Source organism: Prinia subflava, chromosome 2 (assembly GCF_021018805.1).
Source record: "Prinia subflava isolate CZ2003 ecotype Zambia chromosome 2, Cam_Psub_1.2, whole genome shotgun sequence".
Lineage (NCBI taxonomy): Eukaryota > Metazoa > Chordata > Aves > Passeriformes > Cisticolidae > Prinia > Prinia subflava.
The window spans coordinates 8,962,235-9,034,323 of NC_086248.1; the positions used below are offsets into that span (position 1 = coordinate 8,962,235).

Here is a 72,089-nt window from a genome sequence, read left to right on the forward strand (position 1 = left end):
AATTTACTGAACAAAATGTTCTTAAATATTTCCATAGTTAATTTTTTACTGCAGTTAACGTTGATAAATATGAATAGAGAAAGTATTCAAACTACTAGAATTTCTCATTACAGAAACCCTGTCTTTTTTTGCCAATACACATAACCCTAAAAAGGGGGATTTTTTTGCATTTAATCAAGTTTATCTTCTTCATAGGTTTATTTTCTTCATTCAGATAAAATTTATCATCTTGTTTTCATATTTTTGCTGTTATTAGCAAGCAAAAATTGAACCTAAAAATAAGGAAACAAAAGAATTATACACAGCTTACTTTATACATAGGCATGACCTATTTTACCTGAATATTGTAAGTCAAAGTAAAATATTTTTAAAAGGCATATGACAAATTTTGTTCCAAAGAAAAAAATATTCAATCTCCTGCCAGTAGTTGCACAATATTCTCATTTTCTCAAGTAGTCACATTCTTGAGCCTCTCAACATCTATACTAAAACACAATGCAGTGATAATTTATTCCATCTCTAATTTATGCATTGTAATCTCTCTTATGTAGATGTGGTACGTTTATCTGAATACATTGTTAGAGTTTCTAGCCAGGGGATTTTGCTCTTAAAACTCTGCTTAAGGAAGAGACCAGTGAACTGGAAGAGAGAGCTATCTCCAGGTCAGTCTTCTGCCTTCAGCCAAGCCTGGGGGCAGCATGCAGTGTTTGAGGGACCATGTCCTACCACAGCCTTTGATCTGTTCAGAGGCAGGGCATGGGGATCTGCTTTTGTGGCAGCACAGGCACAAGGGCTGTTGATGTGTTACAAACAGCAGATGCACCTGAGAATAATCACATAGGAATTAGAGCTGCTCCCCTCAAAAGGTGGCAGGACCAGAAGTTTGTCTACACCAAAGAACACAGCATGGGTGCCAAACGGGAGGAGCTGCAGCAGGGCTTCTGTGATATAGTGACCATCATGGGAGCATGGTGGGATGACTTGAATTACTGGACCACCATAGTGGAGGGTCCTAAACTCCTCAGAAGGGGCAGGCAAGGGAGAAGAGGCACTTGGATAGCCCTGTATTTTAGGAGTGTTTGGATTCATCCTGAAATGGTAGAATTCACAAGATGATAGTTTTCGATTCTCAGGGGAGGAAGGATGGGGAGCTAGCAGGAATATTCACTGAGCTGTTGTCAATCATTTATGAACAGTCCTGGCTAACTGGAGCATCCACAGTTTACTAGAGGTTAGCTCGATGATCTTAGAGGTTTTTTCCAACCTAAATGTTTCTGTGACTATCAGTAACCAAAGCAGGGCATGGTGTGGAGCGCAGTGAGGATCTGGGACTCTCACCTTTGGACCTTTGGCAATTTGCTCTGAGCTTCTAAACTGTTTGACTCAGCTGCTTGCTACACACTATATAAATGGAGGTCCAAGTCAGAAGGCTCACTCTCCCTCTGAGGCAGTAGGGAAGACTTGAAGAGGGAAGAAAAAGAGGAAAAGAAAGAGCAGCAAGAGGGATCGGGGCTCACCATGGGCCCTGTGCAGCTCTTGCTGCTCTCCCTGCTGCTCAGCAGTGGTGTTCTCACACGTAAGTACTCTCTTTACTGCTTTCTTCATGATCCCATTAAAACTACAACATTGAAAAAAAAAAAAAAAATCAAAAGGACCATGGCTTACAGAATTAGAAAGGTTTCAGTGTGGTACAGATATAAGTTCTTCCCTTCATAGGAATGGGGAGTCATTGGAGGATCCCAGCGTAGAAAAGTCATGAATGTTGCCTGATGGCTTTTGAATAGATTTGATGTATTTTGCAACTAGTAAGACATTCACTGCTTTTCTGTAACATTGTCTTTTAAACCCACATGGAGCTACTGTAGCTTGGAGATACCATCCATACTTGGCCCAGCTGTTGCTAACCTATGTAGCAGCAAATGTGAAGAGAGAGAGCAGTAACACAAAGTGTATTTGGCAGGCAATTTAAATGCAATTTTGTATTGAAGGGACACAGTCACCAGTAAAAGAAGAAGGCCAGTACAGAGGTTTTTTCCCTCAGATCAGAGAAGACAACTAAGATTAATATGATGCTATGGATTGTGAGCTATCCTTGCTTCCCAAGAAGTGGCTTTTTAGAATACAGCTCTGTAGTGTTTCCTAACTAAGGCTTCAGGGAGCTTAAGGAGAAAAGTGAGTCTAGAGGTAATTATGCAGGTCTGGTTTTATATGAAGATTTCATTTATCATATATACATCTTTGTTGAACTACTATTCTGTTCCTGACTGATGTTACACAAACATATTGCTATACAATAAACCTTGTTTCTAATTGTGATTAATAATATTATTAATTTTATTTTAATATCAAAAGCAGTTTTTCTGATGCTCTTAAAATTACTGTGACTAATGTTACAGTCTCTTTCTATAGACTGGTCTTAGAATTTCCAGAATGAAAACTTGGAAAGTGTGCAGAGAACATTGTGAAAAATGCTGGCCTTCATGTGTGATATCCCAAAGAATGTCATAGCATCCAATAAATGCAAAAAAATTTAGTAGATTATGTTTAATTTAATTTTATTTAATTTTATTTAAATAGAGTCATATGGAACATATCTAAGACTGATTGGAGCAAATGATTCTTCTTAACTTGAATACGTTTCCAGCCAGTGTTCTTTTCCTCCAAGGAATGAACTCTCAATATTCAGAAAAGGTTTACTGGCAGAAAATTTTAGTATTAACCTTCATAGTTGTCCTTTTTAAAAAATATAAAAAGAGTAGCCACAGAATAGCCATTCCTCCATTTTGCAGTATTTTTGTGTGGTAAAATAGACTAAAATTTAGAAGTAAAATGTGTTATATGGTACGTTTCATCTCTCTCGTTTTACACACTTTTTTGTAAACAGCTTTTCCAACTTTTAATATTGCTTGTTTGGGTTTTTTTACAGAAGAAGAATTACCTGAAAGTGGAAATCCAGCATGTTCAAGTAAGTGGTTTCTTGCATTTCCTTTTGTTATCTTATGTCACTATTTTAACTGAATGCATCTTTCAAAGCCTGAATTTTCCTAATATTTACTTCTGAAACAACTTAAATGAAAGTGATGGTAATATTCTTAAGTTCTTATTGCCATTTATTTTAAGTATTGAGTTATCCATTAGGCTTGGTTCAAATAATTTTAAAACTTTCCTAAGATTGGACAAGCGGAGGTTAAGTTTTTTGACTTCTTGAAGTTCTTCTTAAGAAACTACTTTCCATTGGGTTTTTGAGTTTGTTGTTTAGTTGAGTGGGATTTTTTATTTCTTAATTTTCAGATGCAAATTCCTTAATCTAGAAATCCCTGGTTACCAAACATGAAGCTTTAACAGTGAGGTTATGTACACTACACTTCAGTGTGGACTGAATCTCACATTTTATTTATCTTTCACAGCTGCTGCTAAGCCCACAGAATTGCACTTAGATATCTGACTAAATACCTGTAGAATAAATCATCAACTCTGTCAGCAAGGACAGCAATTTCTTTAAACAAGGCAAGAGTCAGGAAATGCTGACTTTCTGCACTATCTTTGTAATGAACTCTGACTGGCCCTGACTGCTCGGTTAGATACATAATGTTCCACCACAGGGTCAAAGTACTGAATGAATTGCTTTGTTCTTGCTCTTCAGGATTTTGTTTCCTTTGTTGGGTGCTTTAGCACCATCTCCAGGCAGTTTGGTTTACTTCAGATGCCTGAACCACCTCAAAGACTGCTGGGCTTCATTGCCAATTTTGTGTTTATTTTTTGATACAATTATTTATTTTTTATTTGTATTTCTAAGCTTATCATTTGTGTATTCCTTTTTCATTGATTTCTGTTTAAAAGCAGGATATGAAACAGTAATTTTCACTTTAGCAATGTACATGCTGTACATGTGTTGCAAATTTTTCTGAGTACTGTTATAGACTAGGATAGCCAAAAGTGACAAGGTTAGTGATGAATCTTTTAATAACAGCTAATTTTAGGGTTAAATAGATAATTTAATTAAGTTTTCAAACGTTTTCAAGATTCTGATTAATGTATGGCAGTTAGTAATTATTGCAATAATTCTGTTTAGCAATTACATGAAAATAATCACAGCTAAAACATTATTACAGTATGCAAAGCTTATAAAAGTGATAGTGCAGTCAGGAAATAAGAGATTTTTAGTACTAATTTGTGGTCCTCCCAGTGTAAGAAATGGTGTGACATAAAGGGCAATGTTAACATTGCCATTGGCTTCTGACATGGCAAAGCTTTGATAAAAGAAAAGTAAACTACATTCCTACAGGCATAGGCAGGCAAAGTCATACAGATTTGATGGGGGGCATTTGGGTTTGCACCAGGATTACCTTTCTTTGGTTTTTTTAATAAAAGTAGATCAGGACTGTATATGGTCAGGCAGTCACAAATAAGCACGGAGGAGCAATTTAGGAAATTGCCTTTCATTCAGGATCACGACAGAATCAGTTCCAGTGAGTTGCTCAGTCTAAACCAAAGGAATAGTAATTCCTGGTTCAGATTGATCTAGACTGCTCCAACACAGGCACTTCAAGTGCCTGATCATCATCTTTAGTTTAAAACAATGCCTGGAGTTTTAGTGGGAGTGAATTGTGATTGAGGATATTGTTTGGCTTATGTAACTTATTCCAGACACTAAAGGAATATCTTATATCCCTGTCTTTGACATGGAGACTGTTTTTTCTCTGTATTTCTATTACCACATTCATTCCTGCTTGCAGGGTTTAAAATTACAGATGATTGGGTCTGAGGGCAGCTGGGCGAGGTTAAATACAGGTGAAATTCGTTCTTTTGAGGAAGCCTATTAGGTTTTGGGTCTTGCTTTGATAGAAACACCTCTGGAAATAGACCATCCTGTTATAGTCTTAGTCATAATTTAGTGCTTTTCCCTTGTTCTGGATGTTTTTCGTGTAACTAAAGCTTATGTCCATTAAAATAATCTACCCTAGTAAAATTTTCTGATCTAATAAGTGAATTAGATTAAATCATATTTCAGAGAGTCTGGGGCAGAAAAATTCTCCATAAATTCAGGTGAAATTTTATTGAGGAATGGTAGTTTTGGTGTTCTGTCTATTTCTACGGTGTTTTGCTTTCAGTCTCAATCATGTGAATGGTAATTTGCTCCTTGCATTTGCATGATGGAAATGTATTCTCTGATGGAAAAATCTGAGCTGAAAGAAATCTTTTTATTACCAATTTTGAAAATCACAATTTGATTGGCTCAATTTAGAGGCCATAGGGTAGTTTTTAAAACAGTTTCACACTTTAAGCTTTCTCCATTTTTCTCATTTGTTTTTTGGGTGTGATTTTAAGGACAGGTGGGGTCACACTGTCAGATTCCATCTGAGCAGTGGACCCCAAAACTTAGGCTGCTCCCACAAGTTTTGTCCTATGCTTCAGAACATATCCGACTGACATAAAGGCATCACTTCTCTGTCTGAAAGATATTCTGTAAAAGGAAATAGTGGGAGCATGGGTCTTCAGGCTTCCTTTTTCTGGCATTCATTTTGGTTAAATAACACTAAGCATACATTGTAAGGTTGCATATGTATATCCTACCCAGGCCATAAAACCACTCTCATTTTCCCAATTGCAGAGGATGCAACCAGATTTAAACCCCTCAGAAAATATGTTTACTCATATGAAGCAGAGACATCAAGTGGGATCACAGGAACAGCAGATTCTCGAAGTGGTTCAAAGATCACTTGCAAGGTAGGCAAAGAGGAGTAAATATACCCAGCTGGGGACTGTGTGCTTAATGTGCATGTGTACGTGTACTTAACAACATGGGAGCTGGCAGCTGGGGAGCATCCTTCAATGATTTTCCAAACAAGATCATCCTTTTGAGGGGCACATATTGAGAATCGTGAAGACTAAGCCCTCCCTTAGTTCTAGACAGAGGGCACTGAGGATGCCAGAAGTCCTTCCTACTCCTAAACTCGTGCATTTCAATTCCAGTCTGGCTGTACTTTTACATCAGAAAGGAACAAGGCCTGGTACTTCAGTTTTCCTTACCTCCCAGGCTCAGTCTACCAATGTCCATCAAACATTCTAGAAGTTGAATTAAAATAACTCATTGATGCCATGAAGATCACATGAGAGCCTGTTGATGGTAACTCAAGACCAGGCCTGTAGGAGTAAAAAGTCCCATAGACTATTTGGCCATACCCAGTGTCACCTTGTCTTGACCAAAACTTTCTCATCATGATGAGGGGTTTTCTCATCATTTTGAGGGGTTTTTTTTCCTGAAATGGAATAACTGGGAAAAATATTTTTTTATTTAGCGCATACTGTTCTGATAGAGTCTAAACACATTGATCAGTGTAATGATTCAAGTTTTCATACAGTCCTAATACTCAAAATTCTCAGAAACTACGTTGCTCATTTATTATGATCCATTCTAGTAGCCAAGAAAATACTTGCCCTCTTATCTCCTCCGTGGAGTTAGCTTAAGCTTTTTAGGGCACTTTGGAATCTCTCCCAACAACAGGGTGATCCTGACACTTTACAAAACCCTAGGAATTTTCAGAGCAGTAGCAGGGTGATCCTGGAAATGTGATAATGCTAAAAAGAATAACGTAATATTTGTGTTTTCAGGTTGAACTGGAGGTACCCCAGCTGTGCCGCTTCATCCTGAAGACAATGCATTGCTCCCTGAGAGAGACGTTTGGTGTTGACACTGAGGGAAGGGCTGTTCTGAAAAAGTCCAAGAACTCTGAGGACTTTGCCAGTGCCATGTCCAAGTAAGCAATATCAGTTATCATCAATACTTGGGACCTTAACATGGAACAGGTTGCAATGTAAACAGTCCACCCTGATTATGTTTTTCTAGGCATGGAACAAATTTCATGATAACACGGTAGATTTATAAGCTGGTTTCACAACAAAACTTTCCCTCATACACTTTAGGGTTAACGTAGTTTTCAATTGCCAGTAGGAAAGGGAATTTTACAAACAACATTTTCACCTGGAATGCTTTCTTCATTTCTGTCATCTACATCAGGAACTTGTTGAGTACTGCCCCAAAAAATATTGCAAGTGTGACCATTGTTTCTTCTTGTAAGCCCATTCTCAAATGGCTCCACTCATTTAAGATAATTTTTCTTTGCTAACAGCCTGTGCAATAGAAAGTCATTTGAGACTGAAGTCCAGATTTCCAATCCCAATCTCTAATGGCATGTGTAGCTAATCTTTTCCTTAGTTATCTGCTTTGCTACTAATTTCTTCTACACCCTCCACCCAGCTAGTCTCTAGTGCTTGTCAGTGCCTATTTTAGTCATGCACCTTCATGCTTCTTTCAGTGCCTCAGCAGTCATCGTGTCTCACAAGCTATAGATCTCAAACCAACTTGAGACAGTGTTAAAATATGTTTTACAGAAATCAATTAAGGTTTTATTTACAGTCCAACTAGTAGAAAATCCTTCCCATCATTTTGTAGTCTATTGCAGTAGTTAATAATTACCTCACTCTAAAAATTTATTTATCTCCTCTCCAAATTCATACAATTCCAACTTTCAGCCATTGCTCTTGGTATTTACTTGCCCTTAGATGATGTAATCTGGTGAAATCAAAATGTCCTTGGTCAGAATTTTGCTGCTTTAATAGTAATACTTTCTGTTAGTAATAGCAATGAATTGTAAATAATGACAGATCAAGATAAACATGATGCTTTGTCTCTAGCCCAGCAGGTTATTGATAACATCTTGTTCACTGTGTGGCTCTAATATGATTCCATACTAATGTTGTTTTTCTGGGGTGCAGGAATGAGCTAAAATTCAGCATTCAGGATGGAACAAAAGTCAAGCTGTATCCAGAGAAAGATGAGCCTCTGAATGTACTGAATCTCAAGAGAGGTATCATCTCAGCTCTCCTTGTGCCAACAGAAACAGTGGAAAACACAAAAACAATTCCAATGGTAGGTCTTTTGAAAGCATTCACTTTATTGTTCTAACCAATGGAAAAAATTGTCTCTCACCTAGACAGAGCTATTCCTGAACATCATTTTCAAAAGGCCTGGACACTCAGATCAGGTTGCCTTTCAAGCAGATCAGAAAATGTCTGACCACATGAGCAAAGGCAATGACTTCTTTCTTCTTTCCAGGATACTGTGTATGGAAAGTGTGACAGTGAAGTTGAATTCAAATCCAGAAAAGCCAATGTTGCAGAAGATATTTCAATTACCAGGTACCTGAAAGGCTGTGACAACTTCAGTCCCATCAGAGATCATGTCAGCCCTATTGCCATTGTAAAAGGACTAGTAAGTATGCCATTTAAAATTATATAATGTAGCATAATGTAGCACCAGCACTTAAAATGATGAACAGTCTCTACCATGACTAAGTTTTATATTTATTTTTTGAAAACGTAGTTTTTCTGCACGCTTCCATTAGATCAGACTGCAGTATTGTTGGCTGTCACTAGAGAAAAACAGATGCAGAGCAAGAGTGTAATTACCTTCTTTCATGGTCTTCTCTGTTTTAAAGGAGAACTTTTCATCTATGGAGTTAGTATTATTGATTATTCAATAACCTATCAGAGCATAGCCAGATTTTTAGTTTTGTGGGTCAAAATTTTCAAAATTGCAATTTTATCTAAAACATGTAGTCCTCTAAAGTGTATGTGAGGTCCAGGAGGAGAGGGCTGTAGATGCCCTGAAGTAAATGGTTTGACAAAATGTTCAGTCTACCTGTTAATCCACAATGACCAGATAGCGTTTCTTGCATGAATATTGTCAGATTTCTTTGTGATGTGATGACATCTGTGCTTTTGAGTGCCTTAACCAAAAAAAAAAAAGATTTTATATAATGCTGAAAACACATTTTATAATTTCTGCCACTTTGATAGCTTTTTGTAGAAGCCTTTAAAATTTGTGTCACAAGACTGAAATTAAAGAGAACATCACAGTTGTTACAAGGGTACTGAACTATTCCAAAACTTAGAAATTGGTTTTATGAAGGAGCCTTTGTTGTGGGCAGCAGGGGATTAATCATGAAGTAACTACTAACCCAAACACCTCAGTAAGGCCTGAGGGAACATTTCAGTGGGATTTTTGCCTGACAAGAGACTTAAGTCCAAAGATTGTTACTGGCACAATTTTGTCTTTGTGTAAGAGTGTTTCCAGTTTTGCACCTTCATTTCCAATATGTAGCTGTTAATCTTACCATAAAACTGTGTTAACCTTTAAAACTATGATTTTTTCCTATCCTACACAGTAAACTGACTGCCAAACTATTTGTTTTACAGAGCAGCCCATTATCTACCCTTCTGAAGAGCACTCAGTTCTGTCATTACAATATTGATGCAAAGAAAAGGCACATCAGAGATGCTGTCTGCAGTGAAAAACACCTGTTTCTGCCTTCTTCATACAAGTAGGTTGCTCACTAGTTATCATTACCCTTTATAAATATCCATTTTAAATGGTGATGGATCACATTCTGCTTAATCCCTAAACAGACATTTTGTTTTTAAAAAGGCAGGAGGTCTGTCAAGACCTCGTAAAGGCACTTGGAGTCAACTAAAGCACTGATTTTTTTTCTTTCTTTCCAAGAAATCGCTATGGTGTCATGACAGAGGTCAACCAGACTCTGAAGCTTGAAGATACCCCAAAGATCACTAACAAAAATTTTGATGGAGGTATAGCTGCAGTTCTCAATATTATAAATACAGAGACAAAATATAAATACGGGGGACAACTTTTTTAGTGATTTTTTTATAGTGAATTAATTAAAGATGAGGGGATCAAATGAATTAATCACTTTAAATGAAAGTTTATCAACTTCATAAGGAAACGTTTGAGTATAAAATGAGAAAACCTGAGAAGTTTATAAACACTGCTAATTTTAAATAATCTTTATGTTTTCATTTTCATTTTTAAAATATTCTTTATAATTAAAAATGTGTCATTTCCTTGAAAAGTAATTTTAATCTTATTGGAAATTAGTTTAATGAAACCATTTCGGCTACCCATAATTTCTTACGCATCTTTTAGCTTCAATGCCGACTGTAAACAATCCATTATTATTATGTATTTTGTTCTGAAACATGCCTTTCTGACCTGCAGTTGTTAATTCTAGTCAAAAAATATTTCTTATAACATATATTTATTAATAGTTGAAAAGGCAAACTATGGCCATATTAGAGGTGTTAAGGAATAATTTTCATGAAAATATAAAAGAATGTATGCAAATATACAACTTTTGGAACAATTATATTAAATTCCATGCCATTATTTGTGTAAACTGTTCAGCTGTTAAACTTCAACAGTTATATAAAATAATGTACAGACTTTGAATTTATACTGAATGTATGACAGAAGATAAAAATTAACATAGCTCCCTGATAAAGACATAAAAAATGCAATTATTTTCCCATTTCTAGATGCACTGGAAGAGAAGGGGCTTGCACTGGAAAGTACACATGCCAAACTACCCAGGCAGGGTGATGCTGTTCTGAAAACCCTGCAGGAAATGCAGAAACTCACAGCTTCCCTGGGGAACCAGCAGAGAGCAAGACTCTTTTACAGATTTGTTTCTGGGCTGAGAAGTTTGCATAACAGCACCCTTGGCTCTCTTGTTCCAAAGATGATGGAAACCTCAAGGTGTGTTTCAGCAGTTCACAGTGCAAGGACACCACACATCAGTGCCATGGCAAAGCCATGCTGTCGTTGATGATTTGCTGCAATTGGTTTTAAATTAGAGATGTGTTAGGGGTAAAGAGTGGCTTTCAGAAAGATTAGTGTTATCCTAACTGACCCAGCCCTCCACTCCACACCCTTACTCTTTTTCCGAGCTGGACTTCAGCCAGTTTACATATACTTTATGTCCTCCATTTGTAAAGGAGCTAGAACCTCAGTCTGGGTCAATATATCAGATAATAATACTTAAAGTTGTGGAAAAGTCTGTTGTGAAGGAAAAAAAAAGATATGTTTATGTAATGATCATATCGTTTATACTTACTTCTTCTAATTTAATTGGGTTTTTAGTATAACTTGTAAAACCAAGATGCTTCTTTTTGGTAAGAAATTGCATAATTTGCTTCCCATCACACATAAGCTTACATTATTTATATAAAACACCTTAACAAATCTGCCATATGTTTGTTTCAAACAGTCAAGGTGCAGCGATAACTGCAAACAGAGAATTAATTAATAAAAGTCATCTCTTCTCCTTTCAGCTCCATCACCGTCCAGGCCCTGGCCCAGTGTGGGACTCCAGAGTGCTACAGTGCAATCCTTCAGATCCTGAGAACTGGAAATGTGAATCCACTCGTGGCAGACCTGGTCACATACACCCTGGGGCTCCTGCCTTCTCCAACTCCACAAAGAATACGGGAGATTCTTAACATGGCCCAGTATCAGCCGAGTAGAGCTTCATTTTATGGCTTGAGTCATTCTGTTACTAAGTACGTAGTGGTAGCATGCAATTGTGTAAAATTACAGTGCTTAGAGTAAACCCTAAGAGTGTTCACTTTTGGAGGATATTTTTATTTTCATGTATTTGCTCTCTAGGGATAAAATATAGACATTTCCCAATTTTCTGTCTTGTTTCTGATATGTTTATCTATTTCTTTAGGTTCTACAATGAGAAGATGATTGTGACAGAAGAAATAGCAGATGTTGCAGACTTCATGGTATCACTGCTTGGCACTGATTGTTCTGGGGAAGATGAACTCACATACCTCACACTTCGGGTAATTTTATTTCCTTCTTTCCTTATGCAGGCTATTATTATAATACTAATATTATATTATATTTTATTATATTATCACATCTATTACTCTACTTCTCTTGGTGGAGAGGAAGTTTTTATCATCTTTCTGTGTTTTCATCTCTGCCAGGCTATTGGAAACATGGGTGCAGTAATGGAGAAAGCTAAACCCAGTGTGAAATCTTCTCTGAAGACATGTATCAGAAATGAAGCTGCCTCACTTGCAGTTCAGAAAGCAGCCATCCAGGCATTCAGGAAAATGACAATTACTGAAGAGGTAAATTGGTCACAAGGACCAGGATAAACTGTTCTCAGTTCACCATGACTGTTCACAGGAGTAACTGAACCTGCAAAGTTTTTCCCATTTTTCGATTCTGCTATCTCCCTTTTAGATGTCTCCAGCTTTTCAGAACCCCTTTAGTAAGCTTCCATACACATTTCTGGGAAGCCTCCTGACTTAGTGTGTGTTGCTCTTTTGAGATGCAGTTTCTTTGTATAGATAGTCTCAGTTAAATGGGAAGTTCAGATCTGTTCCCTTTAATGTCTTAAATGGAGTACTGCTTATTTAAAGGTGGTGTTAACTAATGAATTACCCCAGACTTAAATGTATTTAGCTAAGAAAAAAATCCCGTCCCTATTTTATATTGGCATTTTGTTGTCATTGTTAACAATACTGGGTAGATGTGTGCTTATAATTCAGTGACATTACAGCATCCCTTACAGAATAAATATCATTACACAGAGCATTTCTGCTCAGTATGGTGAGATAGTTTCAATATTAAAAAAAAATCTTCTCTAAAAGATATGCTCTTGTTTCCAGACAAGGCTTAAAAAGTCTGGGAGGCTGGAAACACCTGCAAACCATATCCTCAGATTCAGTTTAATACTTTTAAATTTTTTAATTATTCCTTAGTTTTAAACTATGTTTTTAATTTTCCTGCAGCAGTAGGTCTTGTTCACCTTTTTTTCCTAAATGGAATGGTCTTTTTTCCAAATTTTGAGAATTTGGAATATGTTTGCACATATATTTCCCAACAATCAAAAATCAGAATTCTTAAGTAAAAATGTAACCTGTATGTATCAGATAAAAAAATAAAGGATAAATAAAAAAGCAAACAAAAAAAGATAAGGAGAAAAAAGAGGGGAAAATAAATTAAATATATAAGAGTATATAATAAAGGATAAGAGAGACTATTTACCAGATTATTTAGTGACAGGAAAAGGGGAAATGGGTTCAAATTAAAAGAGAGTAGGTTTAGATTAGACATTAGGAAGAAATTCTTAACTGTGAGGGTGGTGAGGCCCTGGCACAGGTTGCTCAGAGAAGCTGTGGATGCCCCATCCCTGGAAGTGTCCAAGGCCAGGTTAGAGGGGACTCTGAGCAGCCTGGTCCAGTGAAAGGTGTCTCTGCCCATGGCAGAGGAACTGGAACTAGATGGTCTTCAAGGGCCCTTCCAACACAAACGATTCTGTGATCCTCTGATTCTATGAAAATCAGTTATAATATAACTGATGATGAATATAACACCATAACTTCTATGGTGTTTCCTAGCAAAAGAAAGTTTAGCAAAATAACTTCAAAGAAATTGCTGTGATAGGCTCTAGAAATAAGGTACAAAAATAGGTATGTAGTCACTAAAGACTTGGACTCAATGATCTTTAAGAGTTCCTTCCAATTAAGAATATTCTGTGGTTGTTTCACCTTGCATATTCCCAAAAGTGTTTAGCAATATCATCCATGAGCCAGTTCATCAGTGCAAACCTGTCTCTATTTACACAGGACCGTTCAGCACTTCTCAAAGTATTCCAAGAATCGGATGCACCCACAGACAAACGTCTAGCATCCTACCTCCTAGTGATGAAAAATCCTTCCCCAAGTGACCTCGCAAAGATTTTGAGAATCCTCACAAAGGAGAAGAGCGAGCAAGTGAAAAGCTTTGTTGCCTCACACATTGCCAACATCCTGGACTCTGAAGAACTGGGCATTGAATAGTAAGTGAAATTTAGGTGTATATTGGTCTCATTGGAAGAAAATGTTTTGACCGTAGTTGCAGTAGTAGTTATCTAGCAGTGGAGTTTTTGATTGGTTTTTCTGTTTATTTGAACAAGCACATCAGCTGAGCAAACTGGCTTTGTCAGAACAATGCCAGATGATGTGCTTTCCCTTAAATCTTATGTTTACTGTTAGATATGTGCAGAGAGCTATCCATTACCAATCAGTACAGCTGTATGAATGTCTGCAAGCAGCATAAAAAATCCCTTAAATAAGACTAAATGAGTGTTTAGAATATATGTGAATAGTATTTTAATTGCTGTCCTCTTCCCTAGTCTAAAAAGCCGAGTTGAAGAAGCTCTGAAAGGAAATCAGCTCCCAACAGCCAAAGATTTCAGAAAATTCTCACAAAATTACCAGATTTCAAAAAGAATTTCTGTACCTGGAATTGACCCCATCTCTGCCAAAGTAGAAGGAAATGTGATATTTGATCCAAACAGCTATATTCCTAAAGAGACCATGCTGAAAACCACCCTGCATGCCTATGGATTCGACCCAAGTGATGTCTTTGAGGTAGAACAATTATCAAAAACATTTGCTAGTATTCAGCTGCTTTCATTCTCATTTCTGGTTTTTTATAACTTCCTGTGAATAATGCATTTTTTTACAAGCCTTGGTAGAAATCTAAGGATCACTGTGACTACAAGGGGACTTTGATTTGGTCTCAATGGGCTTTAGAGCAAGCCATCCGTTATATGATGTCGCTTGACACTGACTGGATGGACGACCCTGTTGAAGTTATTAAAGGGCTCAGGGTAAAATGAACCCATCTGTAACAAGCTGACTTTGTCCTAATGACTCATTACTGGCACACTGAACTACTCATTGTAGATTTTAAGTGACATACAACCTATGCACAGGTTTTTTGTTGAACTACACCACAGAGATAAAATTAATTATATGACATAGTGTTTCATATCTTCCCTTAAGAATCATGGGTTTCTAGGATAAACTTTAAAAGAATTTTTTGCTTCCTAGAAAGTCTATTTGTTGTAAAGTTCCGAAGAAGAGGGGACAACTATATCAGTTATGTATTGTCCTTTCTGTTCTTTCCAGCTTGGCTTGGATGGAAAGGGATTTGAACCAACACTGGAAGCATTGTTTGGAGAGAAGGGATTTTTCCCAGACACTGCAACCAAGGCCTTGTACTGGGTTGATGGCAAAGTGCCAGAGCAGGTTTCCAAGGCACTTTTTGACTATTTTGGTTACTCACAGGATGGCAAGCAGGATCAGGTACAGCTTGAAAACCTTCTCTGTGCAGCACAACATTCCTAATTTTACACAGTAATAATAGCACTTACTGCTTTACTGTGTACGTTCTTTCTCTTCTCTGGTGAGAGAAACAGAAATTCTTAATGTTATTTATCAATATATTTTCTTAATTGTATTTGGAGGGGTTTTCTCTGGAGAGAAATTTTTAACTGCATGTGCAGAATAGTGTCATTCACTAAGTACCTGTTCTAGATATATGATGTTAGATACTTCTTACGTATACTGTTTTATTGCTTTCTGACTGAATTTTCAGGATATCATGAAAGGAATAATACTTAACGTTGAAAAACTGATAAAAGAATTGGGCAGCAAAGAAGCTCCAGAAGGAAGAGCATATCTAAGGATCCTTGGAGAAGAACTTGGGTACATGAAACTCAATGATTTTAAACTGCTGGGAAGCTTGATTTTAAAGAGTGTTAAAACTCTTCAGACTGTTCCCGAAATGGTACGTTTCTGATGCAGCAATGTGCATTATCAACTTTTTTTTTTTAACAAGGTTTTTTTTTTTAAGATTTAGATTGTATTTAACTATTGTGTAAAAATATTTGATACCAGCATGAAAATAAAATTATTCAAAATAAAATACCCAGGCTTATGTTGAAGGACTCTGAGAAATCTATGAAGACTCCTCAATAGCCAAGTGGAGTCCTTCTGGAGGATTGGTGAGGGGAAGGAAAAAAGGAAAGTTCAGATCATATTGTATTATCAAGATATTTACTGGAACAAATCCCAAAACTTTAGTACTGTCTATTAAGTTATATGACTAAATTTTTAATTGTGTAAATATGTCTTAATATTAAATATTTCATGCTTGTCATGTTAAAAAGAAAAGATGTAGCACATTTTATGAATATTTGGTAATATCTTTCTTTCATTGAGGTAAAATAGTGCTTTGCCATTGACTTTGGGGAAAGCAGAATGTTACATGGTATCTAAACCAATTCACCTTTGTATGTGTATGCAAAGGTAGATAACCTTTGTGTATCAAAGCTGGTAAAAAAGCTGGTATTCATTTAAAGTTCAGATTTTACTGACAGTCTTATTTTACTGACAGTAAATTTTACTGATTTTACTGACAGTATATTTTTTGAAGCAATGAATCTGGGGAAATTAGATTCTCTAGTCCATATGAAATTAACTTCTGGAGTTGCAATCATTCCCGGAATGTTTGAAAAGTAAAATACTACAAAATGTGCTTATTCCAAAGTGTGCGTTTGTTAGCATTCATTTCCTTGTTTGATTCACAGGTTGCACAAGCCATCTCAAAAGGTATTGACAGAGATCTCTTTGTCCACTACATATTCATGGACAATGAGTTTGAGCTTCCAACTGGAGCAGGTTTGCAACTGAAGTTTGCCTTGTCTGGAATAGCAACACCTGGGGCAAGAGTAGCTGCAAGGCTTCATCAAAAAAGCGTAAGTCCCAATAGTTGTCTATATCTTTTCTCCTCCTAATAATCTACATTTTCATTTATCGATAAAATTGTAGCACCAGAAACATTTTAATGATTGCAAAATGTTCTCAGTATTAAAAAAACCCAAACTCATTAGAAGTCTTTGTTTAATTTTAGCATGACATTTAGATTAGATTAAGAAGTAATGCATATAATAAATTATGAATGAGACATAATAAAATTTATGAATTAAAAGTATTTCAATCACTCTCTCAAAAATAAAACATTTTGATCTGCTTCTTTCTCTCCCTCTGCACTCAAATGACAATGGTGTGAAAGTACAAATGTGTATGTGAATTTGCTGTTCAAGCAAAAAATTTACCAAAACATTTTGTTGTGGCCAATTCGAAGTGACAAAATTTGATTAGCAGTTAAAAATAATATTGAAAATTGAGTCAAGTAAAGTATATTTTCACCTGAGAGGAAACATCTTAAAATTGTAACAAGGAAAAAGCATATGACATAAAATTAACTATCTGCTTAAAATTTAAAAAAAAAAAGTTTCTATTCCTTTTTACAGTTTGAATAACTACCTTGCTCTAAGCTAGTCAATATTTCATAAAAATTTCTTAGTAGTTTCAGTTCCTTTAAAGTTTTAATTTTCTACCATATACAAGACCTAAATAAAAATAAATCCTCAAATTTAGTACTTGTTGCCCTTTAGTTAGCTTTGGAATATTTTCCAGAATTTTTCATTCTGTCACTTCTTTTTTAATAGCCACAGCAAAAAGCTTCACAATAAGCTCATTTGTGTTTAGAGAATCTGAACAAATCTTGGATCCATTTCTTTTTTGTTAAACAGTTTGCCCATTGTCTTTGAAAAATGCTATTTTTTTTTCTTAGAATGGAAAACTGACTCTTGTCTTCAGATTTAAAAACACAAGCAAGTAGCTCCATGTCTAAAATCTTTCTGAAGCATGAGTATTTTTCGTTAAAGTTTGTAGGGATCCTTGGCCTTAAGATCTTGCAGGTTTTTTGGGTGGTTCTTCTTTTTTTTTTTTTTTTTTTTTTTTTTTTCTTTTCTTTTTTTTTTTTTTTTTTTTCTTTTAATGTGATTTTGAAATCAGATAGCAAATTCAATTCTATAAAAATTACCTCTGTATTATCAGGAGTCTTATGGGGGTTTTTTTGTATAACCAGGAAGAAATGTATTGGGCAAATAAATACTCCATTTTGTTTTTATTAAATAGATGCAAGCAGATCTCATTGCTAAACCTTCTGTAGCAGTTGAGTTTGTGACACACCTGGGAATAAACATGCCTGAATTTTCTGGAAGTGGTGTGGAGATGAATTCCAATATATTCCATGAATCTGGAATTGAAGCACAAGTCAGTGTAAAAGCTGGACAATTGAAATTCAGCATTCCTGCTCCAAAGATTCCAGTAAAACTCTTCAGTATCAGGTAACAAGAACTGAACAAGAATTTTCAGGGCTATGTTCTTCCTTCTCTTCTTGGTTTTTATTGTGGTAGAATTGAAAGGTTGGGGCAGGCATGGAGAGATTTTCAATTCAGAAAAATCCCAGATACTGTAAAGCTGGGATAACTTCTTTTGTAAGACAAGCAAATATGCCAGATAAGTGATGACTTGGATTCATGGTTTACAGATTGCTTGTTTTATATATATTATTTAAATTTTATACAAGATTCTTAAAATTTCCATTATTTTGTTTTCTTTCACATAAAATTATTATAATAACAATACATATTTTAATTTAATTTAACTACTTACATTAATTTTAGAGAGAACAAATGGCTCAATACACTAAATTATAATTATCAGTAATGTTACCTAAATCATTTAAAGCCAGATGTTATTTCAGTTAGCCCCTACATTATTAAGCAAGTTTTATTCAGAAGTAACTGTGTTAATAGGATGTCTGAGCACCTGTTCTGGGAATAAATTATTGGCTTCTCTGTTCCAGCAATACACTGCATTTGGTGTCTCCAGCCAAAACTGAAGAGATTCCAACTCTGATGGAGAACCAAGTAACCTCAACTTCTTGCAAACCTTTCATTCCTGGTCTAAATTTCTGCACTAAAGTATTGTACTCCAATTCCACTGACACAGAGGCAGTTCCATATTTTCCCTTGACTGGCGAATCCAGGTAAGTCATGTGAACTTAAACTATGGGGTTTTTGGGCTAACTACCTTCCCTCTTAGTCTCCAGCAGTCTCTCACATCAAGCTTACCTTTAAAAAGCTTTCAAAAGTTACTGGCAGCAGCAGCAGCTCATAAACAGAGATGTTGAGAATTGAATGATTTCTTCTGTTTGTGGTCACGGACTAAAAAGTTGTTCACAAGGCATTTGTTCATTCCTTCTGTAGATTTGAGGTTGAATTAGTGTCCACAGGAGTAGTAAAGGAATACTCTGCAAGTGCAAACTACGAATTGCAGAGAGAGGGAAATGACCAGATAGACACCCTAAAGTTTGCTGTCCAGGCAGAAGGTAAGAGTCAAAAAACCTGTGGGATTTTGCTCGGTTTTGAGCTGTCATTTACCAGAAAAGATATTTTTATTAATAAATCCTAATTATATTTTTAAAAGTGTAAGATAGAATACCATTCTCACACTCAAACAGGCCAACAATTTAACTGTAATTCCTTTCATGTGTGCAATCTCAGTGAAAGATTTTCATGATGAGAGGCTGATTCTGTATTTTGCATGATTTTAATAAAAGTGTGATGTTGGTGAATGGAAGCAAGGAAGAGATGTTCAGGGGGTCTATATAAGGGAGAGAAAAATATGTTTCTTATGAAATATGGAATGAAAGCATACAAAACATCCGTGGGATCAATTAAATAATAAAAGTATTGATGGGTTGATGGGTGAGCCTGTTGTGTGTTTAGAAGATGAGAAGGAAAATGATATCCTCTTGCTAATCAGACTCATCAAATGTTGTGTTAGATCTTGAATGGGATATAATTTTCAGATGATCCTTTTTTGTTCTCCTTTTAATAAAAGTCCAGACAGATCCCATAGTTGTGAATAACCAAAGTATGTTATATTTTCTAGGTGGAAACCAGCATGAGGCCACATTGACCTTCAGGTACAACAGAGACAAAAAGATTTTGACCAGTGATGTCCAGATTCCAGATGTTGATGTTGACTTTGGTACAAACCTCAGAATTACTGATGAATCCATTTCTGGGAAGAAAGCATACACCTTTGTCTTAGACATCAACAACAAGAAGATTACAGAAGCTACTCTTACTGGCCAGATAAGGTAACTCAGGAAAGCATTTAGAATTTAACAGCTACCTTTGAAAAGGTTTTATTGGATGTAAATATGTGGGGAAATATAATCTTGTTTTGGAGAAATTTCTTAAATACAGAGATAGATAAACTTGACATTGAAACCTCACATAAAAAACTTCAAAGCCCTTTATGTGTAATACATCAAATGCACACACACAATACATTGATTGATCTTGCCTATTATATGTATATATATAATTTTTGTTATAAGTTCCTTGAAGTAGTTCTTCCACATTTGCACACACAACAAGAATGCATTGTACCGCTGTTACTGCAGGTGTGATAATCCAAGGATATAAACAAGGCAAGGTTTGTTCGAGAAGTATTATCTTTTACTGGATATGCTTGGCTCTAAAAAAAGTTATTACATCTCCCCATGAAGAAATCTAATGGCACTCAGTAAGAAACAAAACCAAAAATAACTGAGAGCTTCCTGTAAAAATTCCCACGCTTCTCAATGAGAATATTTCCGGGAACATCTACAGGGGAGCTAACAAAAATGTTCAGCCTGCCAGGGTTTCTAAAATTGTCTGCCTCACAAGGCCATAGTGAAATGGGCTGATCACATTCTTTAATAAACCTCAATCTTCCATGGAATTCTGTGATCTTGATGGTGCCCCAGGGAGTCTTTGTCTTTGCTGTTCATGTAGAATTGCCTCTGATATCAGTGGGAGCTTTGGACAGATGTCAGGGACCTTGAGTCCCTTTCATTTGCACTAACATTACATTAGAAATTTGCTCGAGTCAACAAAGTTACAGAGATATAAAATAAATGTGAGTAAAGGAAAATGAAGCCCACTGGCATAATATATTTTGTCAAGTGTTTTGTTTCTATGTGATTCATGACCATAGTCTGTATTCTGAGTAGGGAATTCAGCTTGAGTAAGGCATTTAGAATTTGGTTCAGTTACAACTTTACCAAGACAGGCACATATTTCTATCCTTTTCACTCCTATAAAATTAAGACAGACTCATTACTATGTGTATCTGCACAGTAGCATTATAATAGTCTACTACAGATTTTCCAAAGTAACTAGCAAAGGCTGAAAATATTCATTAAATTAGAACAGTGTTTACAATTTTGATTCAATCTAATTTTTTATGACACCTATTATGCCTTTGCTATAGTTTTAAATGCTGAAATTCCTCCTGAAAAAAAATACAATTAAATATTTTTATTCACATTTATTTTTCCTTTGCAGATATTCTGGAGTGGAAGAGGCAATGTTAAGAGGCACCATTTCTTTTCCTCGCCTGGAAACTGAACTGAGAAGTGAAGCATTGGTTAATTATTCACCAAAAAAAGCATATCTTCAGATCAGCTCAGCTGCAACAATTCATGGAAACTCAATTTCAAAAAGAGTTCTTCTCAGATATGGTAGGGGCAAAAACATGATCCACATACACAACCTGTAAATTTAAGCATCTTTTTACATTAGTTCACAGTACCTCTAAAAATAAGAATATTCTTAATTTTACCGTTTTCTTTTCAATTCATGATTTTTAGATGCTGAGAAAGTTGAGCTTGAGTGGAATTCAGGTGCCATTGCTGCTGTGAAAAAACTGTCTTCTGCCTTCCCAGTTGACTTTTCAGACTACCCAAAAACCCTTGAGAAGCACGCCAACAAACTTCTGGATCGCAAAGTGGCCCATACAGACATGACGCTGCGACATATCGTGTCACAATTTATCGTGGTATGGTTTTCAACCTGCAGTAGATATTACAGCTCCAGCAGATAGCCCTGAGGAGTTCTTGCCTCCCCCATGAAAGCCAAAATAAGAACTACTTGTAAAATCATTCATCAGATTGAATAAGCTGTGTATTTCCAGCTTTGATAGAACATGTCACTTTAGCAGATACCTAGATCCCAGTATTTGGGTAGTTCAAAAACCTTTCAGATAACTTCACTGGGAAGTCCTAAACCTTTTTATTTACTTTGAAAAACTTTCCTCCTTATTGCAGGCAACCAACACCTGGCTGCAAAAGACATCAAAAGATGTCCCTTATGCCCAGACTCTGCAAGACAAACTGAATGCACTGCAGGAACTGAACATTCAGAAACTTAACCTGCCTGTTATCACCATTCCTGAGGAACTTTTCCTGAAAAGGTAGGGAATTAAATTGGGATAGTGAAACAGGAAACTGAAAATAGAGATTTGTTCACATTTTAGTGTTATTTTATTTTACTTTGGTTTTATAAAACAGCTTGGAATTGCTGTAAACACTAGCATAAAATTAGAATCATAAGAAAGAATTTTAAGGTCAGAAAAATGAAATTATACAGAGGAATGGATTTACATATTTAATACAGATTTGACTTCATGTAGTAAGTAAGTAGATCCCAAAGTATTGTATAATATTATAAGGTGTACTGAAAAAAAATACCACACTCAACATTCTTTAAGCCACAGAACTACTGAAGCCATGTTTCTCATAGATTTGTATCCTGCATCCCTGCAGAGACTGTGGCCATAACCCTCATAGCTCTACATTTTCCTGTCCTGTGGAGCAGTTCTTCCCATCCCCCTACCCATACTGGTTAACCTCCACCAGCAGAGCAACCTGCCCTCCTCCCATGCCTGATGTGCCCAGAGGGAAGCTGTACACACATGGGCTGGATGCTTGCACTAGTTTGGTCCCATCTCTTCTACCTAGCAGAGTTTCACAGGACTTGTATGAATGTCATTACTCTCTGTCAAGTTTCACAGAAATGAAATGCTCAAAGGAATGTAAAAGACAACAGAGGCTAGTGTAAGATTGGATTCCAAAAACAAATGGAGAAGAGTCTTGAATTTTATATCTCTTAGGTCTGTTTTCCATGTGTTACCTTTCAGTGTCTAATATGATGTTGTGTATTAATGACACACATCTCTGTTGCTGCCATTGTACTCCTGAGCTAAGTATAAGCAAGGAAGAAACTGCTTTGTCTCCTAGGTTGTTATCATCTGTGCTAATAATAATAATAGGTTTTTTTACTGCTCTTTTATGTAGCTTTTTAAATTTTCTGATGTAAGGAACAAATTTCAAAAGTGTTTGCTCAATTTTCATCTTAGGATGTAGCTCTAAGTGCAAAAATTTAAGATTTTGCAATATGAAAGACCAGTTAGGGAAACAAGAAAAGTATCTTTGCCAGCTTATTGTTCATTCAGAAATTAAGGCCAAGTTTCCTTCTGTTTTGCTTTTTCCTAATTACACTTTTTCAGCCAACGATCTATTTTCCAGTCCTAGTTCCTGGTCACATGCTTAGATTTTTATTTCCTGTTATGCAGAATTAAAAAAATGCTGAATATTTGGATGAAACTTTTGAAATGCTTATAAAGAGAAAGATAAATTCTTAATTTTAGATTCTTACAATGTCTAATGCTGATTTCAAGCATTTCTACAAGAATACATCACTTTATAAAAAACATAATTGTCTATCTTTGGTATTCAGCATCCCACAAGTATGCCAGTCTTGGATTTTGAGGACTTTTTTTTTTCACTTGACCTACAAGTCCCTTTGTTTATGAAATGAGAGGAAAAAACATTGAAACTATTCCCTCATACCAAAAGTACTTTTGATTAATTCTGATGAATGAGTCCTTGAAAATGTTGATATTAATGTTTGATCATTACATTTCTCTCTAAAACTAAAGTCAGGACATTGATATAAGCATGTGAGTAAGTTCAGTATCATGGGCAGAGGAGGAAATCATGAAAACTCCAGTATATGCTTTATGAACTTAGTTTCTAACAGAGTTATCTTTATTTTCCAGTGAAGGCCGGGTCAGATACAACTTTAATAAAAACAGTTTTGTAATTGACATTCCACTGCCATTTGCGGGAAGATCATCCGATGAGATATGGATGCCAAAGACTGTGAAAACACCTCCTCTGGTAATGGAGTCCGTGGGAATAAATGTGCCATCTCAGGAATACAGAATCCCAGCATTTACCATTCCAAAATCCTATCCTTTCCGTGTGCCTCTGCTGGGCAAGTTGGAGGTCTCTGCTAACGTGTACAGCAACTACTACAACTGGACAGCCGCGTACACCGTGACCAACAGCACCACAGAGAGAGCAACCAGTGTAAAAGCTACCTATAGCACAGAGGCTGATTCAGTTTTTGACCTGCTTTCCTACAGTGTGAAAGGTAAAAATGTTTGCTAATACCACGATGTTTGCAAACCTTATTTAATTATTTTATGTCCCTTATATCAGGTACAGTACATTCATTTGCCTGCACTTATTTAAAGACAGGTGTTGCTCAGATTCAAATCACTTTCCCTTTGATTTTAAAGATATTATGTGTGTCTGTTTATTCAGGCACTAGAGGTGAAGTCAGTTTGATTTAGTAAAGACTTCTAGAGTTCATATTTTCCTGGATATTCCTTACTGAAGAAAATATCCTTCAAAACTGAAGGCGTGATTCTACAAATGCTTGTGCAGCTGATAAATCACCTGTTTTCAAAATCAGGTGTGCAAGTGTATGTGTAGGTATGCCCACAATTTATTTCTCAGTCTATTGGTATGTGTATATATGGATTTAAAATTATCTTATTTCTTTTATGTCCATATATTGCCATATAATATGGCATTTTGAAGTTAGTTCCCTTAAAATTGCAGTTTGGGTTCTCAAACTGCAAAAGGACAACCTGACTTCATTTTCTTCTAAACTCCTCACCATAACTGAGGCATGATAAAGAAAACACTAAAATCCAGTAATGTTATATATGAGTTGTTCTGGAGTCCATCTTCTTAATTTAAGTTTGAATAATGACATTGTTTTATGTCATTTCACATTGTTGTATTTAGTAGAGTAGTGTAGAAACTTAATTTATCTGTAGTTCAAAACTTTAGCTTCAAATATCAAAATAGTAGCCATTTTTACAGAAATATTCAGTATTTACCAAAGCAATTAGGCCTTTAAAACAAAATGGTATAACAGTAATTGCAATTCAAGCAGTAGTATAGAAGTTCAGTGGCATCTGACGAGTTTTCAAAGGTTAAATGTTACACTTAACTTTTTGGGGGTTTTTTTACTATTTCAGGTTCTGGAGACGCAACATATAACGGAAATGGATTCATCTGTGCCTATGAAAATCACCTGACACACAGAGTATTAACATCAGCTTTTAAGCTGTCCGGCAGAAAGAGTTATGTACCAACTCCAGTTGCAAACTACACCTTATCACTTACAGCATCAAGCACTCTGGGTCCTCAGCTGTCATTTTCCAGTGATATTTTTTCTGAAAAGATTAATAACATGAATACCAATAATGTCAAAATGGAAGGGCAGCTGGAAGCAGCTTCAGTGTTTGCAAGAAGCATTTACACTCTGTCTACCACATACAATGAAAAGAGACGGGTTTTAGAAGGAAAATCAAATCTGAAGCTGGATTCTTCATACCTTCAGGCTACCAATCAGTTATCTGGCAGATACAGCGATGGTTTGTTTTCCATTACTTCAGTTTCTGATGTACAGAATGGGCTATTGAAGAACACAGCTTCACTGAAGTATGAAAACAGCCAGCTGAAAATGTCATCTGAAACCAACGGGCGGTATCGACATATTGCAGGTGTCAATAAGCTTGAAGTAATTTTGTCAAAGAAGATGGCAGCACTTCGATCTGAGTACCAAGCCACTTACAAGCAAATCCAGTATTCTGCCTTGTTTGCAGGTTCTCTCAATTCCCAGGATCTTGTTTTCAACACCGATATCTCCCTGACTGATCAGAAGAATCGAGCTGCACACAAGTCATCACTCAATGTCAATCAGTATGGTCTAGCCAGCAGTGCAACCACCAACATGCAGTTTAGTCCCTTGGCAATGCAGAGTGAAATGAATGCCAAGCTCGACACTGCTGGAGGCTCCATGTCACTGTCCTCTTCCGGGCGCTATGGGAAAAACAATGCAAAATTCAATGTAGGTGGAAGAGTGAGCCTAACAGAAATAACGCTGGGAAGTGAATATCAGAGTACGGTTCTGGGTTTGGACAACAAACATGTTCTAAACTTCAGAGTTAATAAAGAAGGACTCAAGTTTTCAAATAATTTGCAGGGATCATTCAAAGAGATTAAGTTGGAGTACACAAATGATTTAAATATTCCAGGCTTATCCTTAACATTTGTTTCAAAATTAGACAACAGCTTCAGCTTTGACAAGTTCCACAAACATGTTTTTGACCTTCAACTAGAGCCTAGCTCACTAACAGCTAAACTGACCAATAATCTTAAATACACTAAAACAGAAGTTTCCAACAAAGCAGAACTTCTTCTAGAGCCTCTGAATATGAACTTGGGTGGCAATGTCAGAGGAGCCCATGGATCAGATGAAATAAAGCACACCTACACCCTTACATGTTCTGGTGTAACTGCAGACTTGAAAACAGACACCGTAGCAAACATTCAAGGCGCAGCAGTGAGTCACAGAATTCATCTGGATGTGGCAGGACTTTCCTCCTCTGTGACCATGAACACCAACTGTGATTCCAAACCCCTCCGTTTCAGCAACGCTGTGCGTTCCACTGTGGCCCCGTTTGTCATCACCGCTGACGTGCACACCAGTGCCAATGGAAAGCTGGTTGCTGTGGGTGAGCACACAGGAGACTTGTACAGCAAAATCCTGTTTAAAGCAGAGCCTCTTGCTTTCACTTTCTCCCATGATTACAGAGGCTCTACCAGCCATAGCTTGAAGTCTAGAGGAAGGTATACTACACTGCTTGACAACAAAGTTCACTTGCTTTTTACTCCATCAGAGCAGTCAAGTGCCTGGAAATTGAAAAGTCAGCTAAATAATAATGTATATTCACAAGATTTCAGTGCTTACAATAAGGCAGAAAAGATTGGTGTGGAACTTAATGGAAGAGCTTTAGCAGATCTCTCTGTAATGGACACATCAGTCATACTACCATTAACATCTGAAGAAGTGAATTTAATTGATGTTTTGGGTCTCAGGGACAGCATATCGGAGCCTCAAGAATTCAGCATCTCTGGCTTCGTGAAGTATGACAAAAATAAAGATATGCATCTTATTAGCTTACCCTTCCTGGAAAATTTTCCAGTTTACTTTGAAAAACTCAGAGGCACAATTCTATCCACACTGCAGACCATACAAATTTACCTTAAAAATATAGACATAGAACAACACATGAAAAAATTCAAGGCAACTTTGAACAAACTGCCAGAGGACATTAATGATTACATGGACAAACTGGATATCAAAGGCAAAATTAGCAGCATGAAAAATAATCTTGTTGCTTTCACAAAGGACTACAGAATAACATCTGATGATCTCCAAATTATGCTGGAAAAAGCCGTGGACAATCTTAAAGGAATACTGTCTCAGCTGCAGATCTATCTGATAGAAGTTGAGCAATACATCAAGGACTGTTACGAGCAGTATGACATTAAAGCACTTATTGCACGGGTTCTTGAGCAAATACTTGAAACAATGACAGCTCTAGATAACAAATATCAGGTAAGAACAACTGTAATCAACATCATTGAAAAATTGCAAGATCTTTTCCAACAATATGATCTTAATGAAATCAGAAGCAGCACTTTGGCTTGGATTAAAAATTTTGATGATGAGTACGAGATTACAACTATAATACGGGACAACCTAAATCTACTCAAGATGCTGATTCGGGATATTGATGTCAGAAGCATTGTGGAAAATTTGAAGCGACAGATTAAAGAGTTTGATGCTAAAGAATGTTTAGAAAAATTTAAGCGATCTTTGCCAATCGAAAAAATTAATGAAATTCTTGAACAAATCAAAGACTTTATTCTAAATTGGATAGACGAATATGAATTATCTGAGAAGATCAGCACTTTCCATGGTCATATGCAAAAATTGATTGTAAAATATGAAATTGATAAGCAGATATATTTTTTAATTGACAGAATGGCAGAACTGCTTAAAACATACAGAATAATAGAAACTGTCCAGAAACTGACCATCTACCTGCAAAATATTGATGTGAAGTTATACTTTGATAAAGTTGTTGCTTTTGTTGATGATGCTGTCAAGAAAGTGCAGACCTATGATTATGAAAAGATGATAAAGCAAGTCAACAAGTTCCTTGACATGGTTATTAAAAAGCTCAAGGCTTTTGACTATAACCAATTTGTAGATGACACAAATAACAAAATTCGAGAAGTGACCCAGAAAATAAATGAAGAACTCAGAAATCTAGAACTTCCACAGAAAGCAGAAGCACTGAAAGAGTATATAAGAGATTTTAGATCTGTGATTTCAAAATACATGGAACAACTAAAGGACACAAAGCTTGCTGCAATAATTAACTGGCTCAGGGAGCTCATAGACTCAACAACATTTGCTAATCTCAAAGCCAAGGTAAATGAACATATGGAAGACCTGCGAGAGAGGATTTCTGAAATGGATATTTCCCAGGAATTCCAGTGGTGTCTTCAGAAGATAAGCCAGTTCTACAGTTCTGCTGTCATATACATTTCTGACCAATGGAACACAGCTTTCAAAAAAATCACTGTGTTGGCTGAAAAGTATGATCTAAAAAATTGGGCTGAAAATTTAAAACAGTTTGTTGAAACTGGGTTTACTGTCCCTGAAATCAGGGCGGTTATAGTCACTATACCTTCCTTTGAGGTTAGCCTCCGAAGTCTTCGGGAAGCAACATTTCGAACACCAGAATTCATCGTGCCACTGACCGATCTTCGTATACCCTCCTATGAGATCAATATTAAGAGACTAAAGGACATGAAAATCCCAATGAAATTTACTACCCCAGAATTTAAAATTCTAAATGCCTTTCAAGTTCCTTCCTTCACAATTGACTTGATTGAAATCAAGTCTCTGATTGTGAGAACAATAGACAAATTCATGTCTCTGGAATTTCAGTTGCCATCTATCGATGTGTATTTGAAAGATCTGAAGATGAGAGATATGCCTTTTTCCGACATTTCTTTCCCTGAAATACAAATGCCTCAGTTTCAAATACCAGAATTATTGATTCCAAAGCTTAATCTAAATGAGCTCCAGATTCCTAACATGAAGATACCAGAGTTCCAGCTCCCACATATTCCACATACTGTGACTGTCCCTACATTTGGCAGACTGTCTGGTGCTTTCAGAGTTACCTCTCCATTCTTCACACTTTCTACACAAGCTGAGCTTCGTAATACCACAACATCTGCAAACAATCCAGAATTTGTTACCTCCATTTCAGCTCAAACAACATCCAAACTGGACTTCCTAGTTTTTAGTGTTATTGCAGATTCACGTCTTCTGGCCCCTGACATGAAGCAGCTGAACCTTAAAAATGCCATGAAAGTCAACCATAGGTTCCTTAAAGTTGATCACACCAGTGCAGTGGTATTTTTGGGGACCTCAGTAGAAGGTGAAGCTGAAACTAGAGCAAATTTACATACAAAGAAAAATTCAGTTGAACTACAGAATCATTTAATGGTCAAGCTGCAAAGAAAAATTTGGATGCAGAGTGGAATGGCATATTCTCACAGACTGAATATTCCACAAGCTGATTTCTCCAGCCAGGCTGATTTGGTCAATAACATGACAACAGAGGTAGAAGCAGGATACATAGCATTTACCTCCACTGGTAAAGGAAACTGGAAATGGGCTTCACCTAATTTCTCTGATGAAGGCACTCATGATTCACATGCCACTTTCAAGATTGAGGGTCCCAGTATTACATTTTCTGCCAACAACAGAATAAATGATAAGTACCTGAAAGTCAACCAAGCTATGAGATATGAATGTCATTCCTTAATGTCTGCAGCACTTCAGATTCAGTCTGAAATTGAGTCACAGCGTGTGGGACGTAGCCTTCTGAATGTGAAAGGCACAGGAGAGCTTCTAGGAATGAAATTAGAATTAACAGGCTCTCACAGTGCTCGGGTCCATGGACGGATTACTGGAACTGTAAATAATGAGCTTTCCTTCTTGGCAAACCCTTCTGAAATTCGTCTTTCAACAAACAATGATGGAAATGTGAAAATCAGCTTCCCAATGAAACTGACTGGCAAAATTGACTTCCTGAATAACTATGGGTTTGCTCTCAGTTCTTCTGTTCAGCAGGTCAACTGGCAAGCCACTGGCAGATTCAATCAGTACAGATATTCCCATAATATGTCTGCTGGCAGCAATGACGACAGAATTGAAGCTCATATCGAAATGAATGGAGATGCCAACTTGGACTTCCTAAACATTCCTCTAAGTATTCCTCAGATTCAAATTCCCTACACTGGAATCAAAACTCCTCAGCTGAAGGATTATTCACTGTGGGAACAAGTAGGCCTGAAGGAATTACTGAAGACAACAAGACAATCCTTTGATTTAAATTTGAATGCCCAGTATGAGAAAAACAAAGACACGCATGCAATCCCACTTCCTTTAGCAAAAGTGCATGAAGTACTTAATAAAAACATCCTTTTATTCAACAAGCATTTTGAGAAAGGGAGAAATGCAGCTTTAGATTTTCTCACAAAGTCATACAATGAAGCCAAAGCAAAACTAGACAAATACAAAATACAAACATCACTGAACAAGATACCACGGACCCTCACGATTCCAGGATACACCATTCCAGTTGTGAATATTGAAGTTTCTCCTTTCACTGCTGAGATGCCAGCCTTTGGTTTCACACTTCCAAAAGAAATAAGCACAAGAGGATTCACAGTCCCAATAATTGGCTTTTCAGTTCCATCTTACACACTAGTTGTACCTTCTTTTGAGCTTCCAGTCCTTCATATCCCCCAGGATCTACGCACTCTAAAGCTTCCTAGATTCAGAATCAGCAGCTCAGCAAACCACATCTTAGTTCCTGCCATGGGTAACGTTACTTATGACTTCTCATTTAAATCCAGTGTAATCACTTTAACTGCAAATGCTGGGCTGTTCAATCAGTCAGATATTGTTGGACATCTCAGTGTCTCATCCTCTTCTGTCATTGAGGCTCTGCAATTTAAGCTGGATGGTTCAACAAGTTTGACAAGAAAAAGGGGGTTGAAACTGGCCACAGCATTGTCCCTGAGTAATAACAAATATCTAGGAGGAAACCATGATAGCACTATCACTCTCTTAAAGAGGATCATGGAAGCTTCTGTGGTAACAAATATAGAAGTTGACACACCAGTTTTAAAAATGAATTTCAGCCAAGAACTTTCTGGAAATACAAAATCAAAACCCACTCTTTCCTCAGGGATAAAATTAATGTATGATTTTAATACTGCCAAATATGGTACCAGTGCTACAGGAGAAATTGCTCACAAATTTGCTTTAGAGAGCCTTACATATTACATATCAGTAGAATCTTCTACAACTGGGGATATTCATGGAGTATTTTACACTGGAAATGCATTTTCTGGAAGTTTAGACCATGAGGCAAATGCGTATTTGAATGCTAATGGAGCTCGGTCATCCCTCAAGTTTGAGGCCCACTCTAAAGCAGATGGACTCTGGACCATTGAAATCAAAGAATTACTTGCAGTTGAAGCATCTACCCGTCGTATTTATGCAGTCTGGGAGCACAATGGGAAGAACTATGCACGATGTACATCTCATTTCACAACAACAGGGACTCAGAAATGCAAAGCAACCTTAGAACTAGCTCCCTGGGATGTATCAGCAGATCTTCAGATTCAAGCCATTCAGCCAAATCCCTACCTGGGCAAGGCATCAGTTAATGAGGTTATTGTAGTGAAAATCAGTCCTGCAAACCAGAAAGCTGGCTGGAAGGGTGAAGGCCAAATTCACTCACTATCTCTAAGTCATGATATGCAGTTATCAAATGAAAAATCAAAGGCAAATTTTTTCATTTCTGGATCTTTGGAAGGATACATGGACTTGCTCAAAGCCATCAAGTGTCCCATTTCTGAGAAGAGCTTATGGGATATTTTGAAGCTGGATGTCACTACCAGTGCTTCCAGGAAACAGTACTTGAATGGCTCAGTCTCCCTCGTGTACACAAAGAGTGAGGATGGTTACTTTTTCCCCATACCTGTGAATAAGCTGACCGATGGCTTCACTGTCAGTATTCCTGAGTTACACCTAAAGGCTCCAAGCCCTGTCCTCAGCACTCCAGAGTTCAGCCTTCCTTTCACCACTCTCCAGGTCCCAGCACACACCATTGACTTGCGCAACATAAAAATTCCACAGACAATAAGCACAATGCCATTCGATGTACATTTACCCACACTGCCAAAGCTAAGATTCCCCAAAGTGGATGTAGGAGTAAATTATGATACAATAGAGGAATATAAAATACCATTTTTTCAGGTGAAAATACCTGAATACCAAATAACTATGTTCCAATTCACTTTACCAAAGAGTGTTTCATTTGGCAGTTTCTCTGTAGATCTAGATGAAGTAGCTAATAAAATTGCAGATTTTGAAATGCCTACAATTACCATTCCTGAACAGAAAATTGAGATCCCCCCTCTGAAAATATCCTTGCCTGCTGGAATTTACATCCCATCATTTGGTGCCTTGACTGGATCTTTCAAAGTTGTTTCCCCATTGTACAATGTCACCTGGAGAACAGACTTGACAAATAAGAAGGACTCTTTTGAACATTCCATTGACTCTACCTGCAGCTCAACATTGCAGTTCCTGGAATACGACCTGAATGGTAAGACATTAAAATTATATACGCCATGATTTTGAGGGAAAAAAAATATTGTAGACTAGGCTTTTTCAGATCTTTTTTCCTCAGGGCTCTGCATATGAAGATGTTTCTGTCTATTTAGCACTGATGTTAGATGACACTACTTTTATCACAGTGGGGATTTTTTCATAAATTACTATCAGAGTCTCAGTCAGTCACCCTGAAGGCTAATATATGTGTGTGTCATATATATAACCATGTTATATCTCATATCCATGAAATATAATGTGAATTTTAAAATGCTCTAGTCAAACAAATGTTTTCATGTCTTTTTATTTGGGGCATTATGGGCATTCAGTTTCTGGAAGCATAATTTGACATATCAGTGAAATACCCCACAACTGGCCATCTAACATACAACTGAATATGTCCTTTGTATTTTTTGTTGGTAATACACACATTTGAAATCTTTTTCACAGTTGTTTCAAACTACGAATATAAAGAAGGCGTGTTTGTTGTGACGACAACTGGCAGCTTTTCACACCGTGACCTGAGTGCAAACTACAAGGAAAATATGACTCTTTCAATATTTGGGTAAAGATTTGCTCTAATAATGTAATTTATAATAGATGTAATTGCAGATGATGTGTTGCTTTGGTCTCTCCAGGGTGCTTTGCAGTAATTAATAAGAACCTGTTTATCTACCCTGCCATTATTGACTGTGTCCTTTTCCCCCTCAAGGTAACTTGAAAGCTGTTTCCTCTCAGGGTTTATAGAACAGCTTTTTCCTCCAGCCCCATGTTAGAAAACCACTGAGATATAAACACAGTGTTTTATAATCAGAGCAGATCCAAATCTAACCATGAACATAGCTGGGTTTCTTCCCAGTGGATCCCTCTGTCACCACAAGCCACTACAGAATAATTTTTATTCACAAGTGCCCACACCAGGGATTAGACTTGGCTCTCCTACTGCCTGTTTTGATCTGCAAGTGTTGTGTTGATATATCCAAGAGACAGAATCAGTGAAGGCAAGTACAAATGCACATAAACAGTAGTGCCTATACTTGTGTAGGTGGAAAAATTACAGTCAGTTTGTAGAAATCTGTAGAAATCTGACAAAAATACAGCCACAAGTTTTGTTTTTCTGCCCTAATTTAATGAAAATTCACAACAGAACTCAATATAGTTTTATCTAAAACAGCAAAATTGGAGTGACATGAAGTTTTGAATGTGTCAGGCTAAACTCTAAGAAACGTGGATAGTAAACCCTACATTTTCTTTTCATCATGAAGGCATTGTTTACTTACATATATAAATGAAATTATAGGTGGTACTATGTTTGTCATAGGGCATTGGGCTTGTACTTTCTGCATTGCCTCATATCTGTGTATTTGCTGTGGTTGCAGACCCGCAGTGGACACTTTATCACTGGACATCATCAGCCCAACTTTCACAGATGTTCACGTGCGTTACCAAGAGAATGAAAGGAAAACATTTGGCTCAATATCCTCACCCTCAGCTGGGACCCTTGCTTATGTCATGGAAGAGGATGATGAAATTCTCCTTGGCAGAGTTTACTACCAAACTCAGGTAAGCTTGATATGAACAATAAAAAGCAAAAAATGTTTGGTGTGGTCAGAGGAAAAGTTCCCTTTTAAATTTTTTGTGTGTTTATGTTGAGACATACATTAACCACCAAATAAAACCTATATTATCAGTAATTAAAGGTTTTATTTCCTACACTGGCCTTACTAAAAACAATATCTGTGTAAAGAGGTGTTTTCAACTTCTTCACACAGCTATTTTTTCCATCTCCTATGGTCAAGATGGCACACCCACTGAAAGTGAAGAATGTACAAAGTCAGTTTTAGATAAGCTACCCATCAGGTTTCATAGATAGCCATCAGGCTACTTAGAATTACTAAATAAGTGACCATTATAGGAATAAGGTGACTAGAACAGGTCAGACCATCTATGAAGTGTCTTTTTTAATCCATTAATATGTTACAATACATGCTCTTATTAGTAGTTTATGACAATAATTTCAGAATTAAAATCTTACCTACCAAAATTATATACTAATTTAGGGATCACAAGCAACTCATAATTCACTATTTATTATAAAAATGGAAAAACTATACATGTAAATATATTCTCATTTGAGGATTTATTAACTACTCCAAGTAACTATCTAAATTGTCTCATTTATTTAAATGATTACAAAATTAAATCTTCTAATATTTTCATATGAAAAAGATGCTTTTCGAATTCACTTTAACTGATTTCAGGAATGAGTAGAAGGCTAATTTTTCAGAGTAATTCACCTGCCTTATGGGACATGATAGGCATTTAATATAAAGGAAGGAAAAAAATCTTATTTGCAGTCAGGTAATAAAAACCAGACTAAGTTATGTTCTAGTCTTGCTCTTTGAAGAAGCTCGAAGTAGCTTGGTACAAGATCATTTCTTCCAATATTACCTTTCAAGATGAGAGCAAACAGACAGCAAACAGACAGCAAACAGACAGTGGACAAAAAACTGGAGAGTGCTTGTCTTAATAAATGATAAAATTAAAGATGCAACAATGAGAATACTGAAATATGCTCATAACTAATACTGGAGTTTTTTTATCCTGTTTTTTCAGTCTGCTCCCCAAAAGAACATTGACATAATAAAAGGTGAGCTATCCCTCAAGGAACCTGACCGGATTCAAATGAAATTCAACTGGAATGAGGATGCTGCCAAAGACCTGCTGTTGGGTCTGAAAGAAAGAATGCCTAAAGTGACAAATTCAGTCTACAGGTATGTTAATCGGTACCATAAGGAGCATATGGGACTGGAAATCAGTGCTGCCACCTTAAAGATGAAGAATATGATGCAGAATAATGTTGAAAAAGCATACACTTTTGCTGCAAACCAAATAGATAAAATAGACAATCAGCTTCGCACAGCCGCCAACGAGGCCTCTGACAAATATCAGGAGCTGAAGTTCGAAGCCAAACGGCTTTATCGAAGAGCAGCAGATGAGGCTGAACAGTTTGACTATCAAAGAATAAAAACAAAACTTTTGGATATTTTAATTGACATAATAGAAGAGTACCACCAGAAAATAAAACACGTAATTGACTCAGCCACTGAATTCCTGAAAACCACAAAATTTCAGGTCCCTGGGCTGTCTGAAAAGTACAGTGGTGCAGAAATATACCTCATGACTACAGAGAAGGTAGCAAAAACTGCTGATGTGTGCCTTTCAAAACTTCAGGAGTACTTTGATGCCTTGATTGCAGCTATCAATGAGCTGGAAGTCAGACTTCCTGCTTCTGAAACAATTCTTAGAGGCCGTAACGTACTTGATCAAATTAAAGAAATGCTGAAAGATTTGCAGGACAAAATCAGGCAGACATTTGCTACTCTTCAGGAAGCTGACTTTGCAGGAAGGCTGAAGCAACTGAAACTAGCAGTGCAGCAAGTTTTTCAGAAGGTAGAAGAAATGGTTAGAAGCTTGCAATCCAAAACCTTTGAAGACATCAAAGTCCAAACACAACAGCTCTACAAAGATGCAATGGCTTCAGACTTTGCCCAGAAGCTGAGATCCTTGACAAAAGACATTAAAAAATACATTTCTCAGTTCAAAGACTTTAGCCAGAAGACATTCCAGGACCTTTCAGAAAAGCTGCACCAGCTGCTCCTCTACGTAAAGTCATTGCGGGAGGAATATTTTGATCCAACTACACTTGGATTGTCAGTGAAATACTATGAGGTGGAAGACAAGGTACTGAAATGGCTGAAGAATATCATAGATGTTCTCGTGGATTGGCACAACCAGTATGTTGGAGATCTTGCCAGCATTGCTACACGCCTGACAGACCAGGTAAGAGAATTGGTGGAAATCTACAGTCAGGAATATTATAACCTTATAACTGATGTTGAAGGAAAAGGAAAACAGAAGATCATGGAACTCTCATCTGCTGCTCAGGAAAAAATCCGATATTGGTCTGCAGCTGCTAAGAGGAAAATCGATGAACACAACAAGCAACTCAAAGAAAAACTCTGGGAGATCTATGGGCAGCTTAGTCAGTCCCAAGAAAAGCTAATCAGTGAAGCCAAAAGGTTAATTGATCTAACTATAGAAAATTACTCTGCTTTCCTGCAATATATCTCAGAGCTTCTTCGCTGGCTTGAGCAAATAACAGCTGAGGGCATAAACCCGTATGTGGCTGTTGGTCAAGGAGAGCTTAGAATACAGGTGCCCCTGGAAAGAAATGCAACACTTCACTGGTGAACAACTTGACACTGAGCGAGTCCTCGGGAGACTATGGAAAATATTCAGCAGTGCATGAACACCTGAATGGACATGTAGAAGAGAAGAAGTAACAAGTTTCTACCAAAATGTATTTAAATATAACAGCAATCAGTATACTGGAGTTTCAGGTAGATATGTTTGAATCTGAATATGTAAATTAAAACTTAATAATCTACACTAGGTTATTTTAATAAGCTTAATAAGCCAATAAATGAGTTCTTTATTACATTTTTGTGTCATTCATTACAACTACTTTTACTCACAGCATAAGGCTTCATCCAACAGTTTTCAAGGTCAATAGGAAGTCTTTTCTTTGATTTCACAGAATGTTGGATCAAGTTAATAATGTGCAATGCATATTGTAAATAGTCACAAAAGCTATGGAATACATAGAGTAAACAGGTTTTAAGATAAAGGTCACATTCATAAGCCAGTTGAAAGAAGACTTGGAAACACATCTAATTCCCAGCATAGAAATACATTCATAGATAAGTAAGGAAAAGATGTATAAAAACATGAATTTAAAAAAATTATAAATTCTGAAAATGACATCAAAATTTGAAATTTAACATAGAAATATGAACATATGTAGAAATCTGACTCCTGGAAAATAGCAGTTAATAATACAGTTTTCGTAATAAAAATTAATTTATGCCTGTGTCAGTTTTCAGACAACTATGCCAAGAATTTTATGAGTTTTCTTTCTACTGGCTAATTTATATTTCAGAAATACAGGGTTTTCTCACCTGTTTCCCCATGATATTTCTGGTTTCACTTTAAAATTGTCTGTTTTTTACTTATTTTGAGTTTAGTTAAGTGTCAAAGTTTCACGGACATCACTGTGTATGATGGGAGTCAAAAAGTTTTTCCCTTATAGGCTGAAGCCTAGACCATTTAAATGAATTGTCAGTTTAAAGATTAATTTAAAGCATGTTGAAGAAGTCCCTCACAAAATAAGACTATTTTTAACTAGAAAATATGGTGACCTGCAATGGTGTACTGTATAGACAGTCCTAGAGAAATGCATGCTCAGGCTGAAATAATGTTGCCTCTTTAAGAATAAACTTTTTGACAAACAACATTAGAAAGTTTGTGCACATGTCTATTTTGATACAATCAGTTCACTCTGTAAAATGTTTGTTGTTTTTCATTAATGGGAAAACAGAGAATCTGTTTGGTATGATGGAGTACATACATGGTATGATGGAATACATACATGAAGGAATGGAGCACCAAGACTTTGATATCCCTATTGATAGATAATATTATTACCTGAGTAACTCAAGCAGTAATGATTCTTACCAGATAAGCTGCATTAATCCTGAAATCAGAATCTCACAAGCACGGTATTATGCACACACCTATCCAGCTGTCAGCAAGTGGGGATCCCTTAGAAAGTAAGGTAAATCCATTTTCTCTTCAGAGATTTCAGCCATCACAATTACAGCAAAAATCCTCAGAATAAGAGATAGAATAGTCCCCTGTGAACTATAAAATAAGTTTTGATTCTGAATAGAACTAACCTGCATATGTCGCCCTGCCCAGGAGAACCAAAGGTATAAAAATCCCTGTTTACATGTTCTCCTGAGCATCCCAGTAAAAAAGATATTGGCTGCAGAGCCCTTTCACCTTCCTTCACAAGGAACCTGAAGCCTATGGGTCATCTGATCTTTATTGGATGTCAGATTGCACAACTCATTTCCCTGAATTTCACAAACGTTTAAGCACAAACAGATTTCTCAGACACTGACTGATTTTTGCTTCCCCTCATCATGACAAACAGCCCTGTGAAACAAAGGACAATAGAATAAATTATAATAGTTATGGGAGAAAAAAGATTTAAAGTTTCTTTTTTTTCTTTTGTTTTCCCCCTCATGTCTATTTATTTCTGCCCATCATCCATCGCTCTTGGAAGGATTATAAATGCTAAAAAGGATTTACTTATAAGGAGTGGGTTAACTGAATAATAAATATGCCAAATAGTATAAATACTGGCTCTTATTGGCAAGAGTGATGCTTCCCAAGAGCAAACACAATAGTTTGCACACTAAACTGTGGTTAGAGGTTAGAGGAGACTTCCAAGTCCCGCAGCAGCGTTGCCGCCAATTGGATTAAAGCTCTCGATCCTGTAATCGATGTGCCATCTCACAGTCCTCCCACAGCAGGTCTGGGGAGGGCCTAGAAGCAGAACATTGCTCTCAAAATTGATCTTACTGGAACTTATCCTTTTGTAATCCCACACCACAGAGGTCGTCTCAAGCACCCCTTTGAAACTTGGGCAATATTTTGACACAGGAAGGTGTTGTTTATGTTTGTGTATGTGCATCCCACAAGCACATACAACCATCACTTTAATTTCCATTCCTTTTCCTGTTGTTTTCTTTCAGGAGCTAGCATATTTGAGCCTTATTTTCCCTGTAGCAAGTTACAGAAATATAGACAAAAGCACAATTATTCAAATTGTGTTGCAAATTATGAAATGTTTGCAATATAATAATATGTAATATTATTAGTTCTTTTTTGACTTATTTTCAGTCTAGTTTATATAATAGAAAATATTCTATTTCATTAAATCAAATTCTATGGAAGATAACAGGGAATCAGCAACTATCTGGGGCTCAGTGACTCCTTTTCTTTTCTTTTCTTTTCTTTTCTTTTCTTTTCTTTTCTTTTCTTTTCTTTTCTTTTCTTTTCTTTTCTTTTCTTTTCTTTTCTTTTCTTTTCTTTTCTTTTCTTTTCTTTTCTTTTCTTTTCTTTTCTTTTCTTTTCTCTTTTCTTTTCTTTTCTTTTCACTTTTCTTTTCTTTTCTTTTCTTTTCTTTTCTTTTCTTTTCTTTTCTTTTCTTTTCTTTTCTCTTTTCTTTTCTCTTTTCTTTTCTTTTCTTTTCTTTTCTTTTCTTTTCTTTTCTTTTCTTTTCTTTTCTTTTCTTTTCTTTTCTTTTCACTTTTCTTTTCTTTTCTTTTCTTTTCTTTTCTTTTCTTTTCTTTTCTTTTCTTTTCTTTTCTTTTCTTTTCTTTTCTTTTCTTTTCTTTTCTTTTCTTTTCTTTTCTTTTCTTTTCTTTTCTTTTCTTTTTCTTTTTTCTTTTTTCTTTTTCTCTATAGTCTTCATCATCTGAAGACTATAGGGAAATTCTATAATTCATCATTCTCCTAAATGCCAGAGGGGCTTTTCTTTGTAATTTACAGCAGGTATCAGACATAGAGCAGAACTGGTTGTAAAAGTTTAATTACGTGAAACATTTTAACAAGAAATTGAGAGAACAATATGCCCTGCTCTAACTAAGTGATTGTAGAAATAACATTGACAAGAAACGTGTGTGTTCTTAAATAAAAAACTTTTGCAGACTTAGGACAGCAAAATGTTCCAGAATTTTAGATTATGCAACCAGCTAGAGCTGATCTTTTATTAAGTGATTTAAAAGTACATGCATAGTTTGCTGCATATCCAGAGATTCTAAATACTTATTCACATCCACACACACCATCATCCATCTCTGGTTCTAAACTGTGCTATTGATACTTTTAGAGCAACTGCCATTACGGCCTACTGATACCTTTCAAAATTTATATTAAAATATTTAGTTGTTCAGTAAGTGACACCAAAATTTGTACGACTCTTCTGCTGGCAGATTTATTGCCCAGGTGGGAAACCAGAATTTATTAAAGGCCATGCGGACATACAGAATTGCTCATATTCCATTTCTACACAGCCAAATCCTGGCCCAAATGAAATCGATAGCAAAATGTCTATTGGCCTCAGCAGGAGCAGGCTTTGGCCAGTTAGGTGTATAACTTGAGAACCACTCTGGGATCCTGTAGGACAAAGCTATTATTGTTATCTATAAAATCTACACAAAAATATCATTGAAAAAACATACAGACAAGAAAATTAATCACAACAAATTTGAGACAGATCAGAATGAAGCTTGCCTGTACAACATTATTCAGAGCTTCTTCATAATTTTTTATCCAATATTACTTAGAATCACAGAGGAAGTCTGCCAAAGCCAAGAATTCTAGGTTCTGGTCCCAGGCCCTAGGCATGGAAATATACACATACATCTCATCACCTTTCCCTCATTTCATTATCCATTCAAGGCATTAAGGGAAACTGGGACCTTACAGAATAAAAGCCTATGTTGGATGTTTGCAAGACCCAGCTGGGCAAATTCTTGAGCAACACGATCTGAGTTAAAGCTTGCCTCTGTTAGAGAAGTAGGTTGTACTAGAGGCCTACAAGGCCCTCTACAACTTGAGTTACTTTGTGTTACTTTTTTACTCTTGTGACTAAATTGATATGGCTTTAGGTTGCCATCTCTGATGCCGTACCTGCCCTTTGGTAAATGGTTCATGAGCAGTTGGCTGCATCATTATTTTAATATATTATTCACAGACAGAAAAGTTTCATGGTATCCCTACATGCAAATACATCCTCATTCTGATTGCAACCATGTGGCATCCTAAAATTCCCTGAAGCATTCCAGTAATTTAAGCCTTCTCAGCTGGTTCTGCATCTTTCCTCTTCTATGCTTTTCATGTGAATACCTGTGCCATACCAACCATAGACACTTTCCCAACATGCAGGAACTGCTGTTATGATTATTACCATTCATATTCTGACAGCCTGACTGTGATAGCTGTTAATAGAACAAGATGCATATCTTCTCAGAGTGGCTGGAGAAGGATCCTCTGCTAGGCTGGGCATTGTCAGAGTGAGAGGATCAAGTACATGAGCAGCAGATCCACCACAAACCTGGGGAGGTAACAAAGGTCAAATGCCTACACAATGCATCTGTTGTGAAGTATTTGCCAGGTATTTGCTGTAAGCAGAGACTCACAAGTTATAACCTCTTATTGATTTCCCAGCAAATGAACTCAAGAGGACATGTTAAAAACAATCTTGAATTTATGGATAAATCTATTAATCTACACTGCCTTTGGGACTCAAGGAGCAAGTTCTGGTCTCTAAACAAGTGATACGAACTAGCTCAAACATTATATAGCACATAGGAAATAGGACTTGGAACAACCCTCTGTTGAGGTGTCCAAGTTTCCTCTAGGAGTGAGCCAAAAGCCATATGCAGCATAGGTGCCTGGGGGACCTGAGACTTGCTCTGAAGCAAGGAGTGAACCAAATGTGCAGCAGAGAGAGCATGGAGAATGAAAATATTCACTGCATCTACCAGACATATGGCATGGTTAGATACTTAGAGGAGGCCATGGGGGTGAGTAAAGATGGTCTTAATTAGGGCCATGAATGAGGAAAAGTATCAGACCAACAATTTTTAAAGTGCTGCCTGCCACTTCTGTTACGCTACTGAAAGAGGCTGGTGACTCCTGAGTTTCTGGGCAACCTGATTATTCTTACAGGGATAATATTCTGCTCTGGTTTCTGTGCAGCTTTGACTAAGGATGGAAAGGAAACACTTAGCCTCCATACCATACTTTATATTTCCCCATGTTTTCCCTGCTACCACTACCTCTGCCACAGATAAGATGTATTCCAATGTTGTTGCCAAGTAGAGGAAAAAAGTTAACATACTTCTTAATTTGTTTTTTTTCTGTAGTATATTTTCTGGCATTTGCAATGATTACAGGACTTTATTTCTGAAAAACTTGATAGTACTTTTATTCAGAACTGTTTTCTGTAGAAAGTATTCATCTCTACCACTGCTCTGAAAGCAGTGGTAATTATAGTTCTCTTGGTAGGTTTTATCTGTGGGACGTTTTTGCACTGGGACCCTCAGAAATTTCTTCATCTGCTAACATATTTTGTCAGCAGTCTCATAAACAGCCCCACACAGTGTCAACCAGTCACTCTAAAAGGTCATTTGTTTCTTGCCTTCTAACACCTATGATATCCTTAAGTTTTAAATCAGTGGCTCTCTTGGATGGAAGCAAACATTTAAACAGCATTACAAGATGCTATTAGGCCCCTACACTAAGGCCACCAGATCAAACTTCTGCATTTAGCCAGAAACTCCCCATTTCCCCAGTATATGCTCACTCCTTTAGACTTCACCATCCCATTGAGACTGCATCACATTATGCTGCTAAAAAGGAAGAAAAAGGGAAAAGTGGTGTCACTGTCTCCAAAGTTCAGCATAGGTGTTAATTTAATTTGTTTCAAGATTACTACCTTTGAATGTTCTCAAAGAGAAGCTGGATTAAAAAAAAAAACTCTCACCAACACCTACTACCTCTGTGCTGCATGACACTTTGCACTGACATTTCCCATTGTTAGCAGGCTCTTTGTCTCTCCATAACACTCTTTCTCTGTTGTTACTTTATTTGTTTATTTAATAAGCTTTTGTTTTTCTCTATGGAAATGACTGGCTTTTAACTACTTACAAACAATATGGACAGTTATGCAAAAGCATTTCATTTTAAAGCTGAAGAACAGAAAGCCAGCCAAATCTGAAGGAACACACATCTCTCACACATAGCCCATATTCCAGCAGCACAAACCCCTCAACCTCTCTCTCTCAGACACATCTGTCTGTATGTGCAAACGCCCATGCAAACACACGCACACGTACTATGTACATTACTGTCAAGTTAAAAGCCTAAAGCTAATCCTTAATCCTTAGGTCATCCCCTTCATTTCAGCACATCAAGCCAGCCAAGCCTTCCCAATATGCCTGTCAGCAGTAAGCTGATGTAACTCTTCCCACTCAGGACCCATTAATTCAGCAGTTTCATCAGTGATGTTCCACAAGGTTCATCTTCCAAAACTTCAATTTTTGTTTAAACACAGAATCAGAAAGTTATAGTTTTGGGGTCCTGTGGGGAGGGAGCTTTCCTTTTTTTTTGCACTCCATTTCAGCTGAAATGTGCTGATGAATTCATTGCACAATTCTGTAAAGTGATACAGTTGATCTTATTCAACAATGGCCAGTTCCTCCTTCAAAAGATTTAAGCCTAAATTATCTAATCCTTTTAGAAACACACTTTTTTAAAGAATTTTTTTTTTTATATTTTGCTAGCCCAGTAATGACCTGGTGACTTCTTTGCGGTCATGTGTATGTGTGTCATCTGCACTCTATGTTGTCCCTCTTCAGGTTTCCACTGAACACCACTATCTTTTTGCTTTTTACAAATCTTGATGTACACCCCATGCCTGACTTCCCTTAAAATTTGTTACCTACTGAAGAGACAGGATCAATTTTTAATAGCTTGTGTTCTGGATTGGGGTCCAGTTCCTAGGCCAGTTTTTTATCCACTGCATCATTCATCCACCTCATTTTCTCATATATTAGTTTCCCATGAGTAAAATGGGAATTGTACTTCTCTGCTTTTCAATGGAATTTTCAGAATGAAATTGGCTCCTGACCTGGAGATAATCTGATAAATCTCAAAGTGCTGAAGACCATGGAGTAGATGAACACACTGTAATGGCAACAAGAAATCAAGATACTTGTATTGACTTCCCTCTCTCATCATCATGTTTATTGTTTTAGAAACTTGGAGTTGATTTCATGTGCTAAATCACTCAGAAACACTCTAGTCCACCCCAAAACCATCATACATATTGGGCATCAAACATATAACACTCTCATACAGATAAATGATCCGAGGAATGGACTCAACGGCTGCTAGCAGTTAATTTATATCGTGGTTTCACCATAAACTTTTAACTTTGGAAATAATCTGCCGCCCGTTTCAGTTTTTGGCTGCCACATAATGCACCTTTGTGAAGTCACTTTTCTGTCTAATAGAGATATTTCTTTTTACGGGTGAACTTTTGTTTAAAAATAACAAATAGTAATCTCATTTACCGTGCACAAAGAGTGTGCTACTTAACTGTATGTAACCAAGTCCCATTTCGTCTGGTTTAATGTTTAGCAAGGCATGCAAACTAGTCAATATTAGAGGGAGAGGATGATTTATTTAATAAAATTACATTCCCTTTTTTCCCATTAAAAAAACAAATAATTTTAACCAGAAAAAAAAGTGTTTAAAACAGAAAAGCATAGCCTGCAAAGATTGATACTGAAAAGTCAGCACATATTAGAAAATCTGATTCTAAGCTCAGCTGCTTCTTCACCCTGTCTCCGCTCCTGTTCTGGGCCTGGTGTGCAGCCAGTCTCTGTTTCTGAAGCCGAGTACTCCCACAGTGAATACTGATATCCACCATAATGGAGTTAGCAGATAGCCCATTTGTTCCGCTCTGGATAAGGTTGCAAGAGAACATTTTGAGCACACTTTGTTCCTTTGGGGAGGATAAAATTTAGGATATATATAGATATAATGTGTAATGTGCAATGTCTAATATATACATTTGCATGTTATATCTACCTGTCTGTACTCTCCTTGTGACAAGAAGTTGAACAGGAGTCAGCAGTGTGGTCTTTGCCCACGAAGGCCAGCTGCATACTGGGAGGTTGTAACTAGCAGATCTGTGAAGAGATCCTTCTCCTCTGTTTGGCATTTGTGAGACCACAACTGGATTACTGTGTCTGGTTTGGGGATCCCCAGTGAAAGAGAACCATGGACATACCAGAGTGAGTTCAGCAGTGGCCAGCAACCTACTCAGGGGGCTGGAGCACACAGCATGCAAACAAGTGGTAGATGGATGGGTTTGCTGAGTCTTAAGAGGAAAAGCCTAAGGAGAGACATTCTTTCTGTTTTCCATGACCTGTTGCATGGTTATAGAGAAGACAGAGTCAAGCTCTTCTCAGAGCACAAAGACAAAAAGCAATAAATAAAAGTCATATAAAGGATAAAAAAATGCCCTGTGAATAATCAAATGCTTGCACAAATCCAGGAGAGGTTGTGGAATGTTCTTCTTTGGATGTGTTCAGAACTCATGGGAGCATTCACAAACAACTTCATCCGACTTCAAAATTCAGCATAACTGCCAAGTTAGTCCTACATTGTGTAGGGTATTGGATCAGACAATCACAAGAAGTAGTTTACACTGAATTATTCTATTTCATGGTGAGACCTAAACCCTTTATGGGGTTTGCATCCCAGAACCACTGACAGGCTGCCAATTCGCACCTATTTAATGACAGAGATTTCTCAAAGAAAAGCTTAGTTATGAATGTCCTACACAGGAAAATCTTCCAGTGGAACTCACATTTGACCATGCTACACAAATGTTTATTAAACATGACTTCAGCAATTCTTGTGTTCCCAAAGCTATTCAGTGTAAATGAACTGTTCCCCAGTAACATTTCAAGTCACAGAAAATTGCCCTACACAACATTTAGTAGTCATAGAGTCCCTGCTTTGCTGCTGTTGTTTATCTTCAACACATGTAGAAATTGTTTTGGAGGAAGGATGGGCCAGTAAATGTGATCTTTTGTTTTGACGTAATACATTCCTCTTACTCATTAGATGCCTTTTGGAGATTAATCTAAGAATGTTGCTCTTGCAGTCGACCAGATAATGCTTCCTTTTTCTTTTGGGGAAGGGATGTGATGTCTTTTTTTTTTTTTTTTTTTTTTTTTTGCTAGAGCAGCTCTGATACTTTATGCATTTGAGCCTTTGTTCTTAAAATAAACACATAAACTTGGCATAAAGTAAGAAGTAGTAGAATTTGTTTGTTATTAGAATGCACTTGTGATTAGAAGAACCATTAACCAGCAGCTGTTCTTATGCACTGTGTGAGATGACCACACTTTCCCTGCATATTTTGGAGGGCAAGAATGGCATGTGCTATGATGCTAAGAATCTCACAAATGTCAAGGATGCCTTTTAAATTACATTTACTGCTCTGTTTCTCCAGCCAAAGAAGCACTGTAGGAAAACAAGGGGACTCTGATCAAGACAAAGACCCTATATCCAATTATTTTTACCTCTGAGCTTGCCTTTTGCTATCAGGTTGTCAAGTATAATTTTCTTGAGATGGTGTCCACTCAGAGAAAAAATAAAAAAAGGAATATTCATGCAGACATGCACATCCTCCTAAGAGTGTCTGTTGCACTGTTATGTGTACACCAGAGGTCGTGGAGGAGCCCTCTTTTCCAGAGGGCTGTAATCTCTTCAGTCTCTTCTATATAAAGTTTTTTATGCCTTTTTCATATCTGTTCACATATTGCCCCAGAAGTGTCTGGTAGGGAGCCATGGTAGATTTCTTCATATTTTGCCCTTTGTTGGCAAGTGGGCTTGACCTTTAAGATCATTGAGTCCAGCCATCAATCTGACACTGCCAACTCCACCACTAAACATGTCCCTAAGTGCCACATCAAAATGCCTTTTAAATACCTCCAGGGATGGTGACTCAGCCACTTCCCTGGGCAGCCTGTTCCAGGGCTTGACAACCCTTTCCATGCAGAAATTTTATCCAAATTGCCAAACTAAACATCCCCTATTGCAACTGGAGGCCATTTCCTCTTGTCCTTTGCTTGTTATTTGGGAGAACAGACTGACCCCTACCTGGCTACAGCCTCCTTTCGGGGAGTTGCAGAGAGTGATAAGGTTCCCCCAAGCCTCCTTTTCTCCAGGCTCAACAGCCCCAGGTCCCTCAGTAGCTCCTTATAAGACTTATGCTTCAGACCCTTCACCAGCTCCTGCACCTTTAGGATCTCCCTGTTTCAGAATATTCACTCTTCCTTGCACTTCTTTGCCCTTCAGGCAGAGGCAAAGTCCCAGCTGGTACCACATTCTAGTGCTACCAGCAGCTCACAGTTCCTCATAGCCTTTCACCACCTTGCCTCTCTGTACCCCACCACAGTCCTCCTGGCAGCTGGAAGCTCTATTCACAATAAACCTGCCTGGAAGAACTGAGCAGACATCAAACTAATGTCTTTATACTAATTATCTATAAAGCTGATAATTATAATTATCTGTAAAGCTGATTTGTCTCTAAAGGTAAGACTGATTGCAAATGGGGAAAATATCATTGGTCTATAGATTTCGGGGTGCAAAACTCTTACACAACAGTCAGGGGAGGACAGATTCAGGAAAAAACAGGGAAAAAAGCACAGATTCATGAAAAGTAGTACAGCCCATGGAAGCCAAATAGTGGCTCTAGGACAGGGTCATTATCCAAGTGGTCACTCATGATTAAGGGCATCCTGGGCTGAAGAGTGAGAGAGCAATAGCAGCAGTGAGAGCTCTGGCCTAATGTTGGGCTCTACAAATACATGGATTCAAGGCGTGGGGAAAGAATCTTAAACCAATCTTTTCCCCACAGTCAGTACATGCACAGACCTCACATCGTGGCTTGACCTTCACTGGTCCTGAAACACTTGAAGTACATTACTTCTGGCAGCTCTACAGTGGGGTCAGCAACCTCCAGCAAGAGCCAGTAACAAAGAGCTCAGGTGCAATAACATCTTAAATCACCACAGCTGCTTGTTTGGTGTGCGTGAGTCACAGGTCCAAGTGGATGAGTATAAAAACCTAAAGGTTAAATCTATATTAGTAAACTAAATAGTGTCAGGGCCATCAAGCCATCTGGAACAATCTGACGCATCCATAATATTAAACTCTCTTAACCTCTAGCACAGGACAGCTGCCTGCATGTTGCCTGCTGGCAACAGTCCCTGGCCTGAACTAACTCACAAGCCATACCTAGGAATTGCTTGGGAGGTTGTTAGTTGATCTAGGCCAAAACCACACCAGGGACTCTTCTAACAATTGAAAAGTGTGGATGAGTGAATCCCAGTGCCTGTGCCCATGCCCTGACACTGTTTAATTTACCACAATACGTGTACCCATAGTTTTCCAAATGTGTCACTAATCCATCTGCTGTCTCTAGGTATTTTGGTCTTTGAATTTATATATTTGAAACATATGCAGCCTGACAGAACCTCTTTACTCTACACACTCTTAATTGGTGTGTTGGCATACAGCACCCAAAATTCCCTCCATAAATATACATTTTTTAATGACTGCAAATGAATACATTTCTACTTGGAATAAAACCCTCCATGTTTGGTCAAGCCAAGCATACGTTCAGAACTGGCACAGTCTGGAATGCACATCTGGAATGTATGATGGCGTTAAGAGACCCTAAATACCAGAAGAGCAACAAGCTGGGCTTCTGAACACAGCACTTATATTTATTGCACAGGCTTTGATATTCTCTGGTTGTCGAGCCTCTCTGGACATCACTGTGGTGTGAAGAATCTTGGTGCTTTTTAACCCATCAAATTTTGGTAAAATTCAGCAAGGTCTCTGGTTCTGGTCCCACAAACATGTGCCAAAGGTAGACTTTTTGTACAACACTACTTCTAGAATTGCATGAAGATTTTTCCATTTACTACCAAGGGCACCACTGGTTTGAGCACACTTCCTTTTCTACCCCTCCCCATCCTTTCCCATGGACAAAGGCATGGGTAATTATAACTTAGGGATAGTAAATGCAGAAACCTGAAAATCTGCAAAACAAGCCCAAAACATAGCTCTCCTCATTTAAACTGTTGGCTTCTTCTTTGCTTTAATCTGCTTTCCTTCCATATAAAATGTGATTTTTTTTGAACATTACCATGCAGCATTCTTTGTTATCATTCAATTAGTCCATTCCTTTTACCAATCCTTGAGTATATCTCAATTCTTTAGATATAAAAAAAAATCACCTTTCACAGAAAAGCCATGGGCCACAGATTGCTCCCCAACTCTTTGAAGAAAGATTCGGGAGCAGGAAGTTTCTACCTTTTAAATTTTTTTTTCTCCCAGTTGTTTTGACAATGATTACTTTTAATGTGGTGTCAATAAATCCATTCAAATCTGGAGCAATGTTGGCTTGACTAAATAACAAAAATTTCAAAAATTACCTTTCTCCTGTATATGTTCCAATAAACGGAGTCATGTTATACTCAATAGTAATTATAGGTGACCCTATAAATTATTGTACAGTGATTCATGTTATTCTATAGACTTTAGGTCATATACTTCTCTTCAAGCTGAAAGTGCTGCAAAGGATATATTAGGCTCTAGAGGAAACAGGGAAAGAATATAGTGTACACTTCATATTGGTATCACGGGAGACCTGGCTGTGAGAAAGCACTTTCCAGCAAAATATACTGAAATTACTGCAATGAACCTGAGCTGAAGAAGCAACTGTGTGTTTCCCTACTGACTTCCGAGAGGGAGGACCTCAGTTTGTCAGCAGAAACAGTGATTGGAATTAAATCTCCATAAATTCTTTGTCTGTTCAGCATTACACAGAAGATTAAACATAATAACATGGTTTTGTTTCAGAACACGATTTGTGGGGTAACGTGACACAATATAAGAATTGAGACACTTCATTCTCTCATAAAATTTTCTTCAGTCTATCTGAAAACACTTTCTGTAGGAGGTAAATAGACCTAAATTTCAGAGGTGGGAAACAAGCATGAGCAACTAAAAGTGAACTAAATGTCCCACTTAGATTCACAACCACTTAGAACCTGGGAGTATGCTGGCCAAGGCACATATTCCATCTTTCTGATTTTCTCAGCCATTTCTTCTGCACTTAATGTGTGTCTCCTAGAGGAATAAGTGCATACCTGTCAGATCTGCAGCAGTTGGATAACCTCTCACTGCTCAGTTGACTGACAGAAACCCAAACTTTGAGAATCAATCAAAGCTGGAAGGAGAAAGGAAGCCACCACAAAACTAGGAAATCTAGTTTGCCCATCTCAGTTCCTTTGATTTTGGAACTCTACTGATTCTGTGTTTTGCCTTTAATTTTAATTAACAGACAGAAGTGTTTTGTTCTAGGAAAACATTTTTTACTGAAGATGAGCATATGGCTCCATGACCAATTTTCTGTCTACAAACACTGAGCATAACCAACCTTCACTTTGCCTTACAAATTCACAACATTGAAAACAAGACTTTTTTTTCCATATCAATTCTATCTGGCTGATCCCACCTGTGGGCTGCCCAGACAATGCTGGGAGGAATTGGCTGCAAATCAGGTCCAAGGCTCCAACAGGATCACTCCAGTTTACCCCAGCTGGTATCTTCATGGTTTTCTTGAACCTCTAATCACATCACCAGCATTCTGGTGTTGAATATATGGCAGGCAAATGGCTGGATGGATGGAACTTGAAGTGGGCTGTCCCAGACCAAGCAGTTCATCCAGCCTCTTTCTTTCCACCTCACAGTGTGCAGAGCTCAGGAGAAGTGAGCTGTGTGACCTTCCCTGCAACAGAAGGTGGTCCTGAAGGGCAAAGAAGTGCAAGGAAGAGTGAATATTCTGAAACAGGGAGATCCTAAAGGTGCAGGAGCTGGTGAAGGGTCTGAAGCACAAGTCTTATAAGGAGCTGCTGAGGGACCTGCGGCTGTTGAGCCTGGAGAAAAGGTGGCTCAGGGGAGACCTTATTGAGAGGCTCAGGGAAGACCTTATTGCACTCTCTGCAACTCCTCGAAAGGAGGCTGTAGCCAGGTAGGGGTCAGTCTGTTCTCCCAAATAACAAGCAAAGGACAAGAGGAAATGGCCTCCAGTTGCAATAGGGGATGTTTAGTTTGGCAATTTGGATAAAATTTCTGCATGGAAAGGGTTGTCAAGCCCTGGAACAGGCTGCCCAGGGAAGTGGCTGAGTCACCATCCCTGGAGGTATTTAAAAGACATTTTGATGTGGCACTTAGGGACATGTTTAGTGGTGGAGTTGGCAGTGTCAGATTGATGGCTGGACTCAATGATCTTAAAGGTGTTTTCCAACCTCAATGATTCTATGATTCATCGCTTCCAGACAGATTTACTTTTTCCTCTTCAGAAGGTCAGTCAGTTCAAGGCAGGTGTGAGAACTGCAGCACAAAACAGCCAAAGGGTTATATAGCACACCTTTCAGTGTGTGGTCCCGCCAAGTATTTTTGTATGGACTTTCAAGTTGGCCCTAAAATGGTTTCCAAAACAAGGTCAAGGGAATGCATTGGAAACTACTGCCGCCATCATTCAAAGAACAAACAGCATCAAAACATTAAAACTGTGGAGTAAAATGTACCATATGTTCCTGCTGTAACAACATCCAGCCTCACCTCTGGGGCTCTATTAGCCCAGAAGATCCAGGCAGCACATGGACTGCCTCAGCTGAAATGCACTGGTCAGTCAGACGATGGCACCACAGACCCAGGCCCGCCGCCTGTGCTCATTAAAACTTCTGCTCAGTCGTTCATTATTCTGGTTTCATTCTCCATCCCAGTTTCCCCCTGGTTACCTGGTTAGAAACTGTACCCCCTGATAATTCATACGCTGGCGCAGACAGCCCATGGCAAACGTTGCTAAGAGAGGGACTGCCACCTGTTAGGAATCCATGGTTCGGGGACGCAGTGAAGTGTGCTCCTTTCCCACACTAGTATTTTAAAAGGTTATAGATCATGTGTGCATAATAGGCAGAACATTAGGTCACTTGTCTCACTTACAACAATAATCCGTTTTGATATGGGTCAGGTTGACACAAAGGGTCCACCCATACCAGATCTATTGATGAAACTGATCCCTTTCCCCCAAACTAATGAAATTTTCAACTAATGGGTACTTAAGTTAATAAAGTGTGCCACACATCTGCTAGAAGCCATTTGTAAAATAAAGCACTGGAGTTCAATTTTGAGAACATTGACATAATGTTTGAGTGGCATCCCACAGGGACCCAGCATGGCACCAAATTAAGGAGAGTAACACAATAAACGTGTGAGAAATAACCTTAGTGTATAAACAGTAAGCAGGAGCTTCTCTTTATTTAAAGAAAGCGTAATACTACTTGGGGTTCATACCATCACTAATGAATTGAACAGCACAAATCCTGATCTCCCCTCACAGCCAATGGGCATTTGGACAATGACTTCAATAGGACCAGGATTTAACCTGGGGAATTATTTTGACGGAAATTGGCAACAAGCTGGTTCTTATAGCTAAAAAGTATCTTTTCACTGAACTTGTGCATGACTCAAGCTCTCCACTTCATTTTGTGGGGGTTTTTATTGTGAAGGAAATTGGAGGGAAAAAACATTTCAGCAGAGCCTGAGAGATTTATGTTTTAGTTCTTGAAGTTACCTCTCTTGATACAATCCAAGCTAAATGTTTCTTAGCAGCATCAAAGCCCTCTTTTTCTGCAGCCCCAGGCATAAAGCACAGGAATTATTCTAGACTATCAGCTGAATTTTAAAAGTCCTCTTTCCTATGCCACACACTGCAAAACAAGAGGCAAGGAATATCAGTGACTGACTGATCATCCTGAGCGGCATTGCTCTTTCTAAAAAAAGTATTATTCAAACATTGCATTGCTATAGTTGGCCAACATTTTTGCATGAAAAATATTTTCGATTTTACAATTGCATTGAAAAATTAAAGACAAGTTTTAACAGTACCACTCATAATCAATTTCCTTTTTAAGAAAGTAAAATAACAACTGAAAGAACTTAGAAGATTTTTTAAACAAAATAAAATTATCTTACTTTTTGTAGTACTTTTGTCATATTTTGAAGAGGAAAAATTGCTACATTAATAAAGCTAAAATTTTAATTCAAAAACTGAGAAGGATTTACAGCTCTATTTACTAGTTACTCTTTTTCCCAGAGTTTATATGGAGGAGAGATACGTTGATCTTATAAAAAAGACCTTTAAATCTCCTTGTTAGCATTTTCCTAAAGCAGTTTTCAGTAAATGGGCAGTTGCCAAGTGATGTGAAAAGGTTATACTGAAGAATTAGCAGAGTTTATTCCTTGACTTTGATACACATTTATTGTCCCATTAAAGACAGGATGAAACCTGGACAGAGACAAGAGCTCCAGGTCTGCTTTTGCTTTGCATATTCCCCAGTTCAAAATACTGCTAGTCTGTGATTGCATTTATAGCAAACATTGGTCAATCTATGTTTTTTACTAATAAAGACCCTCCATTTTTAACCTTATTCATTCATACCCCACATAGATTAACATTGTAAACGTGCTGATTTATCTCTTTTTCCTCAGTTGTCCTCCATTTCAGCTTTTAGTTTTGGAAAAGAGGAATTAAATGCTCATCCAAGTTCATGGGCTGAGTTTAAATCTGGCCTTAATCTAAATGTGGTTGGAGCCCCCTTAACTACCCTACATTGGAACACAGTCACTCTCATCCCTCAATGCATACATATGTTGTTCCAAGAATAATGTTTCTCACAATATTCCTAAGCTTTCAACACTGAGTTCAATTGTCTTTTACAGTACATATATGGCAGTGTGGGGAGGGAATAGATGGGGATGTGCAGAGGAAGATCCCACTCGAACTGCTGTAAGACTGTTTTTCCAAGCTGGTTCACTCCAGGATACATTCATGCAATAATTCTGTTTCGCAAAGCAAACCATTTCTGCATTCCTCATCCTACAGCAAATAAATGCATGGGGGCCTTCTCAGTGACCAGAGTGGGGCTTGAACTGCATCCTGCTTTGCCCAATAAAACCAGCCCGAGTGGGCTGAGGGGTCTGTTGTGTCTGATGGCAGATGGCTGGGTGGGTGAGGGGGTGTGGACTGAGTGAAGTTTAACTTCAGCCAGGGCCACATCCACACTCACTTGGGTCACTCTGCTGCCAGTCTCACCTGTTCTACCCTGCTCTCAAATATCCTCCTGTGGGTCTGGCTCTCCAGGAGCGAGTGCTTGTCCTTGTGAAGTGCTGGATATGTGCTTTACTGAATTTAGCAACTTTGAGTCACCTGGTTCTCTTACAAATATTATGGGCTTCTGGGGAAGGTCAAATCTAGGAGCCCAGCTCCCACTTTCTACCATTTCTGAATCAGGCCTCCACTGCTTTGAGCTCATTTGTATCATTACAAATGAGAGAAGAAGCCACCCTAAGGTTACACTTCGGCCCTCCACCAAGGTGTGACTTCAGCTGGCATCTTTGAGATGAAACTGCTGTAACTAAGGACAGGGTGGGACAGTCCTTTACCTGTTTGGAGTGACCCTGACAACTGAGGCAGTAGGAGGTAATCTTCCATCCCAGGGTGCAGAGTCAGCAGATTAAGTTTTAACAAAATCTGCCTGAAATTGCCAAGTAGAGCTGCTAAAAAAAGAAAGAAAGAAAGAACGAAACCTTCTCTATTACAAATGTTTTCATTTTAAAGTATTTCTCTTTTCCATTTTCTTGATTCTTCCCCATATTTATAATTCAAAAAGCATTATGGGAACAGCCACCAACATTTTTTCATTTATCAAATACAGGGATTTTGACACATGATACATTTTAACATAAATTTCCTTCTGCTTTCTATAAAAAATGTATTTAAGTAATACTGAGGAGATCACAATTATTTCCTGGTCAAAACTCATGCCAAAAAGTCTACTCGCCTGTGCTATCATTTGGAGGAAATAAATTGCCATCGTATCTATTATCAACTTCTCCTTTTTAGGGAAACACCTGCATAATCTGCACAGGGAAATCTGGCAGAACTCCACTTCAGCCTCCTCATGTCTCAGCACTACTCTTACAGCCTGAGGTTAAATTCTGCTGGCAGCACACATTTATGTTCTGGAAGCAATTTTTTGTTAACACCTATGGTAGCTCTTAGCATCAAGTTACTTAACATGACAGTTAGTAGAAATCACTGCAGTGGTGATTTTTCTCTTTTATGTCAAATTCCTACCACAAAACCAGGAAGGGAATTAGCCACATCAAATGAAGACAAGTAACACCACCTAAGTATTGTTTGGAATGAGAGGAAAAGGTGTCAAGCTCCATGAATACTGTCAGAAATGTTTTTGTGCTGGTGATTTTATAGGAGTAATGCTTAGATATTCCAGATGCTGCTTATATATCAGTGCATGTTTTCAAACAGAACTAAAATTCCTGTTTAGTCCTTCCTTTCTCTAAGGTTAGTAAGTTTTTGTACATCTGCAACTTTTACTTGGTCCTTATACCCTCACATAGTTTTTCATCTGAAAGATCACATTTTTCCAAACAAAGACTATTTACTATGAGCTTAGGAAAAGAACTTTAGGTGCCTCCTAACAGCAAATTGTGGTTTCATGCTTGGTTCTCATGTCTCTGGACAAATGAGGTATGAACACCAGACACACGAAAAGTGACATTTGTCATGTGCACTTGAAAATTTGTCCTCTGCACATAGAATCAAGTGGAGTTTCAGAGCTCTAACTGAGCAATATCAACAGCATGTACTGCAGACCTCTGGAGTGTTTTCAATTGCCACGCTGCCAACACAAGGAGAAGCCCCTCTGCAAATCCATCCCGTGTACTTGGCATGCCACCATCATGTAAAAAGCTGACTGGAACAACTGATCTTCAGTGTATGTGGTCACGATGTAACACTGCACAGATCAGGAGAGGAATCGAGATTGGAGAGCAGGAGAAGGCATGAGGAAATAAGAAATGGGAAAGATCATTAGTTCAGGGGATTGGTAGCTGGATGCCACAAGGCAATCATGGCCTGACCCTCAAAGACCTATTGGTACCTAAATATCTTTGCAAATTTTCATCTCAGCATCAATATTAAAAAAAAGAAGCTATTCTGCAAATAGAATTAATTCATAATTTTCCTAATTAGACATGCATATTTCTTTAAAAAAATGACAAATTTCTTGGAGAAGATCAGCAGAGGGATGGACACATTCTGCTGCTGGGGGAACAGGAATCAGATTGTGTGAGCAGCATCAGCAAACTCCATCTGTAATTGTCATCTTCCTGGTGGGCCACACCATCAAGCATCTCCAAGGTCTGTCATGGTCTCTTTGCTCTGGGGTGAATAAGGATATTCATCAAAAAGCTCCAGGTTCCCAGCTCTCACACATGGGTGGCTCCGCTTGGGAGTGAAAGGATACAACTGTATTGGAAAATAGCCACATTATAAATCCAGCAAAGGAAGGGATTTTGTAATAAACAGGGAATATCAGAGACAAATGAGAAATAAAAAAGTAAAGAGCCCCCTCCAGTGTCACCACATACGTGATTAATGAGACTTAAGGAATTCTCCAATAGACTCTCCAAGCAACTGAGTTCTGTTTCAATGGTATGCAGTCAGGTTGAATTTGTATTCAGAAATCCCAGCTGTACTCAATACCCAGGACTATCCCATATATGTGAAAAGAATTACACGCAACTCAGCTAAGAAAAGAAGGAATTGCCATTCAAACACAGGATATTTTTAAGGCCGGGATATTGCAATGGGCATTTTTACTATCTGACTGTTTCTCCTCTCGTTAAGTAGAATGCAGGGACATTGGAAAGATATGAAGATATGAAAAAGCTATGATTTAAATGGTCTTCAGACAATCTCCATCTGGATGGTACAAAGCAAAATTAAAGTACTTTTTAAAAGAACAAAACACAAATACAGTGTGGTGAAAAATAAGGACAATGGTGTTCTGTCTGCTTGGCTTTTGTCTTGATATCTACCTCGCATGCTTAGCTTATCCTTGAACCTGATCTCACTGTCAGTGGAAAGAAGACACACTTTCCCTGGGTACTTTATTTTTCAGACTGTTGGCTTGAGATCTGAAAAGTCCCCTGTGCATCTTGCACATTGGTCATCTTTCCATGTGTTGGAGGCCACACACTGGGTCTTTGAGTTTGTGGCAGTGAGACTGAAGACTAATCGACTTCACATCTGTAAAAGACTTAAGGAGAGAAACCTGAATAAATATTTCAAGGGGTGGATAAAGTAGCATTTATACAATTCTGGTCCATTTCTAATACCCACTGAGATCCCTGGCTGTTTCATTGTGAAGCCAGAAGTGAACGAAAACTGAGCTCCTTTCCCATTCATAGTTGTTCTCTTTCTATTTAAAACAATATTTTGAAACATTTAAACCATATGGTTTCTTTATAGATAGTTTACATATTTCTGCAGTCAAAAATGTATCGATAGCTCCTTTTTAACTGACAATATGATACGATCATAATATATTAATAGTGAAGAATTAATATGTAAACGAGAAATAATGCCTAGCCTAAAAATCAACAATCTATATCTTAGGACAATCCAGAAAGGGCTACGGTGGTTGTATGTGGTTTGGATGGAATGTTCAACAAGGAAAAATTATGTTTAGTCTGGCAAAGATTCACTTGAAAAGTGGTTTAATGATAGTATACAAAACACAGACAACTGAAATCTGGACAAAAGACAGAGGTATTAGAGAACCTAATTTCTTAAAATTCTGTAAGATGATTAAAGTAAAAAAAACAACCAGATCTTATTCTAACAGACAACTGCTGGTCTTGTGTAGCCCTTTAACCTTTTAAAAATAACCAGGAGAATTGCAGAACAATTAGTAGAACAAATATTTGTTCTTACGCAAAGCATATTGAATAGATTTGGAACACAGGATGCAAGTAATTATTAGAATCTAAATAGGCTAATGTTCTCCTATGCTATTTGTAAAGCAATTTGAGTTTCATTATTAGAATGTGTATTTAACATATCATTTTGAATCTCATTACATGCTATTTGGACTAAACTTAATAGGATTATTATTTTTGGCATTCATGGTCATGCAATATCCATAAACAATGTTTCTAAACCCTTTAATACGAGAAACAGACATATGGTGTCAAGAAATAAGCAGGCTTTTCAGCATTTTTAACAGCACTCTTATAACACGATTTCAGTGTTGGTATTTCTAGGAATATTTGTGAATGTGTCACTGTCAAAGTATTACTTGTCCATCTCTCTGCTTGTCTACTCTGTCTTCTGCAGATGAGAATAAACATGGCTTGATTAAAAACCTTATTATATTATTTACTGCCCATGGTTCATTCTGAACTTTTTTTCTAGCACAGTTTTGAGAATTACCTAATGTTTATCAGGTGATAGAGAAAAAAGCTTAGAACTTATCTTGTTCTAAAAGTACAAGAAAATGAAACAGTAAAAACCTTATTTCCCAGATATGATAAGTTAAATTGTCTCTCCCCACAGCTAACGTGGTTTCTAATGTGCACTGCAAAGCCCTCATGACTGGCAGTGGCAGCTCTACCATGTCTGCACAAGATACTGCCCACAGAGACCTTTGAGACCCACCTTGAGAAGCTCAAAACCAGAAGCTGAAAGCTGCCCTGCCCTTCAGATAAGAAACCACACTGGTAGCAACAAAACTTGATGTTCTTCCTACTCATCTATTGGGCATCATATCCATCACACATCCATGTGATCAATGTCCATCACACGCTGATGTTACAAATGGTCACTGAGCTTCAAGGTGAACATTTATGAATGGACATCCTAACAGAATCACAGGATGCTCCTGACTGGAAGGAACCTTTAAAGACCATTTAGTCCAACCCTCCTGCCATGAGCAGGGACACCTTCCACTAAACCAGGTTACTTAAAGTCCTATCCCACTTTACCCTGAATATTTCCCATAAAGGGATATCCACAAATTCTCTGGACAACTTGTTCCAGTATCTCACCACCCTCAAATATAAAAAAAAAAATCTTCTTTATGTCCAATTTAAACCTACCCTTTTCCAGTTAAAAAAAACATTTCCCCTTGTCCTGCCACTACAGACCTTGGTAAACCATCTCCTCCACCTTTCTTGTAAGCTCCCTTTATATAATGACAGGCTTCAATAAGGTCTCCTCCAAGCCTTCTCCAAAACTTTTCAAGCTTGATTTCTTCATACCCCATCACTCTCTGTTTGCTCTCCATGGCCACCCCTCCTGAGAAAGGCTGAAAAATCACTTCTGTCACTTGCTTCTGCATCATGGCCTATCTAACTCAGCCAGCTGGGATCTGCCACATTTCACTGGAGATGCCAAAGAAGGCCACAGGACTTGGACAGGACAAACCTTTTGTAATATGTCAGCAAGAAATGTTTAGTGGTTTGATCCCTGGGCATTCAGTCATGATTGCTCTGGTTATGTGTGCTGAAGGGAAGGAATGAATCTTCTTACAGGATGTCAGATGGAGCCCTCTTTACAATAGGTTGAATTTTAGTTTTCTTTATCCATATTATTTAATTCAATGTGATGTCTGTGGTATGCATAAGTATCTGTCAATGGATTCTGTGTGGGAGAAGAAACTAAAAAAAAATAGATATGTATTCAAATATGGTGATTTTAGCATTAATATGGAGTCAGCAAGAAGTTTGTAAGAAGGATTGAAAACACCTCAGCAAATAGTTGGTGGTGCCTGACATAGTGTATATCAACCCCATCCAAGTTATTGGCTTCTGAGTTTTTTTCCTTTAATCTTGCCTTGACTGAGTCTTTGCTAAATTACAAGCTCTTTGGGATAGGAACTGTGTAAATGTTTAAGGAACACCTACTGCAGGAGGGTCACAATTATGACTTGGCAGCATGTAAGAAATAATGAAGAAAAGAAGAATGAGAATTGGGCTCTTGAAATGTCATTGTTCAACCTTCAGTATCCCACAAAGATACAATTGAAAGTAACTAAATAGTAGGCTTAGTCCCACAGGTCTGAAAGAATTCCTGAAAGAATTTCCAGCCTCTTCAAAACAACAAAGGAAGCTGCCAGTCTGGCATGTAAGGATAGATTGGTGCCTGGTGGAAGTAAATTCCTTGTCTGAGGCAAACATTTCAATTACATAGCAGGAAATCCTATAGAAAAGGAGTTTCTGCCTCATTCTGGAAGACTTGATTCTACTTCTTGCACAGCAGAGAATGCTGAGAACATTTCTCTGGCTCCCCAGAGCTACAAAAAGGGTGATTCTATTAACTCTGCCTCTCACCCTTAAACAGGTCCTGTGATATGAGATGGGGTCCAGGTCTCAATGAAGGGTAGGTAAAACCATGTGAAACTAAACAGGAAGCAGGGAGGAAAGATGCCATCTCCTCCAAAACTGCCAAGGAGTCAGCCTGCAATTAAGCAACCAGAAACAGGCCAAGGATGCAAAGTTTAGTAATTTGTTGTTTCCCAACTTGTTAATGCATCATCCAAGATCAAAACTTTGCAGCAGATGTTGTTTTCATCAGAAAATTTTAATTGCTTTATACCAAAATTTAGGCTTTTGTAATTCAGTGCAATCTCTCAATTGTGTTTAAAAAATGTGTGTAATTTTAACTTATTGTTGTATTTCAGCACAGTAAAAAACAGTGCAATATGCAGCATTACCACATAACTATGTTGTGTTCAGTTCAAGCTTTTGTTTTATGTCTGAGACATCCATTTCAAAACTGAATGCTGACTCATTCAGTAACTCTTTGGATTGATGGGTTTCCTCATAAGATTTTGGGAAGCACTTATTTATTTGAAACATTTCTTTTCCAACACTGTTTTGACACAAATTTGCTTAACTAAATATGACAAAAACCATGGAAAAAAAATAGATCCTCAATTCATAAGATTTACAGACAAAAGGAGAACAGGGGGATGATCTGTCTCCTTGCAAATATGGGCCATCATGGGGAAACAAGACAAAGTTGCAAGAATTGAGCTAAAGACAAGTGTTTCAAGGGCTTACTTCTCTTTTTCCATTCACACCAAATCTGAAGATAAGTCAGAAAAAGCCTTACTCCCTTTTCTGCCTATCATTACTAGGGAAAAGCTGTAATCAAACTTGTTATTAAATATGCATTATTTTCTTCTGAATGAGAACAAGACAGTGCTCATCAGAGTTGTTTCAATATGAAGTGCTTGTCTATAAACAGTTTTATACCATTGTGATTAAATCAACAGAAAATTATGACCAGCAGAGTTGGTGCAGCCCCACAGTATTAAAGGAGATCCCTTGATGTGTGTCTAATGCTATTTATGCTGCAGGGCATTTTAACTGGAGGTTTTTGTCTCTGTATCTGTCTGTTCACCCAGCAGATAATGGCTATGGGTCCACACAGACTCCTGTGCCCTGGCACTGCTACTCCCACTCAGAGCTGCACCACCTCTCAGGGTGAGGCTGTTGTGTCTGCCACCCCTGTCCTGTCTTCACCTGATTCCTCAAGGCACCTTATTCCAAGTGCAAATGGACAAGTGATACTGAAGTGACCAGATTTATTCTGTATCTCTGCAAGGTGAGATTTTTAGCTGATCAGCTCTGCTCTCAAACTCTTCTTTCAGCCTTCAAGGTGCTGGTTCAGACGAAGGCAGAAAAATGGAAATTTGAGGGACTCTATCCTGCCTTATTCATAATAATTTAAATGACCTAAAGAGAAGATGTGTGAAGTTAAGAAGAGCAGATAGAAAGGAAAATATAAATGTTGATCAGAAGTAGAAAGGCTTTGGCATATGCAATGAATATGATTAAAATGGCTTTTATCCTGTTCATAAATACTTAGAATATTTGTGCTTACAAACTTAATAAGAGGAAAAAAAAATTAAAATAGATTTTTAAACAATATTCATATCACACAATGTGTATAGGCTTTAACAACCTTCTCATATCCAACCTGTTTTGTTAAAGAAAAAATTCAGAGATAATGGAGTCTCCATGACAAAGAAAATATCTCTGCATGAGAGGAAACTATTTCATGTACAGAAAACTCTTGGAGTGCACCAGTCTGCAGTCTCTGCCTGGCCAAATGCTGCCATAGCACTTGAGAAGCAAGCAGGCATGCAAGAGTCAAGGGTGAAGGAGTTGGATGGCTCGGGGTTGGTTCCCAGGATAAATTGCAGTGATAACACTGAGCAGTCTCCACTGGCAGTGATCACAGCTGAGCCTCTTGGGTCTGCTCGGTACAGGTGATGTTGTACTCAGGGTAAACACAGCCTGAACAACTCGAGCTAACCCTCAGTAAAAGCCAGCTAACATACCAGAAACCCAGGAGCCTTAGTTTTATGTATGTTGGTAATATAGGAGAAACCCAAACCATGAGGCTGCCAAAAGGCATAAAATAGAAATCAGTTTGCTAAGCAGTCCAGGACTCTTTTCACACTTTACCTTTTGTTACAGTAACCCATTTCTTAATATATTTCACTAAATTACAAAGCAGGGTTTCATCCACAAGGAATGTTTTTCTTACAGACTAGATCCTATTCCAGCTTGGACCACTGCACCTCAGCCATCCCACTGAATTCATGGGACACTAGAATCAGTTCCACAGCCACATTTGGGCATGAAATGCATAGATTCATAGAATCATTAAGGTTGGAAAATATATCTAAGATCATGGGGTCCTGCCATCAACCTAACACTGCCAGATCCGCCACTAAATCCTGCCCCCAAGTGCCACATGTACATGTTTAAAATACCTCCAGGGACAGTGGCTCAAACACTTCCCTGGGCAGCCTTTTCAAACACCTGAACACCCTTTCAGTGAAGAAGTTTTTTCCTAATATCCAATATAAACATCCCCTTGTGCAACTTGAGGCCATTTTGTCTCATCCTGCCACTTGTTACCCGGGAGAAGACAGTGACCTACACCTCGACACAACTTCTTTTCAGGTAGTTATATAGAGAAATAAGTTCCCTCCATTTCTCCAGATTAAATACACCTAATTCCCTCAGCTGCTCCTCATCAGACTTGTTCTCCAGACTTTTCACCAGCTTTATTAGCCTCTTTAGACAGGCTCCAGCACCTTTGGACTCACTAGAGCACATGAATGATCATATCATCATCTGAATCAGAAGTAACTATTAGCAGAAATCAAGGTGTATTCCACCCAAACTAACTTTTGCCAGCTTTTACCATGTCTATCATGCATCCTTACAGAGGTTTATTTTCTAATGATTAATTGTAGCATACACTAAGCAAATATATTTGTTCACCCTACTCCTCATTTGAAAATCACATTTGAAGGATGTGTTCCTAAAAGTTCCTTCATAAATAATGAAGATCAAAAAGTGAGTTCATTTTAAGATCTGCCTCGTTCTTCCCATGAAGAGAAATGACCCCTTGCTGGTTGAGGAGGTTTAGAGTAAGTGAAGTGTAACTTATATTCTGCTTGCCATGGATAAGGTCTTGGAACTCACAGCATCCAGAGGGTCACTTCTTCTTGGCTGAAGGAGACACCCTGGAATGTGCAGCAAGTTGTTATTTTTCAACAAACTTGTGGCTTGTGGTCTTGTTGGTTTGTTTGGTTTTTTGGAGCTTTTTTTTTTTTTTTTTTTGGGTGGGGGGGGGCTTTGTTTATTTGTTGGTTTGGTTTGGGGTTTTGTTTTTTTCTTTTGTTAAACACAGATAATGGCGTATTGGAAGCTAGAACTGGCAAGCCTACTAAAGCAGTATTCTGTAGATAAATGTTTGGATAAGTTAGGCTTATTTATGTAAAATATTTATTTTGATGGAACATTTGGTCATGCTTTCAAAAAACAGAAATATGTTTGTTAATCCATAGAAAGGATTTGTAGTGTTGGTTCCCAAAGAAGGCAGCTCCAGTTTGGTTATGCTGGTATAACTTGGGCAAAGAACTCTTCAAGACTCTGTTTCCAAGTATCCTGAATTTTCATTTCACAGACTGATCATGGAAGAACGGGACCTGGAAACTGGGTGCCACAAAGAGAATTTTTATAAACCAGTAAAAAATTAGTAAGTCAATTACTTAATATATTTTTTTTTTCAAGAAGAAGGGGACAAAAAGAACTCCAGATAAAGTTTGTTTTTCTTTCATTGTGTGCCTCCCTACCTGTTTCCTTCTACTCAAACTCAAATTCAGTCACCTCATGTCAAGCATTTAGCTCTAGCAACCAAGTCAGAGAAGCCTATAAGTTTTTATGTTCCTCTTGTGGCCAGTGGATAGAGAGAAAGTTCCAGAATGTGGTGCAGCTTCTGAATTGTCCCCTGGAAGAGTCTTTTTTTCAATTACTATTGGGGGTGTAGTCTTCTAGATTTTAAATGGCTCTGAATATCCAAGATGGATCTATGTTGAAGAACTCAGAGTAGCATTTGAAATGCCAACCTCATTTCAAAATTGCCAATATTCAAAAAACCAAAATAAACACAAATTTTCTTGCAAATTCTCAAAACCCTCTTAGCTTTCAAGCTCTGCAGACTTTGCTATACAAAAAACTGAGAGTTCAATCAGCAATCAGCAGCTGAACAATTTATCACGTGACACTCACTAGTTAGGTGTGGTTATTATGAATCTACATCTCAACTGACACACTGGTAATGAGGATCCACATCATCAGACACAAAAATGCAGACAATCTTACTGCTTTACATTTTTTATCAATCTTATACTCTACAGCCAGTACACATTTTGCAAACAGAGCTTAAACCAGCTCTTAAATATATATATAATTCATAAAACCATTTAAATAAACTGCAATTGGGTTGCCAGGTGACAAATACGCACACAGAGATGTGTACGAGCTCTATATATAATAAAACAAAGTGATGCCCACTTATTTTTAATATCTTTGACTCTGTATTAATGACAACAAAAGATTGTTTTGAGTGTACAGTTACTTCTTGATAGTTCACCAGTATTCATGGATGGTAACCCTGCTGTATTGCCATTAGAGACTTTTCTCTTTTTCCTGGCATCTGGTGGAATGAGTATCTTATTGACATTTATGAGGCAACTTTTCTTTTCCTCACCTAAAAGCTGCCTTTCCATGCAGGGCTGACCATGCCAAAATATACACCTGATTTATGTGGTGGATTTGTTACAGCACAATTGTCACTACACATAGTCATAAATGATGCAAGAAACCCATTAATACCTCTAAATCAGCATTCAAAGCTGTTTATTTAGATGTAGCCAAAGCCATGACGTGTCTGGATAGATCTCAGCCTGGACAATGAGTTCAGCCATAGCTCTGCCAAAAGCAAGCTACTTTTTTTCTTCCAGGTGCTTGTCTACCACAGAAATTACTTAACACCTCAGCTGTCATGCAGTAACATTATGAAAATGTCCCAGTTTCCTCAGTCCTTGTCTGCAGACCACGGATGGCACCAGCTTAGTCCATCAAAGCAGTGGGGTGAGATTTTCCACTGTGCTCATTTCACTGGACTGGTGTGTAATTGCGTTCAGAGAAAAATAAATCTTTCTAGAATAATCATGAAGCTCAACAACTTTTAATCCAGCAGAGCACGCTGGCATCACCTCCTTATATAATAAATACACGTCTAATAAATAAATGTCTGAAGGAGGCTTCATGGCAATAGAATCCCATTAACAGGGGTCAGGGTTTTACATCAAGGCCTGTTGGAGCCCTCTCCAAAGCAGTAGGCTGCTTTTCAGGTCTACTGTGGAGGTTTTGCTTTCTTATACAAGCGAATGTGGTTCATCTCAAGGGAAAAGAAAACAGATCATTTGATGGCTCACAGTAGGCCTGCACGCCACACTGCGAACCATGAAGGGCTCATGGAAATACTCCTGGTGGAAGGCACCACAGTCTAATCCAGCAGACCTTTCCCTGGAGCCAGCTCTGGGGACCAAGTCCATCAGAGAATAATAAAATGGTGATGGAAAATGAAAAAACAAAATGCAGAAAGATTAATTAAATAAAGGGCATCCTTCCAAAAAAACGGTAACAACCCTGTGAAATGTGTTTTCAACACCACAATACTCCTTCTCTGTTTTGTTTCACTGCACAACCATTACGTGTAAGTGTTGCCTTTGAAACGCCAGGGAAAGACACTGATGAATGTTACACAGCAGACCAGAGGCTGCCAAAACTAACTGGTTTCTGTTTAGAGACCCTAAGAGTGAAATCCCTGTGAAGAAGCAGAGCTTGAAGAGTAATTAGCTACAACCATAACAAAACAGTGAGCTACTCACCACTCAAATCTCTATGACTTCTCTGTTGTTATAAGTGACATTGATCTTGCAGGTTGCTGAGAATGGACTGTCCATGAAAAGAATTGCTTAGCACGAAAACAACCAAATGAGTAAGATGCAAAAAGGTCATTTGCTGTGATAAAAAATAAATTGTCAGTGTTACTGAACACTGATGTACCTATTGCCACATTTTAAAGACTTTAAGTGAAATTGATCTAAACATAATGTCAGTCTGGTGGAGACACACCGGTGGTAACTGTCCCAGCAGCTGTCATTTTATCGTTTCACCACCAATGGTTAATTCAGGTTGTTGGGATTTAGGATATTTTGCCTTTTTATCAGCCAGACAAAAAGAATTTTCTCATAATTTTTTATGCCTTGTTTATGAGAATTTTTTGCTAAAATATTCCTATTTTGCCTGAAAAAAAAAAAAAATAAAAGTAACAATGACCAGAAGCCTAGTGTGCACATCAAAGGGAGACATTCATTTTTTGTGGTTTCTACACTTGCTGTGTGAAATGGCACACTGGTGAAGTAACAATAGATGGTTCACAGAGCTGATGCACATTGGCTAGGATCAGTAATGTTACACTTCTAATAAAGCACCCTAGAAATACCTTACAAAACCTCATAAAACCCAGAAATACCTCTTTTGGTTCTTCAAAGAAAAATGGATAGACTGCAATATGAAAAGAAATATTTTCATAATATAATCACATATTAAGTTTAATTAATCATTAGAAAGGTAAGGATTACTTATTTCTGGGCTTCTGCCCTGTTTCATTGATTATTTTCTTGACAATGTTTTTTGTAAGCTAATAGGAATTGCTCTTTACTTTCCAATTAATTGATTGATCAAAAGTAATTCTAAAATAAAAATTTAATAAATCTGAAATATAAACTCAGTATAAATCTGAATTGAATTAATGAAGTCCACATTGAATAAAGTATTGAGGATAAGATGTTTGATATGCTTGATCATGATTTTCCCAAACCTTCAGTCAAACAAAACCTCAAGAGAACACCTTTAAATTCTTCAGAAACTTGGTGTGAGATTTCTTAAAACTCATATGGATTCTTTCTCTAGAACTTCTAAGGGAGACATCTGAAAAATCATAAATACAGCCAGATCTAGTTAAGTTGTCATAGGCTTTTGGTAGAGATGAAACTATAACAGCAGGGCAGCATTTTATTGAATTTAGTCTACTTTTTATTGGACATATTTCAACCAATTGCCATTTTGACTATCCTGGCCACCCTTTTGAGAATTCAGTTTTTCTGTAATTTCAACACATCAAGAGAGCAAACTTGGAAAAATGCCTTTCCCACCAAAACTACCCACAAATTGCAGAATCAACACTGAACTATTTTGTAGTGATTATTCCAGGGACAGGATTTGAATTTAACATCCTCTGATCCAGGGGACTGAGATAATTTATTCACTCTTTATGAAAATAAAACCCAGCAATGTCCAAAGGAATTATCCTCTTCTGTAGGCTGAAACAATTATATAAAATGGTTTCCTTGTCAGCCATGGGAACAGTAGTCCTTTTGACATCACTGTTTTTTCTAATACTGTCGAACATCAGTCTAAATGGAAATATTAGGATTTAGCACTAGCCTCAGACTTGCTGACTTGGAAGTGTCAGTATTACTGCACAATTTAGTTAAAACATCATCTTTCTTTCTGGGCTGTTACTCTGTTTTATATCACGGTTATTTGTATACTGTAACTTCTGCAATAAAATGCATCAAAATCAAAGCTTCAGAAAAGTCTGGCCTCAGGTCATTTTGAAGTGGAAAGAGAATTCTGTGCCCTAATATCTAAAGAAATATCTAAAGAAATTTGCCACTTGACATAGTTGACACAAGTTTCCTTAATCAGGCTGTGATAAATCCTGTCACTTGTTTTTAGACTGATTTTGACATTCCAAGGCTTTGCCATCACAGATACACATGGGCAGGCACTTGCTCCCTTAAAAAATGTCAAGAGACTTTAGCATGAAACTGGAACAATCTGGAGCCCTGGCTCCAGAGTTTATCAGCAGTAATGATAATAGAAGTTAGTGAGCAGAGGTTTGTGAACCTGGACAGCAAAATACCTCAGTCTCCTTTGTGTTACAGCTCTGAATTTACCAACAGACAATGATTTTCTATATTACTTGTCTCACTCCTCCTCACCTTCAGAAAGTCTCTTGTGAAAGCAGCAAGTGCATAAACTGCTCCCTTGCTGTTGACAATCCCCTTTTCAGCTGCCTTTAATCAGTGGCTGGGTTATTCCATTAATCTTCACTCTGAGAGAGGAGTCATCCAACCTACCAGGTCACAACTCATTTCCTCCAGATCCCAGCAGACCACCAGTCTTTCCAGGAGCTTCTTCCTCTGATTTCTCTTGGTAAATACTCATAGCAACTTTTCCATGACAGAGGATACTAGACAACAAGGAGTATTTCCAGCAGTGCTGTAGAGAACAGCAATGAATGCAAAGAACAGCAGCTGGGAAGAGCTGTGTGACTGGGTTATTTAAAAATTTTTCTGAATCTTCATCTTCAGTAAAGATGAATTTAAGCTGTAACAGGAACAAGATCTGTTTTTTACAGGAAGATACAATCAGCCTGTGTCGTCTAGAACTTGTTGCTCTAGTTCTAAAACATAGAAACAAATAAATAATTATTATTTAAATTTACAGGAGCAACACAGACATCAGGAAAAGAAATCTGCTAGAAGTTGGAGAAAATGTTGACAGAAAAATTAATTGATATAAAGTCTCCATAAATAAATGCAGATGGCCAGTTAAAAACAAAGAAACCCCTTTCTAATCTTTGGAGAGGAGGACTGTTGAAAGAGGGAGAGTGGAATACAAATAGTTTGTACCTTCTCTCAAGAGTTTATAACTTCATCAACAGAGCTTTCAGTTGGGTTTGCATATGGCAGCAGTGGCCTTGGTAGTGTCTCCTTCAGGGCTTTTTTGTACTCCTTCACCCAGACCCACTACTTCTCCAGTTATCACCCAGCTACCCCACAGAAAAGACAGAGCTGAAAGAAATCTCCCTGTTTTTTTCATACTGTTCTGCCACCTGCTTGTAACATGTTGAGTGCCCCTTCTCATTTAATATCAGTTTTGGTAATGTTTTGCAGTGCATATGTCTACAGAGAGGGAACTGAGACATGACTGTCCCTGTTTTGTTTCAGGAAAACTGACTCTTCCTGCACCAATTTGTTTCCAGAAAATAAGAAAGCAGAGAACACTTGCAAAAGGACAGAGTGAAAAGGCTTCATTATAGCTTAATTTACTGTTAGCTAGGTAATTACACTTCAAAAATATTTCTGACACCTCTCCATATTGCAGTTCTCAATTATCAAGCCAGAGGACACTGGAAAGTGATAATTAGCTGTGAAACACTACTCATGCCCCTGCAGATAGCCCTCCTGTCAGCCATTTAACACTTACTCTGGTGCCAAAGCTATGAATGCTGTGTTTTTCAACAGCATTTAGGTGCTAATAAATTATCCAAGAGTTTGAAATCAATAGCCTGCCTAGGTGGGAGAGTTTCACTGCTGAGGTCATGGGCAGTTATACCCCTGACCTGAAGAAACCAGACCTACCCCATCCAGGGAAGGGTGGGACAGGCTTGTTGGCAAAGCTGCTCTATTTCCGCAGCAGCAGAGGCACAAGTCAAGGGTGACTGTCCTGCATTTCAAAATGCCTGTTTTTGATATGGAAAGCTAATTTATTTGTGGGATTCAATCTTGAGATGTACCTCAAGTGTGTCCAGAGTTTGATACTTGCTAGCTGGGGTTATCCCATGCACATACAGTTGTCTAGACAGGTAAATTCCACTTGCCCTTTTTCCTCATTATTAAAGGCTTCTTAAGTACAATTTACCTAAATCCTTTCTGAAGCAATACCAAGCCAAGAATGCTGCCCCACCAGCCAGTAAAAAGATGTCAAGAGTTATAACTCGTCTGAACTATGTACGTTGCAGTCACCTCCTTAGTTTATAGCAAATAAATTCTCCACTAGAAATAACATTTATGTGGATTTACAGTTCAAGAGCAGGAAAAGTAGTTCAGCATCTGAACATCTACCTAGCTGCTCGCACACATTTCAGAGGCACTAACTGACTAGACATAAAGATGTCATGTCAAAACTGCCCATCTGTGCTGCATAAGCCAAGTCCTATCCCAGGACTGGAAATTACTTACCACTTCATGACTCTTTGTCATAAAAGTCATATGCTTTGTCATATGCTTCATTCCCTGTTCCTACAATTTGCTGTAGAAGACACACAACCTCCCTAAGTGATTTGAAGTACGATACCAACATATCTGGCAGGATCAGAAATGGGCTCAACTGGGCTAACGCATGGTTATCACTGGTAGAGACAGAAAAATCCACATGCACATGCATTCAGATATATTTTCCAAGCAAGTGCCTCCTACATTCAGAAGCTGTGGGGTTTTTTCACTCAACAGTGGTATCAATCAGGGATTGCCACAGTGCAGCCATATGTCATCATGTGAGGGAAAAATCCAATACAAATTAGATAAAGGCAAGATCCAAAGCGTTACAAAACATAGGCATGCCTAAAAGAGCTGTTTATTTTTGCCTTAGGTGCTTCAGGGCATCCTACCTGGCATTCATCATCTGCCTCAGAAGGCTGCAGGCTTTGGCAGCTCCTGTGTCTTACTCCTGTGACTACCCTGGTGTCCTGGGACTGCCTGGGGTGGAGGTGGCTGTTCTGTGTGGTGCTGTGCTTGGAACTGGCAGCTGCAGCAGTGCTGACAGCACAGCAGTGGTTGTACAGCTTGTGAACACTGCAGCAAGTTGTTCTTGCACACTTTGCTCCCAGGGAGGGCATGGGGAGTGCTGGGGGGGACCCAGCTGGGACAGCTGACTCCAGCTGACCAAAGAGTAGTCCCACCCTATGGCACTGTGCTCAGCAATAAAAGCTCAGGAAATGGAGAAGAAATGGGAGGTGGATTTTCAGGGTTACTATGTTTGTCTCCCCAACTGTTACATTCTTTCCTCAAAATGGCTGAACAACTAGCTGCCAATAGGAAATACTGAGCATATTCCTCTTTCTGGTTTGCTTGCACACATGGCTCTTGCTTTCCCTATTAAACCATCATTATCTCAACCTGAGACTTCTTTCCCTCTACTTTCTCTCCATCCTGCTGGGAGAGAGGGAGTGAGTGGGTGGGTATTTGGCTATTTGGCCTTTGGCCTGGGCAGCCCACCATACCTGGACTCCTAAGGGTACTACTGGATATCTATATTTAGGAATAAAACCTGGTCTCCAACTGCTCACCCTTAAAGAAGTTTTGTCTCAGAATAACAGGTATACAGAATCCAAAATAGAGTAGAAAGAAATGGAAATGAAGCATAGCCACAAAAACTTAGCAAATACTCATTTTTCATTTTGTATGGTAACTTGAAGAATATGATGGGATAGAGGCTTACACATCTTCCATTTCTGTACTGCCTGAATTCAACCGTGTCTGTGTCTCTTTCCCTTCCTGATACTGTGTTTGCTCTAAACTCTTGACCATCTACCAGGGCTAAAAGGAGAAGCTGCAACCAGTTCTCTGCATTCACTGCCATGAAAAGTGCTGGCCTTGCTCACTACTGAGTTTATTTGGGGATTCCATTTTAATGGCAGGCCCAAGGAGAATTGCTCACTTGTCTGCTCCTGGAAGAAACTGAGCCAAATGACATACAAATGTATATTTCCCCTCTATAGCAGCATTGTCTTTGGTAATCAGGGCGCTCTGCTGGCAACCAAACATCTCACATACTGCAGGTCTTCTGTGAAGAAATGAAAACAAACAGTTAAGGAAAAATCACTTCAGAAAAAAATTCAGCAAAACTGAAATGGTTTAAGGCTTGGCTTTCTCTGTAAATAAAGTGGTGAAGAGAACGAGATATTTCAGTGAAGTGCCTGGC

The 72,089-nt window shown here is 37.9% G+C and overlaps 1 protein-coding gene across 1 annotated transcript; it reads left to right on the forward strand.

Annotated features, from left to right (window-relative positions):
* Positions 1-1,057: 1,057 nt before the first annotated feature.
* Positions 1,058-37,563, forward strand: APOB (apolipoprotein B). The gene is made up of 29 exons (XM_063391826.1): positions 1,058-1,576; positions 2,927-2,965; positions 5,612-5,727; positions 6,613-6,758; positions 7,777-7,930; positions 8,117-8,272; positions 9,259-9,383; positions 9,563-9,648; positions 10,393-10,612; positions 11,188-11,415; positions 11,586-11,703; positions 11,851-11,997; positions 13,501-13,712; positions 14,049-14,286; positions 14,830-15,006; positions 15,299-15,490; positions 16,293-16,460; positions 17,689-17,900; positions 18,422-18,604; positions 18,825-18,946; positions 19,513-19,723; positions 20,958-21,133; positions 21,263-21,450; positions 21,719-21,864; positions 23,512-23,888; positions 24,787-32,367; positions 32,823-32,937; positions 33,752-33,935; positions 34,989-37,563. Exons 1-29 carry the CDS (start codon positions 1,519-1,521, stop codon positions 36,624-36,626), a joined length of 13,713 nt encoding a protein of 4,570 aa, XP_063247896.1. The 5' UTR covers positions 1,058-1,518; the 3' UTR covers positions 36,627-37,563.
* Positions 37,564-72,089: the final 34,526 nt, after the last annotated feature.

What these genes read in the sequence shown, in the direction of transcription:
- APOB (XM_063391826.1), top strand. Translation starts at nt 1,519, where the DNA reads ATGGGCCCTGTGCAGCTCTTGCTGCTCTCCCTGCTGCTCAGCAGTGGT. An exon ending in CAGCAGTGGTGTTCTCACAC is followed by an intron (nt 1,577 to 2,926) that starts GTAAGTACTCTC and finishes GTTTTTTTACAG; the next exon opens with AAGAAGAATTACCTGAAAGT. An exon ending in AAGAGTTCTTCTCAGATATG is followed by an intron (nt 21,134 to 21,262) that starts GTAGGGGCAAAA and finishes CATGATTTTTAG; the next exon opens with ATGCTGAGAAAGTTGAGCTT.